Here is a 72,089-nt window from a genome sequence, read left to right on the forward strand (position 1 = left end):
CTGGCCTCTGGGTTAGGCACTGGGATCCTGTGGACATCTTGGTTCTCTCCAGGGTCCCAAAGAACAGTCTCTTATGCCACTACAATGTGTGGAGTGTATGAGGACTAAAGACACAATACTCACAGAAACCCAAAGGATTAGCAGCTTAAATTATAATTACAAACTTAATTATAATTTCAAATTCTGTCCTACACAACAGAACAACACGAGAACAAAGCTTATCCTGGCAGAGGAGAAGCAAGCTAACCCTTCTTAGACAGATGAACAAGAACATGAATAGAGCCCAAGGGCTGAACATGCGCTGCTCTTGGAAGGGCTTTGACTATGGGTACTAGGATGGCGCCCCCTGGGGAAGAGGAGCGGCAAAGCAGGGAAGAGGTTACAGGTGCTTTTAAAAGTGCAGAGAGGAGTGAGATGAATTCTTCTTCCTTTACCTTCTGTTTTGAGCTGTGTCAGCCCCTGTGAAGTACATATTATTTTCCAATTTCACAGACCATCATTCTTACCTTCTTTTCTTTTCTCTTCTTTTTTTCTTTTCTCAGCTTCTCACTCTTCTGTGTTTAGTCAGACCCTCTGGTGCTTGCTCTCAGGGGAACACTGGCTGTTAGTCAAATCCTTCCTCCCTCAGGGAAGCACAAGCTAATCAATATATGTTATTAAAGAACCCGGAAGACTTCAGTGATTTAACACTTCCCATAAACCTTAGCTGCCCTGCAGCTGTGGACGGTCTCCATCCACACATCTGTCACTTCCCCTCGCTTCTCGTCCCATGATGCCTCCCTTGCAGCGGCTCAGCAAGGCAAGGACAAAATAAGCCTGGGAGAAATAACAGTGGGGAGGCAGTGTTGTTGCCATTGCTGAAGGTGTTCCATGACTTTTCACACAGGTTCAGTGGCTTATTCAGGACTCAGAGAACTTTGAATAATGAAGACACAGACACACTTGAAGTCCCGGGATGGGAGGAGGTTAGAGCTGGCAAGATGCTACGAGGACCACTTGATTTTGCTCATTTCCTGGCTCCCCTGTCTGTTTATGGGCTTGCTCTCCAATATGAGAGCAGACACTCGGGGGCCCATCATTTTCTGTGTGCATGTTCCTGCGCATATGGGTGTGCACAAGGATGTGTGTGGAGGTCAGAGGTCACCTTGGTGGTTGTTCCTCAGCGACCGTTCTAGTTTCATTTCCGTTGCTGTGATAAAACCTAGAGATGAAGAGGGTTTTTCTGAGTTTCAGAATACAGCCCATCACTTCCAGAGGAAGGAATTCAAGGGAGGAACTTCAAACTGCTGGTCACGTGACATCCAAATGCAAAGAGAATGGATGTGCACAGGTTCACTGGCTTGTAGTTAGCTTAGCCACTCTACTCTTACATAGCCCAGGGGCCCCTGCCTAAGGAACAGTGCACTGGGCTGGATCTTCCCACATCAGTTAATTAAGACAACCCACCCCTCTAGATACCCCCACAGGCCAGCCCGATATAAACGATCCTTCACTGAGCCTCCCTTCCTAGGTGATTCTTAGCCATTTCAAATTAACCACTGAAGCTATCACAGACGGCATCTCCTTTTCCATTTTCTTCAGATGCTCACGGGTCTGGTACTTTCAAAGCCGCACAGCCCACACGGGCAGTGAAGGTTTGATAACTCAAGCCAGGAGCTGGGGTTTCTGAATCCTAAGCAGGAGGCTGGAAGTGGGTAGTGAGCTGGGTGTGTGGTCACCCATATTCCGTCTTTGATATTAACTTAGTTTCCAGCTGAGAGATTCTGTCTCTCAGAGGTCTCTCGGGATGTCTGCTAAGCTAATGCCTTAGAGAGCCTCAGGAAGGTGTCTGTTGGCAGAGGCTGCTGCACAAAGATTGAGTTCTAACATTGTGCCCTCCCACATCTGGACAGCAGACATCATAACTATTTCCTGTTCCACTGAGAGTAACCACTCTTCTGACCAGAACATAGGGCTCAGGGCCGCAAAGCACAACTAGGGATGACACCCTAGGACCTCTAACACTTAGTAGGTGTATTAGTCACCGGTCTCACTGCTGTGGCGAAATGCAACAAAGGCCTTGTAGGGAAGCAAGAGTTTGTTTGGCTTACAGCGCAACATGGTGGGGAAGGCACGGCTGCAGGAGCAGGCAGCTGGTCACATTGCATCCACAGTCAGGGGCAGAAAGAGATGAGGGCTGGAATTGAGCTCATTTTCTCTTTTTTAAATTTATCTCGGGACCCCAGCCCATTGGATGGTGCTGCCAACATTTAGAGATAGTCTGTCTTCCCGGGCTAAGTTTTTCTGGTGCTGCCCACGCTCGTAGACACATCCAGTGGGTTGTCTCTTAGGTGATTCCAACTCTTGTCCAGTTGACAGGTCCAACTGTCACAGCAGCTATCTGACAAGGACTCAGTCTGGATGAATGTGATGCAGAAGATATAGCAAGACCAGGTGAGAGTCCTCCCATGTCGAGAACATTGCTTCTTCAGGTCTTGAGAATCATTTCTCCCGGAATCCTTGTCAAACACTCATGGTCCAGGCTCTTTGCATTCTCAGCCCTGGCTTTTCTGGGGAAGACTGATAGGTTTGAGGAGAGGGAGTCTGTAGAGATGGAGTCGGGAGTGGAACCAGGCTACAGAGGGCTATCAAGGTTGAAAGCAAGTGTGGGGATGGCATGGAAGCTGGGTGTCTGAGAAATCAGAAATGGATGAAAACTTCCATGCATCAAAGACAAAAGTTGAACCAGGCATGGTGGCTCAAGTCTGTAATCCCAGCATTTAGGAGGCTGAGGCAGCACTGTAAGTACAAGGACAATCTGCTCTACACAGTGAGTTCCTGGCCAGCCTGGGCTACAGAACAAGGTCCTATCTAAAAATGCACAGGGGGAGGATATGTGACAGTAACAGTGGGAATGTGTTGCATCTTGGCAAAAAGTTATGATGAATCCTGCTGTTGCTGGGTCCCTGGGGCAGGCAGTAGAGATGCCTTGTTGCTAATACAGAGGCCCAGGAATGAAATTGCTATAGTCATATCTTCGTCTTTACCAAACCCTGAGATCTGTCTGCTTGGGCTGGCATGCATTTGTGTCCATGATTGGCTCATTCTTGTGTGACTCTGGTCCATTCTGTGGGTCAATCAGTCCCATCTGTTTATGCTACACCGGTCCTGTGCTTCTGATTAGAAGCACAGTCTCCCTAGCACACACTGTCTAAGAGAAGGAAAGGTAAACAGAACTTTATCTTGGGACATTTGACTTTCATACAGTTACAGATTTTGGTTCCAGTGCCATGGGTAGAGACTTTGTGATCCGAAGGATTTGAGTCTTGTTTCTGCTGTTGACTGTTTGTCTGGCTTCTTGCAAGGAGATGGTGGGGTCCTCCCACTCTGTCCCTTAGATTTTTCCTTTGCCAAGCAGGAATACTTGGGGTGTTCACTTCCTGCATTGCTTGAAACATCAGAGAAGCAAACATTCAGAACACACTTTGTGTGGTGACTGCTGGTCCACAGAAACTGCTCAGCAGGCGCCGTCTCATGACACCATCACAGGCCATGTTTCCATTTTATTCTGAGGACCCTTTTCTCAGCTGAGCTCACATTTTAAAATATTTTTTATCCCTATGCTCAACAAGCCTCATGAATTAAGCAACATTTAATTCTTTGTTTTGTTTTTGAGCTGTCAAGGCCATATGTGCCTGTCAATCAAACGGCTTGACTGACAGAAGAGAGCAGGTTGATATTTTAAGATGATGGAATTCCAGTCCCAAGCAAGGACACTTTGCTTTTAGCAATGTAGGAGGGTGGCTTCATCACCCATAACCATGAAGTGTTATAGCCCATCAGCATTTTAGAAATCCTGCGTTTGACATGGTGCATGCCTCTAATCCCAGTGGAAGCAAAAGAATCAGGAGTTCAAACCCTCAGTTACAAAGTACATTTAAGTACATTTGGGCTTCCTGAGCCCCTATCTCAAAAGAAAATACATATAAACAGAACTATGCTCTCTGAATAGCAACTGCGTATCGCATGCTGGCCTGGTTTCTAGGTTGAGACCCTTATCTAGCCTGATTGCTGTATCTCAGAGATGGGGAACGGACAGCCCAAAGAGCAGGACACTCTGGCTGGCTCCTTCATAACTGCTCAGGCTCATTTGGTGGCCAGGCATGGCCCCAGTGATGACTACTCAGAAGAGGGCTATCTGGTTACACGTTGGTGTTTAATACACTTCTCCAAAACTCAGTGGCTCAATAACATTATCTTGTCACTTTCCATGCTTCTCTGGGCGATATGACTCGGCTAGATGGTTCTCTGGGGACCCTTCCTGGGGTTTCAGTCAGACGGTGACTGGTCTGCAGACATCTGTGAAGCCTTGATGGGTGAGCATCCAAGATGGAAGCTGCCTTCGCCTGGCAGTGGAGGGTGGCTCACCAGCATGCTCGATAATTTGCTTCATGTGTGTTGTTTGTACATTTGCTTTACAGCACATTGGCTGGGTTCTCAGATGGAACATCTTAAGCTATCTTGTTAGCCCAGTCTTTTGATTTATTCTAAGAACCCACCAAGAAGGAGGCAGAAACTGCTGGGCCATGGGAGGGCTGATGCAGAACAGATATAGATGCTCTTCTGTTACAGTCTATGGGCCTTGACCCTCGGGATATCAAGTAGACTCCCCTTCTTGATGCTGCAGGAGGAGGGACTGGATTACATGGCTGAGGAGCGGGTGGGGGTGGGGGTGGGGCTCTGTTTTAGCTTTTTATGGAAAGGGCACTTCCCATGTAGCATCTTTTATTTCCTCCCTCCCAGGGGTTTGAAATCATCTGTGGTGACTTGCAGGAAGTAAGTGGAACCGAGGCCTTTCCTCCCTAACCCAGCCAAGTCAGATGGGAGGGCTACATCAGCAGGAGACTCATGGGATGGCTCAGAACCCCTCCACTATCCAGCAAGGAGGAATATTAAATGTTCTTATTATTTTTTAAACCTTCCTGGAGCAGCATGTACATATCAGCAAGAATGGGATATATTTTTTTAAAAACTTGTTTTTGGAAATGTTCATAATAAAACACTCTGTACTTGAATTATTAAAAACAATGTTGAGTAAAGAATCTCCTAATTTAGTAAATAATTTTAAAGTAAGCCGTTATTTTCTCCAAACTTGGATTTGCTGAAAGCACTCCAAGAATTTTATTACCAGCATGGCCACATGATGTAACTGTGTAATTAGCAATCCATCTGACGCTGTTGGAGAGATTTAATTCTACTTAGGGCAAGAACAAAATGCAGCGCTTGTTATTTTTTAAGAGAGCACGGGGGACAATGCCCTGCTTAGTTTTCTTTTTCTCCTCCTTGTTCTCCCGCCTTTTCTCTTTCTCGTTCCCTCCCTCTCTGCTTCCCGCCCCATCCTGTGCACAGGCTTCTGTGTGTTCCATAACTCGTGCCTGGAGGTAAGAGGGCAACTTGCAGAAGTTAGTTCTCTCCTTCCACCTTGTAGGTTCTGAGAACTGATCAGATCGTCCTCAGGCACGGGAGTGAGCTCTTTGATCTACTGAGCTATCTTGTTAGCCCAGTCTTTTGATTTATTCTAAGTTACATTGTGTGGCTGAAGCTACAGAGAAAATAACCACACTGATGATTGACATGAGGTTTATGGATAGAACACCTGGTTTGGAATCATACTGACCTGTGTTTGATTCCTGGAGCTGCCCTGTGCTATTGGCCATCAAACCAAACCAAACAGCAAATCAAAATAAAACCAACCAACCAACCAACCAACCAACCAACCAACCAACCAACCAACCAAAAAATGAAAAAGGGGTAGATTTCAGAATTCAATTTTTTTTTATAAAATAAGAATAATACCTATTATTGCATATGGTGGTTTTGATTTGTAAGTAAAATAGTGTACATAGATAGTCTAGGGTGTAGCTTGGTGTTTCTGAGTGAGGTTTGTCTTCCTACCAAACTCTGGGAGGGTTTGACTTTGTGGATTGCTGTATCAGATGGTAAGATCAATTGCATGTGTGTGTAGTGTTTATTCTTCATTGTAGACTGGATTTAGAAGCACCTAGGAGATACACTTTTGGGTGTGTCCATGAGGGCTTTTGCAGAGAGAGAGAGAGAGAGAGAGAGAGAGAGAGAGAGAGAGAGAGAGAGAGAGAGAGAGAAAGAGAAAGAATATGTTTGAGACAGGAGAGAACTGAGAAGACGGCCACCCCAGTATAGGGCTAGATAAAAAGGAAATAGAGAAGAAGAAAGATGCACACCATCTTTCATCTCCATGCTTCCTGAATGTGTGTGAAGGGGAACCAGCTGCCCTACGCTGCCACTGCTGTACCATCCCCATGGTAATGAACTGTGTCCCTCCAAACTGTGAGCCAAAATAAATGTTTCCTTAGGTTGCGTTTGTCAGGTATTTTTTTTTTTTTTTTTTACAGCAAGAAAAAAATTTGCTGGTCATAAGTTTGCTGGTCTGAATACAGAGTATTTGCTGGTTATAAAGCAGGGCTGTCTGTGAGCTAGGTGGTCAGTTTTTCATACACAATGTCTGCTCGAGAAGTTTACAGCTGACATGCTTAGATTCAGTCATCCTAAGCTACATCTCACACAAAAGATTTTTGAATTTTATTCAGTCTAGGGTTTTCTATAAGGACATAGAAGACATGACAGGAGGGATCTGGTTCCTAACACTATTTCTGTTCCCTCTTCCTAGAAGATCCCTGAGGGATCCTCAAGGGGAGGAGTGTGATATAGGTGTCCCCTTTAGGGCAGAGCATGTCAAAGTCTCATTCTCTGACCTTGACAAGTTGCAGGTCTCTGTATTAATAATCTACTGTAAGAAGGATCTTCTCTGATGAAGGCCGAGAAATAGATTAATCTATGGGTGTGGCAATAAACCATTAGGGATTGCTTTAATGCTGTCTGTTTAGTAGACTACCAGTAGTAGGTTCAGCCTTAGGGCCTACGACCTATTTAGCCCCTTTAACAGTGTCAGGTATGGATTGCCTCTCATGGAGCAGGCCTTAAATCCAGTTAGAAAGTAGTTGGTTAGTCCCATAATATTCTTGCCACTGTTATACCAGTGGGCAGATCTTGTCTGGTCAGTCAATATTGTAGCTTGTAGGGTTCCCAGATAGTTGAGATTAAAGATTGCTTTTCTCCTCTGGTTGCATGCATAGCACCTTCTAGTTCTCTGAAAGCTAGCCAGTAGCTATTAAGCCTCCTGGTCAGTACCCACTTGGTTTCTGCATATTTTGTGAGCCAAGTAATGTGGTCTCTTTAACAATAGAATCTTTCTGTCAAGTTATGAAGGGTAACTTATAATGTCCATAGGGTTTGTGGGACTCACCATCCAACAACTCAAAAAGAGGTTCCCCTTCCTGGAACTGGAGTTTTTAATCTGCTGGTATTTGGTGTGTAGTTGGAGTATGTCCCTCGGACATAGAATAGCTTCATTTGAAGTGTTTTCATATATGTATATGTATATGTATATGTATATGTATATGTATATGTATATGTATATGTATATGTATATGTATATGTATATGTATATGTATATACTTCAGAAAGCTTCTGGAACAGTTGTTTTCCACGTGGATGTTTTTCAAAGTGGCCATGGTGTTATCTGTCCCTTTGATGTTTGATCTCCATTGTAAACTTGGCTGGATTTAGAACCACCTAAGAGGCACACGTCTGGCTATGTCTGTGAGGGTGTTTCCAGAATGGTTTACCTGAGTAGGGGAGAGCCATGTTACACGTGGATGGCAGCATCTCACGGAGTACTGGACTGAACGAAAAGAGGAGGAGAAGCTGGGCACCAGCCTTCATCTGTCTCTGCTTCTTAACTGCGGACAGAATGTAACCAGTTGCCAAGGCTCTTGCTGCTGTGTGTTCCTGCCCCATCACGAGAGCCATTACCTCATACCTGTAAGCCCCAGTAAACCTTTCCTTTTTAAACTTGCTTCGGTCTGGTATTCTGTCACAATGATAAGAAAACTAGAAGAACTACCCATGGACGGAATCAGATTCTGTTAGGGCACTTGAGCTTGCGTTTCTACCCATGAGACACTGGTCAGAGAGAGCCCATATGCACCCAGACTTCTGCCCTCCAGAATTAGGTCAGAATTAATGTCTGTGTTGTTGTGAGCCAGCTCACTAGCTGGTGGCAATTTGTTACACAGCAATAGGAACTAACATGTCAGGTAATTCTTCTTGTGCAATTTAAAATTGAGTACTTTCCTTTCTTCAGCTGTCGTTTTTTTCAAATCGAGGGTTGTCTAGTTTTCCTTGGTATCCTTATTAATTACACATCAAAGTCACTTACAATAGGCTGGGAATGCAGATGCGGATCTGTCTCCTGATTCCCCTGCTTCAGAAGGTGGGAGAGGTAGGTGAGGGACTTCCTCATTAACAGGCTTCCCTAGTGAACCTGATGCTTCCAGCCGAGCTATTCTGTGGAGAAATGACCGTTAGTTTTCCATAGAGCATATGGGGAAGGTGACAAGGCTGTCCTCTTGGCTTTTGTGACTGTGTCACACAGGCCCTCACATCAGGTAGTTAGAGGACTCTCTCTGTGTAAGGCATCAGTGGATCTTCCAGCACCGCTGCGTCAAGCCCGTGACTGCCAGTGGCCTATAAGATGAACACATTCGTGAGCCATGCCTCCTTGCAATTTGAAGACACCACAGCTCTTCTGAGGTGGCGTTGGAGGCTGGGCCCCATTTTACATCATGGCCAGAAAGATTCAAGTATTTTACATGCATTTATCTATTTATGTGCACATCTTTGGCGAGAAAGTGCCATGGAAGGCAGTCTGAATGCCAGGGTCCCCAACAGCTGGCCTTACCAGATACAGGAGCTAGGTCCTCCGTGGTGGGCTCACACACTCACTAACTCTTGAGCTTCCGCAAATCAGTCCTCCATCACTTAGCTCACAGAGTGACCCTGGGTGGACCTAGTGCCCTTTCTTAAGTCTCTGTGGAAGGATTAGAACAGGTGATATTCAAAGGTTCTGCCTCTAATCTGGACTTCAGGAAGATGCAAACTAAGGCAGGAGGATAGCTAGGTTGTAGCCACTCAGAGCTACCTAGTATTTTACAAAGAAAGGAAAAAGGAAAGAGAGAAAAGAGGTTGTTGGGATAGCTCAGTGGTTTAGCTATTTGCCGCTAAGCCTGACAGCCCAAGTTCAGAGCCTAAAGTCCAGTGGCAGGTAAAGGGGGAGAACAGCCTCTGGAAAGAGCCTTCTGCCTTCTACCCATGTACCGTGGCTTGTGCTCTCTCTCTCTCTCTCTCTCTCTCTCTCTCTCTCTCTCTCTCTCTCTCTCTCTCTCTCACACACACACACACACTCAGTAAATATACAGAAGAATAAGGAAGGGAAGGTATAACTGAGACAGTGTGATGAGCTCTCAGAGGCCTCCGCACCAGCATAAAAGCAGCTCCTATGTACTTGCCGATCGCCCATGCTCTAAATCTACTGTCAGGAGCAGAGGGGTTGGAGCCTGCAGCAAACTGTCCCTGAGAATGTCCCTGACCCTGCACTGAATACCACAAGTCCAGAGGACTTCTCAGGCCCGGCAATCTTGCCTGAGGACCTTGCTTCTTGTTTTGGTGGTATCTTCAGAAGGGGGATGGCAGTGTGGGACAGATCTTTCTTGGTTGTCACAGTCCTGGTCAGTAGTTTTAACATTTGTCCTTCCTCCCTGTTTTCTATTCGTTCTGTGATGACCCGAGCTTATTAAGGCAGTGGGTGGGTTTTCCACAGGCTGGTCTCAGGGGTCCTGAGGAGGGATTTTAATTGCCTGACTCCACATTGAGGGTGTTAACATTTATTAACGTCAGCTCCTCTGATTACCTTTTAACAAGGCAGTCACTGTGTGCAGGAGATAACGCTAGGTTCAGTCCTGTGGGGCCTCAGAGGCTGCTTAGAATAATCCGGTCCAGGGAAACAGAAAGGCTGCCAGTGCGGTGGGGGATGGAGACGCAGGCTGGGCTCTGGACTGGTTGTGTGTGGGCGGCTGTGCCGATGGAGATCCGGCATGATGCTTAACTGAGGAGAACTTCAGTGATGTGTAAAGATTGGAATGTTGCAAGTCCACAGACTAATTATCTAGCCACATCCCTAACCAAGAGCCACTTTTTGCTCACCTTGGCAGGTGAGTGAACATCTTTGCGGCCACTAGGTAACACCAACCAAAAGGCTCAGGATGCTATTAGATAACATCTGCTATCGCTTTCCTGCTTTGCTGTAACCTGTCCACCAGATGATCCCTCCAAAGCATTTGAAAAGTGCCTTGATTTATGACTTTCTTTGTTCTGTTCTATAAGAACTTCATCAAACAGTTACTATGTGAGAATGTAGCATTTGGGGCAAACTCCAGTCTGTGTTCCCTGAGTGTAGTCACTCCTATTTGGTTCCAGAACAAACTATCTCTTATTCCTTTCTGGCTAAGAGCTGCTCTTTTGTATTCAGAAAACCAGATGGGAGTTAGGCTCCTGCCTCAGGCTTTTCAACTGTGTCCTTGCTATTACAGAGTGGTGAGGGAAAAAAAAATCTCTCTAAAACAAACAACCTTGCCTCAAGTATCTTGTTATAGTAACAAAAATAACAAAAAAACCATTATAGACTTGAGTCTTTCTTGTTCTTGCATGGACTTTGTGTATGGACACTGAGTTGGTTGTCATATCAAGTTCAAGCTCTTTGACCCAGGGGCCTGAACCCCCATCCCCCCAGGAGCTGAGCCCACCTTTCCTATCTTTCAAGTTGTCTCTGTCCTTCTCAGTTCAGCTAGCACAACTGCCTCTGATTTCCCAATTCCTTTCAAGAGTCAGCCCTGGCTACACCTTTTCTCTGGCACCTTCCCCATCTTCCTGAGTAGCTCATTCTTGCTGTCTCCTTCCTCTGGTCACTCTGGCTCAGGATTTTTGTGTTTCCAGATACCTGTGCTAAGGACAAAAATACCCCTTTGGTAGGAAATATTGGGAGAAAGAGACAGACAATCATGGGAAAGTAACAGATGCGGTAAGGCTGTGGCATGCCGACAGGCTACTGGCAGTGCTGGATGGCTGAGACAGCTACTGTTGCTGTGATAAAATACCATGGCCAAAGCAACCTGTGGAGAAAAAAAATTATTTTGGCTCATGTTTAGAGTCCAGCATGGTAGGGAGGGCATAGTAAAGTTACAGAAACAGGAAGCTGGCTGATCATATTTTCATCCATACATAGGAAGCAGAGAAGGAAGAACAGGAAGTGGGTTCAAGCTCTAAGTCCTTAAAGCCCGCCCCCAGTGACACACTTCCTCCGGCAAGGTTCTGCCTCCTTAAGGTTCCATAACCTCTCCAAACAGTGCAACCAGCTGGGGACTGAGTGTTCAAACACAGGAGCCTATAGTGGGCACTTCTCATTCAAACCATCACATGCATAAATGCATAGACAATGGGGGCGTGTGAAGGCTGCTCTTAGAAAGCATTCAGGTTTCTTTCTTGAGCTTCTTCCTCCCCTCCTTGAAAACATCTTTCATCTCCTCATCTCTCTCTAAGTTCCCCGAGCCCTGAACCCCTGACATTGCCTGCGTGGGACCACTTCATCTCCTGATTGCACGTTATTGTCTTTTCTACCTACAGGTGTGTGTTTTCCCCCATTGGATTGTAATCTCCTTGACAACAGAAACTGTTATTTCTCTCCTTTCCCAAATGGCATCTTATATTGTGCTGGGCATCAAGAAGAGCTGGATAAATAACCAGTTCTGTTCCGAGACCCCCTGCCCTCTCTTCCCATGATGTAAGCTGTTCCAGAGGCATGGAGTCCTGTGAGGACTAAGCTCCAGGGTTTTTTCTTTCTGATGCTCTTCCCCATGGTGTGTGGGATGTGCCATCTGTCTGCTGGGAACTGACATACAAGGGTATTTATATCCAGGCCTGCCACTGCGGTGGCCCAGGGGCTGTCATTTGAGCCTGCAGAGGAAGGCAACTGGGCAGAAGTGGAGGCCAGAATGGATTTATTCTAATGCTGGGTGTGGAATGAAAACACACTAGACTCAAGATGAAATTTAGTACCTGACTCGCTGGGGGACTTGGAGCAAATCACACTGCAAGCCCCTGCAATAGGTCATAGCCTGAGATGTGTGTGTGTGTGTGTGTGTGTGTGTGTGTGTGTGTTTGTGTATGTGTATGCCCGTGTATGTATGTATGTATGTGCCCGTGTATGTATGTATGTATGTATGTATGTATGTATGTATGTATGTATGTGTATTCATCCATGTAGGTGAGTGTGGAGAACAGAGGCTGATGTCAGGATGTCTTTCTCAGTCACCTTGTGTCACTGAGCCTGGAGCTCACTGGCTAGGTGAGATCTGGGAAATCTGTCTGAGCCCCCTTCCCCCTCCACGATCAGGGGTTATAAGTGTGTGACACTACATCTTTCTTTTAATTTGGGTTCTGGGGATCCAAACACAGGTCCCCAAGCTTATGCAAGAAGCACAGAACCACAGAGACATCTCCTCAGTTTCTTGAGATCTAAATTGAGACTAATTGAATACTCATGAAGGAAGGCACAGGAGTGAATTGAAGAGCCTTAGGACAGAACAGGGTCTCACCACCCAGCCGGCCTCATCTGCACACCTGCCCGTGAGTCTCTTGTCTAAAGTGCAGACAGAGATGTCCTGGAACTCAATTATATCAGGTGTTGTGACTCTGCTAAAGTCTCAATGGCTTCCCTCACACTTGAATCCCATACTTACTGACAATGGCTGACAGGGCTCCTGTTACCTCCGTGGCCCTCTGATCCAATCTCCCATCTTCTCCATCCCATGTGTGTCTCACTCAGAATTGTTCCCATCACAGGGCATATGCAGAAGTACTTACCCTAGGGCTAATTTCTTAGGCATCTTTTCGCCTTGCATCAGCACCCACTTTGGGATATCACTCACTGTCACCTTCTCAGCAAGCTCTTCTCAGAAGCTGGCCATCTTCTAACCCACTGTTGCCCTTCCCTGCTTGCCTTTTCCCCCCTAACACTGACTGCCGGCTACCATAACATTTGCCCATTATGGGCAGCACCATTCCCAAGTCAGGGGCTCCTGAACTAAGAGCAGAGAAGTTGAGGTGAGCACAAGCAAGTAAGTAAGCACGCATGTATCCATCTCTCTCTGGTCTTGACGGTGGATGTGATATGATTAGCTGTCTTGAGCTCCTGTCACCATGACTTTCCCATAGCTATGGGCTGTAACCTACTTTGTGAGCCAAAGTAAACCCTTCCCCCCAAATGCTTTGTTTAATCCTTTAGTTGCTTTTCTGTTAGGGTATTTATCATGGCAGCACAAATAAGGATAAGACACTAGGGTTTGACCCAGTGGGTGCTCACCCCTTCCCACTGGGTCTCTGTGGAGTTGGCGTTTTGCAGTGTAAGGGAGTTCGCTGTGACAAGCAGACCCAGACTTGTTAGCTGTGTGAGCTTCTGCACCATCCTAACTCTCTGGGCACGGGCTGATCAGCTGGGAAGTAGCAGCTTCCACCGGGTAGGGTTGCTGCAAGGATTAAATGTTACGATTTCCATTTCTATAAAGTGTGTGGACAAGTCCCCAGACCACAGTAAACCGTTGGCTAATGACATTTTCAGGGCAACAGTGTACCGATATCTTGTGCATTTTCTAGGCTGAGACAGGAGTGAGTATAGTTTCAACAACAGCTCCTTCTAGGGACAAACACAATCTTATTAAAGATATTTTATTTAAATTAGTTATTTATTTAATATTTAATAAATAAATATTTTATTAACTATAATATTAACTTGCTAATATTATAGTACAATATACTGTAATTATCATATATTATAATTTAATTATATATAATGTAATTACATAGATATATTATATTATAGTTATATAAAGTAATATAATATTAATATAATATTAACATTAATATTTAATAAATAAAATAAATACTATTTAAAGATATTTATCATTTGAAACTTTTATACATGATTCAATGTATCTTGATCATATGGATACACCCTCAGTCCCCTGCCACCATCCCTCTTAATGTTCTCCCCTTCCAACTTCACGTCTTTCATTTCTGTGTCTAGTTGGTGCTCCTCATATGCACATGGGTATAAGGTTATCTATGGATAGTCCACTAGTGGCCCCCCTGTACTGGCTAGTTTTGTGTCAACTTGACACAGGCTGGAGTTATCACAGAGACAGGAGCTTCAGTCGAAGAAATGCCTCCATGAGATCCAGCTGTGGGGCATTTTCTCAATTAGTGAGCAAGGGGGAAAGGCCCCTGTGGGTGGGACCATCTCTGGGCTGGTAGTCTTGGGTTCTATAAGAGAGCAGGCAGAGCAAGCCAGTGAAGAACATTCCTCCATGGCCTCTGCATCAGCTACTGCTCCCTGACCTGCTTGAGTTCCAGTCCTGACTTCTTCCAGTGATGAACAGCAATATGGAAATGTAAGCTGAATAAATCCTTTCCTCCCCAACTTGCTTCTTGGTCATGATGTTTTGTCCAGGAATAGAAATCCTGACTAAGACACCCCCTTTTAAGAGAAGAGAATCTCCCCCCTCCAGAACTCACAACTACCAGCAGTGCCTCAGTGGGCCTTAGTAACCCATTTCCCACCCATGTTAGAATTTTCCACTGGCAGGATCTTAAGTGGGTCTTGTATAGATTGTCACAGCTGCTGTGGGTTCCTGTGCAACAGTGTGTCCTCTACAGAAGACAGCACCTCCCGGCATTCCTCCTGGCTCTGCTTCTTACAGTCTTTCTCATTCCTCTTCTGGCATGTTCCATGAGCCTCGGGAGATGAAGATGTCCTATCCCTGGCTCAGCACACACATTCCCTCACTCTCAGTCCTAAGCAGCTGGGAGCCTGTGTGTTAGCCTGTGCCCTCTGCAATAAGAAGCTTCTAAGTCCAAGACTGAGAGCCATGCCCTTCAGTGTCACCCCACATTTCTGCTGCTATGGCAGACATGCCGTTATCCTTGCCCCCATTTATGTATGCTCTCATATTCATGAGTATTCACTTCATCTAGGCAGTTTCTCAATTCTAGTTACCATTGTCTCCTAGGCCTCGGTTTTCTAATCCACACAATGGGGCTGATGATCTTGTTCACCTTGCAGAGATATTGAGAGGGCCATCTGAGAAGATATGTGTGGTGGCAACCCTCTGCTATCAGGCCTGCTCACCTTCAGCATTTCTTCTTAGCAGCAGATGGTCCCCTGTCTCCACTACCCTAGAGAATTAAGCTGAGCATAGAACTATTTTTCTGACTCTGATTCTGTGGGGTCATGGTAGAGGCCTTCCCAGCATCAATCAAGTCCATCTTTGGAGAACCACCTTATAAAACTGTCACACTGGAGATGACTTTCAGCCCGACACGGTAGTTAACTATTAATTCCCAGTGAGACTTGAACCTTGGTGTTGGGTCTGTTGACACAGATTCCCCTCGAAAGCTGGAAGACTTTTCGATCTCATGAGGCCACCCACAGTGCCTCCCCAAGGGCTCCTGCATCCACACCGTGTAATCCCATAGTTAGCACTGCCCGAGGAAGCTCCTTGAACCCTTGACCTGAACTGGAAAACTTATCAGGATGGGTGGGAGTGCATCACGAGAGAGCAGCTAGGGTCAGAGAGGGGACACTTGTCTGTCACCCTCTTGGTTTCCTCTGTTTGCCGAGTAGAAGATTTCAGGTCCTGCTACGGTTAGATTATCACAGTAAAATAACAGAACAAGTGTGTTTGGAAGTCAGCTGGACCAGGGTTCACAGGTGGCTTCTGCTCAGGCAGCCTTGCATAGGAGACTTTTTTCATGGAGCATGTTGAAGATATTGACCTGAGTTCCTTTCTTTGGCCATTCATTTAAATTTATGTTTTACTTGCTCCAGGTCCACTCACACCTCAATGATGTGAGCACCTTGAATAATCCCTTTTCTATGGATAAGAAATTTGAACTAACCTATCCCACATAACGCAGCTCATAAGAGATGGAGCTGGGATTCAAACCAGGTCTTCAGACCACAGGAGCTCTTGCAGGACTGTGAGACACTTGGTCTGGAGTCTGAAAGGTGGTAAACCTAATGATTCTGGTTTGGTTAGGGGCTCCATTCCATGTTGCTTCTCCCAGCACTAATGTTATAGCTAGCCTGTGTGTAGCTGTCCTCTATAGAACCTTCGGTTGCATGTCAAGAGCGGCTTAGATTCACCCCAGGCATTATCTTGTCTTGACAGCTTTTCCTGTTCTCACCCTCCTGTGTCTGGAATGTCACATATCCCTGTCTAATCCTTGTCTCCTCAGTCTGTTAGAACAAGAACCTGGTTGGTTATTTGATCTGGATCCTCTACAGTAGTGTGGGTCATGAGCCCATTATCTTAAAATTATCTAAAAGTCTTAAAATTAACGTTTGAGCTGTGTGCACTTATATATAAATGGTGTGCATGCCATCAACGTTAAAAAGCTGTCATTAATTTCATTACAGTTCAGGATTATGAAAGCCCTGATCCAAAGTAGAGTCCCACAGGGGCTGTGGCTGGGATCAGTGCCTTCCCATCTGTCTCTCCTGGTTCTGAGGTATCTGTATTTGCAGGTCAGTGGACAGTCTTTGCAGCGCAGGGCTAATTTCTAGCCATCACAGGAATTATGTTACTTGGTGCTGTTTGATTATGCTTAGCTGCTGGGGAGGCGATCACTCTCTCTTGTTCAATTAAGCTTGTGCTTGCTTTTCAGCCTGCTAAATGAAGCCTTCTAGCGCAGTTGAGAATTTGCTTCTGTCTGTATCAGGGCTCCACATTTACCCATTTCCAACAGCTGCGGATTCCAATTGTAATGGAACACTGTGGAGGTTTTTCTTTGGGGCTTAATTGTGTTTTTCCCACCTTATAGATTGCCAACTGATGCTGGTCCCTTTCTACGAAGAAAAGTGACAGGGCTGAAGAGAAAGGCCACAGAGCCTCTCGGGCTAAGACAGTGACTGCCTTTACGATGTCTTGTCTCTGAGGCAGAGGGTTTTCTCCTTCTCTCAGGTCTATGTGCCTTAGTGGTAGGTCTCATCATCCTTCCTTTCATCCTTGTGGGCTCCAGGACTACCATCTTAGAGCATCTTAGAATGGAAGGATGGCAGGCCTCACCCAGGTCTGTGTATTTAAATCTGTGTTGTCAGAGGATATGAGAGATCTGTGGGCACGAGTCAGTGAGCACCCCCATTCACAGGCAGACAGGAATTACACAGTCTTCCTTCTCTTACCAGCTTCATGACCTTGAACAAATCCCATAACTACTGGGTCTCACTTTCCTAGTCTGTGTAATGGGATTTTAACAGTAACTGTTCTTGGAATGATTTGAGTGTGAAGAGATATAGTACAGAGAAGTCTGCATAGATTGGCTACTGTTTTTTGTTTGTTTGCATTTGCCTTTTTTTTATTTTTGAGACAGGTCTATAGAGGTAGGTAGCTCTGGCCAGCTTGGGACTTACCCTACAGACTAGCTTCATCTGGAATTTGTAGTAATCCTCCTGCCTCTGCCTCCTGGAGTTCCTACAGAAACTACCACACCCCGTCTGTTTTGCCAACCTAATACTCTTATTGTCTGCCTGATGGCGCCTTGATATCACATGTGTGCCCCTCCTCTGGGGTGGAGGTTGAAGACTCCCACCCTCAGCTCACAAACCAGTGGATGCCTCTTTCAGAAGCAAGACTGCATCAAAATCAAGCTTCAACAGCACGCCCCATTTGTTACAGTCATCATTTTCTTTCTAACAAATTGTTGCAAGGTGGAGGGAACTCCTCTCTTCTTATCAGTGCCTTCTCCAAAGCCTGGAAAGTCCAGCCTTTCTGAAACATTGCCCAGAAGGACACATCTCCCATCATCTCCCATCATCCCCCATGATAGATGGTCTGCTGCTGTCCTGCTGTGACTCCCTTGCCCCGTTTAGACATAAACTACATTTCAGTAGGCTTGTTTAGTCTTGTCTTCTCAAGCAGACACGGAAGAAGTGTTTTCAATTAGCAAGAGCTCATTGCTGAGGGCTCTAGGATCAGAGATGCTAATTGAATGCATATTACGTCATGCCCTGCCATGTATCTCCTGGAGGGGAAGCTCCCGTTTTCTTGCTCTAGTGTCCCTTGCTTATTGGCTTGGGATCATCCAGGCTAAGGTCATAAAGAGACTATGATGATTTGAAAAAGAATGGCCCTCATAGGCTCATATATTAGAATGCTTAATCATCAGGGAGTGGCACTCTTTGAAAAGGACTAGGGGGTGTGGCCTTGTTGGAGGAAGCATGTCACTGGGCGTGGGCTTCGAGGAGGTTTCAGAAGCTCATGGCAGACCAACCCCATTCTGCCTGCTGATATGGATCAGGATGCACTGCTCAGCTGCTACTGTAGCACTCTGTATGCTGCCATGCTCCCACCATGAGCAGAGTGGGTTGACCTGAAAGTGTAACCAAGCCCCTAATTAAATGCTTTCATTCATAAGTGTTGCCTTGGTCATTGTGTCTCTTCACAGCAATAGAGCAGTGACTAACACATAACTAGTCCAGCTTCTCTTATGATGCCCAAGCCCCCTCTGTGATGGCCATCCTCTCTGGGCATGCCACAAAGCTAGGTCACTAGCAAGGCAGCCCATCTCCTGGTCAAATGATCTCTCCTTGGTATTTGCTAAAGTCTTGAAACAGCCTCTGAGTTCTCCATCCCACCCATTCCCTCATGCATGAGTATGGGAAGGGGAGTCCATTTATTCCCCACTTACTGCACATTTAGCAAACAGATGCTAAATGCCTGCAGTTTACCCGAAAGTCTTCAAAGCACTGGGAATAGAGAGACAGGTCTGGTTCCTATTCTCATGTAACTTCTGGAGTAGAGCAGACAATTGAGAAGCAAGGTAGCAAAACACTGCTGAGTCATAAGACCTTTGATAGAGAGGAATGATGTGAGAATTTAGTGAAAGTACATGTGCATGCTATCCAGTGTGTGTGTGTGTGTGTGTGTGTGTGTGTGTGTGTGTGTATGCAGGGGGTTGTCTCCAGGGTGACTCTAGATTATGTCAAGCTGACAAGCCATATGAAGCATCTCCAAGTCACTGTAGCCCTTTGGTGGCATGTTCACAATGACTCAACTTCCTTCACTAGGCCCCACTTCCTAAGAGTTCAAAATCCCCTTACAGTTTCCCAGCTGGCTGGGAAATCACGGGTCTCCTGTTTCAGTGTCCTAAGTGTCGGGATTTATCTTTTTTTTTCTGGGGGAAGGTGTGTTGAGATGACCTTGAACTCATGCTCATTCTCTTGTCTCAGCCTCTTGAGTGCCAGAATTCCAGCTATCATGCCTAGCTTATGTCTCTTATTTTGTTTGTGTTAAACCTCTCCCATGGCTTTCCACATCTATTCACATCTCTGCAGGCCTGGCATGGTGTCTGTCTTGCAGCAGTCACTCAGTTCGTGCTTGCTCAACAAGATCTGCTGCTTTGGAGTTCAGTGGCCAATCCAAGAGGTCCCTGTGGCTGATTCAGGACAGCGAATGTCTGGTTTTGGGCTGTAATCATGTCAGCGGACTATCTAGACCAGGGGTTAGTTATCCTGCTCTGTTCTGCAGGGTTGGTAATACTAGGAGATCAATATTCCTTAGGTCACATGTTGGACTGAAGAATGCTGGGAATTAGATGGCCAGGCAAGTTGGAGCCGTGCCAAATGTTGTCAATGGAACAGGGAATTCTGGGTCGGCGGTTGAAGCAAGGCAGAAGCACAGAGACCAAGTGCAATGTTCTGTTCTGTTTTAATGTCTGGTTGCTGTGAGATGCACTGGGAAGGTGTTACCCCAGGTTCTGATTTACCTGAGATTTTAATGCATTTCTAGAAGGTATGGGTTTGTCCATTCATCACTGCGGGACACCCTGTCAGACCCTCTGATGATAACTCCAGTGTCTGAACATTTGAGTTTGTGATCAAGTAGGGTAGAAGAGATTCTCCATTGTTTCTTTTGCATGGGCATGTGTTATGTGCAAGGACATGCAGGTGTGTATCCATGTTTGTGTGTACACGTGGAGGCCAGAAGACAATCGTGTATGCTTTTCCCCCAGGATCCATTAACCTCATTTTTAAAGACAGGGTCTCTCACTGGGGCCTGAGACTCGCCTACTAGGCAAGAGTGGCTCAGGGGCCCAACTATCTCTGTCCCCTAACCATGCTAAGAATACAAACCAACCCCCTGGATTCTTTACAGGGGTCTTAGGGATTTAGCTCAAGCCCTTGTGTTTGCAAATCAATCACTTTACCCATTGAGGAATCTTACCTAGCCCCGCTAGAGAGTTCTTGGTCACCAGACCCCCTAACTGGTGCAAAATGTCATCAGATGTTAAGCTTCTAAAAGCCAAATGGAGTGCGAAATAGAAAGTCAGAACCCCAGCTAGGCTGACGCTGGCAGGAGGCGCATGGAAGTTATAACTTTTGTTTACCCAAGTGAGCTCAATTGTGTAAAAGCCAGCTGGCACCCAGTCCTTATTGACTTCTTCATTTCCCAGTGCAGTTCTTCTCCACACAGCTCCTTCTCGGCACGGCCCAGCTGACAGCAGGCTCTGTCTACAAGTAGCTTTTGGCACAATTAATAGCAGATGTGGTTCCAAATACCCACCTGTCTGGAGCAGGGGCCTGGTAGTGTTGGGACTCATCTGATCGTGTCTGAGGGCTTCTCTGGTTGAGCTTGCATCTCTGGTGCTCTTCCTCAGGTCAGCATCCATTTGAAAGGATCATCCCAATCTCATTAGAAACAAAGAAGAGGGGGTTGATGCACTGCTTCCTTCCTGGTTCGGGGTGGTGTCTTAGTGACGGTTTCAGCCTGGGGAGGAAAAGGTTTGCTTCAGCCTACAGCTTCTAAGTCAGTCCTCCAGGGAAGTCAGTGCAGGAATTGGAGGAAGTAACCTGGAGTCAGGAGCTGATGCAGAGGCCGTAGAGGAGTGCTGCTTACTGACTTGCTCCCCCTGACTTGCTCAGTCTGCTTTCTTATAGCACCCAGGACCGCCAGCTTAGGAGTAGCACCACCTACAGTGAGCAGGGCCTTCACACATCAATCATCAATCAAGAAAATTCATCACGGGCTAATCTGGTGGATGCATTTTCCCACCTGAGGTTCCCTCTTCTAAAGTGACTCTAGCATGTGTCAAGTTCGCATAAAACTAGCCAGCCCAGTTGGTCACCACAATTATGATTTTTCTCAAGAGGTTTGGGCTCCTTCCCAACACATTCAAAAATCTTTCCCCGTGGAAAGGGACAACTGATAGGGGTAATTGAGAGAATATGTTCATTTTTAATTTAATTTAATTTTTAGCAGTGCCTTGTCATGCAGTGATTCTCCTGCCTCAGTTTCCTGAGTGCTGGATTCCAGGAGTACCCCACTATGCCCAGCTTGAAGACTAAGTCTATGGTATGTGTGTGCCTTATTGATCTTCTCTGTGTCTTGTGCAGCCATTCTCCTGGTTAGCTCCTGCTGTTTTTCCCCAGTGCCTTTTGGTCTGGTTCAATATTGTCCTTAAGTCATACTCGTCAATAATCAGGATTGGATGTTTAGGCTAGGCTTCTTTAACTCCCGCCTGGTCAATTTTCATCATGTCCACTAAGTGATGGGCAGTCCCTCATAGTGCTCACTGACACTGAGTCATGAGAACGTATTTATCAAACTGATTATCCATCCGGAGCATTGAGCCCCAGGTCTCCTTATTCTCTTTGTCCTCTGAGAGGCTCTGAATTGCCTTCCATCAGGGAGGCTTGTTCAATAATTGCATTTCTCTCTGATCAAGAGTGCTCAGACTTTGTGGACAACAAAGGAGGAGAAGACTCTGAAGTCTTTATTTTGACAGAAGCACAGGAGCTTGGGCAGCGTGCAAGATGACATTTTATAACGTCTACAAACACTATCCACAGCTGTGGTGTCTAGAGGAAGGCTGGCAGACTCTGCAGTGAGAAGCATTCAACTTACAGTTTCACCGCTTTCTGCTTACATAAATTTGAGTCAGGTATTAGTCTTAAATTCTTGCCACCTAATCCATGTAATCGGGACAGTAATGGAACCTGCATGGATGGAAATTAACCAAAGAAGCATACATTCAGCATTTGAGGGGCTGGGGAGATGGCTCAGTTGGTGAAGTGTTTGCCTTGCAAAAAGGAAGGCCTGAGTTCAATCCCCAGAACTCAGGAATTAAAAAAAAATGCTGATGTGATGGTGCAAGCGCATGCTTACAGTTCCAGAGCTCAGAAATGGAGACCCGGGGCTTGCTGGGCAGCTAGCCTAGACTGATGAGTGAGTCTCAGGTTCCAGTGAGAGACTCTGTCCCCTCAAAAGCAAGTAAGTAAGAAAGGAAACAAAAAAAATATGTGTATGAGTCATGAGGAATGACCTCCAGGTTGAACTCTTGTCTCCACGTGTGCACACACACACACACACACACACCACACGCACATGCACACACACATGCACACACACACACACACACACACACACACACACACACGCACATGTATTTGCACACAGTTGTGCACCTGTACATAAGCAATGCAAATGTACACATAAATAAGTAAATACAAGTTAAAAATATATTCAGGATCTAGAGAGATGCTCAGTGGTTAAGTGAGTTCCCTGCTCTTTCAGAAGACCTGAATTCAGTTCTTTGCACCCATAGCAGGCTGCTTAAAATGGTCCAGCTCTAGGGATCTGACACTCTCTTCTGGCCTCTGTGGGCACACAAATCAATCAAAATAAACTAAATCTTAAGATAGACATAGTATATGTGTAAATGTACATTCAGCGCTTGATGCACAGTAAACATGCAGTATGTGTTGGGTATTAGCAAGTTTCCTATTCCAGGAACGGATGTAGCACCATTGAGTCCTGGGATAAGTGAGTTGGGACAAGGGTCACAGGAAATAAAAGTTATAAACCAGGCCAGTGCTCCCAGGGGTAAGCCTCAGTTCTCTAAATGTTTGCTTGTTTATCTTTCTTTCATCTCTGTCCTGCCTTAGGTCTTTTCATAGCTATTGAGCCCCATCTGCTCTCATTTATATTCAGCTGCTATTTAGAATGTAAGTGTTAATTGTCTGCTTAACACCTCATTGCTACTGATTCGGAGCACTCTGTGTTCCTGCTTCCTTGGTTTACCATCTGCCCAGGGTCCCATACCACTGTGCCACTATCTGTGGTTTCACTGGCTCTCAGTTCTCTTTTAAAATGAGGGGTTTAAAAATAACTCCCTCTATTATTTTTTTAAAATATATATTTTCTGATTACAAAGGTTGGGCTATAACAAGTAGGATAAATACCAGGGGAAATGAACCTCTATAAACCTTCCGTCAAGATGAAACAAGGCTTTACTTGTTAAATATATTTTCTTCCCCTGTTTTTCTTTGAGCTAAATATGTCTCTTATAGTCAGAATAGTATTGTATTGGATGAGAGAATTAGCACTTAGTAATAAAATAATCAGCTCAAACTCAGAGATGAAATAAAGAGATCGGTTAATGCACGTCACCGAATACAGAATTTTAGGGCTCCATCATCTCCTAGTCCAGTTGATGCTCTAGGTATCGTGGATGCAACACACACACACACACACACACACACACACACACACACACACACACACACACGCACACATGCATGCACGCACACGCAGTGCATAGGATCAAGTAGAGTATATCTTCCCACATAACCTGTGGACCAAGGAAGACCCATTCTAGAAGATTCCAGCAATCTTTGCTTTACACCTCACTGGTGTCCACCAAGTATGCTTATGCTTTAAACAGGATGTGTGGTGGTTAGCAACAGAATCTACAGTCACCTGGATGATGGCCACCGGGCAACATGAAGTCTTACCTATGTTACACTGACTCATGTGGGAAGATCCATCTTTGCTGTGTGTGGGACCATTGCCTGGGCAGTACACGCTGCACTGTATAAGTAGAGGAAATGAGCCAAGCACAAGAAAGCAGACACTCCTTGCTCTGTTTCTGATATGATGTGTGTGACCAGCTGTCACTGTGGCTTCCCTGCCTTGATGCACTGTAACCAAAAACTGTGAGATCAAACAGATTCTTTCTTTTCCTTTTTCTTCAAGTTCCTTTTGTGAGGGTGTGTTAACACAGATACGCAAAAGAGCAGAGGAACAAACTCTGTCTTCAGCAATTCAGGAGATCAAGAAGGTGCCTGGGACTTTGTGTTCATGAGCTTTCAGGTGGCGCTCACATGTATGCTCCAGAGACCATGCTGATGACCAGAGAGGCCCACTACTCATGACATAGTCCTCTGTGGAGATGAATTCAAGTTCCGAAAAGTCAGATTCCCATAAGTGTGACCCCTGACTGAGATAACAATTTGCTGAGCAGTGATTTGTCTGTATTCAGAGGTGATACTCCATGGCAGTCTAGCCCCAGGTGGAACAGAGCTGTTTACCACATGGCAGCAGGGTAACGAGAGAAGGTCAGATGAAGTTTTCTTTCTTTTTTTTTTTTTAAATATTTTTTTATTATTATGTATTTTCCTCAATTACATTTCCAATGCTATCCCAAAAGTCCCCCATACCCTCCCCCCCACTCACCTACCCACCCATTCCCACTTTTTGGCCCTGGCGTTCCCCTGTACTGGGGCATATAAAGTTTGCATGTCCAATGGGCCTCTCTTTCCACTGATGGCCGACTAGGCCATCTTTTGATACACATGCAGCTAGAGTCAAGAGCTCCGGGGTACTGGTTAGTTCATAATGTTGTTGCACGTACATGGTTGCAGATCTCTTTAGCTCCTTGGATACTTTCTCTAGCTCCTCCATTGGGAGCCCTGTGATCCATCCAATAGCTGACTGTGAGCATCCACTTCTGTGTTTGCTAGGCCCTGGCATAGTCTCACAAGAGACAGCTATATCTGGGTCCTTTCAGCAAAATCTTGCTAGTATAAGCAATGGTGTCATCGTTTGGAGGTTAATTATGGGATGGATCCCTGGATATGGCAGTCTCTAAGTGGTCCATCCTTTTGTCTCAGCTCCAAACTTTGTCTCTGTAACTCCTTCCATGGGTGATTGTATCCAATTCTAAGAAGGGGCAAAGTGTCCACACTTTGGTCTTTGTTCTTCTTCAGTTTTATGTGTTTTACAAATTGTCTCTTATATGTCGGGTATACTAAATTTCTGGGCTAATATCCACTTATAAGTGAGTACATATCATTTGAGTTCTTTTGTGATTGTGTTACCTCACTCAGGATGATGCCCTTCAGGTCCAACCATTTGCCTAGGAATTTCATAAATTCATTCCTTTTAATAGCTGAGTAGTATTCCATTGTGTAAATGTACCACATTATTTGTATCCATTCCTATGTTGAGGGGCATCTGGGTTCTTTCCAGCTTCTGGCTATTATAAATAAGGCTGCTATGAACATAGTGGAGCATGTGTCCTTCTTACCGGTTGGGACATCTTCTGGATATATGCCCAGGAGAGGTATTGCTGGATCCTCTGGTAGTACTATGCCCAATTTTCTGAGGAACCGCCAGACTGATTTCCAGAGTGGTTGTACAAGCTTGTAATCCCACCAACAATGGAGGAGTATTCCTCTTTCTCCACATCCTCGCCAGTATCTGCTGTCACCTGAATTTTTGATCTTAGCCATTCTGACTGGTGTGAGATGGAATCTCAGGGTTGTTTTGATTTGCATTTCCCTGATGATTAAGGATGCTGAACATTTTTTCAGGTGCTTCTCAGCCATTTGGTATTCCTCAGGTGAGAATTCTTTGTTTAGCTCTGAGCCCCGTTTTTTAATGGGGTTATTTGATTTTCTGGAGTCCACCTTCTTGAGTTCTTTATATATATTGGATATTAGTCCCCTATCTGATTTAGGATAGGTAAAGATCCTTTCCCAATCGGTTGGTGGCCTTTTTGTCTTATTGACGGTGTCTTTTGCCTTGCAGAAGCTTTGCAGTTTCATGAGGTCCCATTTGTCAATTCTCGATCTTACAGCACAAGCCATTGCTGTTCTATTCAGGAATTTTCCCCCTGTGTCCATATCTTCAAGGCTTTTCCCCACTTTCTCCTCTATAAGTTTCAGTGTCTCTGGTTTTATGTGGAGTTCCTTGATCTACTTAGATTTGACCTTAGTACAAGGAGATAAGAATGGATCAATTTGCATTCTTCTACATGATAACTGCCAGTTGTGCCAGCACCATTTGTTGAAAATGCTCTCTTTTTTCCACTGGATGGTTTTAGCTCCCTTGTCAAAGATCAATTTACCATAGGTGTATGGGTTCATTTCTGGGTCTTCAATTCTATTCCATTGGTCTACTTGTCTGTCACTATACCAGTACCATGTAGTTTTTTTTTTTTTTTATCACTATTGCTATGTAGTACAGCTTTAGGTCAGTCATGGTGATTCCACCAGAGGTTCTTTTATCCTTGAGAAGAGTTTTTGCTATCCTAGGTTTTTTGTTATTCCAGATGAATTTGCAGAGTGCTCTTTCCAATTCGTTGAAGAATTGAGTTGGAATTTTGATGGGGATTGAATTGAATCTGTAGGTTGCTTTTGGCAAGATAGCCATTTTTACAATGTTGATCCTGTAAATCCATGAGCATGGGAGATCTTTCCATCTTCTGAGATCTTCTTTAATTTCTTTCTTCAGAGACTTGAAGTTCTTATCATACAGATCTTTCACTTCCTTAGTTAGAGTCACACCAAGATATTTTATATTATTTGTGACTATTGAGAAGGGTGTTGTTTCCCTAATTTCTTTCTCAGCCTGTTTATTCTTTGTGTAGAGAAAGGCCATTGATTTGTTTGAGTTAATTTTATATCGAGCTACTTCACCCAAGCTGTTTATCAGGCTTAGGAGTTCTCTGGTGGAATTTTTAGGGTCACTTATGTATACTATCATATCATCTGCAAAAAGTGATATTTTGACTTCTTCCTTTCCAATTTGTATTCCCTTGATCTCCTTTTGTTGTTGAATTGCTCTGGCTAGGACTTCAAGTACAATGTTGAATAGGTAGGGAGAAAGTGGACAGCCTTGTCTAGTCCCTGATTTTAGTGGGATTGCTTCCAGCTCTCACCATTTACTTTGATGTTGGCTACTGGTTTGCTGTAGATTGCTTTTATCATGTTTAGGTATGGGCCTTGAATTCCTGATCTTTCCAAGACTTTTATCATCAATGGGTGTTGGATATTGTTAAATGCTTTCTCAGCATCTAACGAGATGATCATGTGGTTGTTGTCTTTGAGTTTGTTTATATACTGGATTACGTTGATGGATTTCTGTATATTGAACCATCCCTGCATCCCTGGGATGAAACCTACTTGGTCAGGATGGATGATTGCTTTGATGTGTTCTTGGATTTGGTTAGCAAGAATTTTATTGAGTATTTTTGCATTGATATTCATAAGGGAAATTGTTCTGAAGTTCTCTACCTTTGTTAGATCTTTGTGTGGTTTATGTATCAGAGTAATTGTGGCTTCATAGAATGAGTTGGGTAGAGTACCTTCTACTTCTATTTTGTGGAATAGTTTGTGCAGAAGTGGAATTAGATCTTCTTTGAAGGTCTGATAGAACTCTGCACTAAACCCATCTGGTCCTGGGCTCTTTTTGGCTGGGAGACTATTAATGACTGCTTCTATTTCTTTAGGGGATATGGGACTGTTTATATCGTTAACTTGATCCTGATTTAACTTTGGGACCTGGTATCTGTCTAGAAATTTGTCCATTTCGTCCAGGTTTTCCAGTTTTGTTGAGGGATCTGATGGTGATTTGGATTTCTTCAGGATCTGTTGTTATGTCTCCCTTTTCATTTCTTATTTTGTTAATTAGGATGCCGTCCCTGTGCCCTCTAGTGAGTCTAGCTAAGGGTTTATCTCTCTTGTTGATTTTCTCAAAGAACCAACTCCTCGTTTGGTTAATTCTTTGAATAGTACTTCTTGTTTCCACTTGGTTGATTTCACCCCTGAGTTTGATTATTTCTTGCCGTCTACTCCTCTTGGGTGAATTTTCTTCCTTTTGTTCTAGTGCTTTTAGGTGTTGTCAAGTTGCTAGTGTGTGCTCTCTCTAGTTTCTTTTTGGAGGCACTCAGAGCTATGAGTTTCCCTCTTAGAAATGCTTTCATTGTTTCCCATAAATTTGGGTATGTTGTGGCTTCATTTTCATTAAACTCTAAAAAGTCTTTAATTTCTTTCTTTATTCCATCCTTGACGAAGGTATCATTGAGAAGAGTGTTGTTCAGTTTCCATGTGAATGTTGGCTTTCCATTATTTATGTTGTTATTGAAGATCAGCCTTAGTCCATGGTGGTCTGATAGGATGCATGGGACAATTTCAATATTTTTGTATCTGTTGAGGCCTGTTTTGTGACCAATTATATGGTCAGTTTTGGAGAAGGTCCCGTGAGTTTCTGAGAAGAAGGTATATCCTTTTGTTTTAGGATAAAATGTTCTGTAGATATCTGTTAAGTCGATTTTTTTCATAACTTCTGTTAGTTTCACTGTGTCCCTGTTTAGTTTCTGTTTCCACGATCTGTCCATTGAAGAAAATGGTGTGTTGAAGTCTCCCACTATTATTGTGTGAGGTGCAATGTGTTCTTTGAGCTTTACTAAAGACTCTTTAATGCATGTGGCTGCCCTTGCATTTGGAGTATAGATATTCAGAATTGAGAGTTCCTCTTGGAAGATTTTACCTTTGGTGAATATGAAGTGTCCCTCCTTGTCTTTTTTGATAACTTTGGGTTGGAAGTCGATTTTATCTGATATTAGAATGGCTACTCCAGCTTGTTTCTTCAGACCATTTGCTTGGAAAATTGTTTTCCAGCCTTTCACTCTGAGGTAGTGTCTGTCTTTTTCCCTGAGATGGGTTTACTGTAAGCAGCAGAATGTTGGGTCCTGTTTGTGTAGGCAGTCTGTTAGTCTATGTCTTTTTATTGGGGAATTGAGTCCATTGATATTAAGAGATATTAAGAAAAGTAATTGTTGCTTCCTTTTATTTTTGTTGTTAGAGTTGGCATTCTGTTCTTGTGGCTGTCTTCTTTTTGGTTTGTTGAGGGATTACTTTCTTGCTTTTTCTAGGGCGTGATTTCCGTTCTTGTATTGGTTTTTTTCTGTTATTATCCTTTCAAGGGCTGGATTCGTGGAAAGATAATGTGTGAATTTGGTTTTGTCGTGGAATACTTTGGTTTCTCCCTCTATGGTGATTGAGAGTTTGGCTGGGTATAGTAGCCTGGGCTGGCATTTATGTTCTCTTAGTGTCTGTATAACATCTGTCCAGGCTCTTCTGACTTTCATAGTTCCTGGTGAAAAGTCTGGTGTAATTCTGATAGGCCTGCCTTTATATGTTACTTGACCTTTCTCCCTTACTGCTTTTAATATTCTTTCTTTATTTAGTGCATTTGTTGTTCTGATTATTATGTGTTGGGAGGAATTTCTTTTCTGGTCCAGTCTATTTGGAGTTCTGTAGGCTTCTTGTATGTTCATGGGCATGTCATTCCTTAGGATTGGGAAGTTTTCTTCTATAATTTTGTTGAAGATATTTGCTGGCCCTTTATGTTGAAAATCTTCATTCTCATCTACTCCTATTATCTGTAGGTTTGGTCTTCTCATTGTGTCCTGGATTTCCTGGATGTTTTGAGTTAGGATCTTTTTGCATTTTGTATTTTCTTTGATTGTTGTGCTGATGTTCTCTATGGAATCTTCTGCACCTGAGATTCTCTCTCAGATGAAGGTTTCTTCAAGGTGTACTTCCCGTAACCTAAATTTCTCCAACAAGGCCTGCCTTAGCTAGGGTTTCATTGCTGTGAGGAGACACTATAAAGGAAAACATTAAATTGGGACTGACTTACAGTTTTAGAGGTTTAGTCCATTATCATCATGGCAGGAATCATGGCAGCCTTCAGGCAGACATGGTGTTGAAGAAGTAGCTGAGAGTTCTACATCTTGATCTTCAGGCAGCAGAAGGAGCCTATGTTCCACACTCGGCATCGGTTGATCATCTATGAGACCTCAAAGCCTGTTTCCACAGTGTCACACTTCCTCCAACTAGGCCACACCTACTCTAATAAGTCCACACCTCCTTTTTTTGTTTTTGTTTTTGTTTTTTTTTTGGTTTTTCGAGATAGGGTTTCTCTGTGTAGCCTGGCTGTCCTGGAACTCACTTTGTAGACCAGGCTAGCCTTGAACTCAGAAATCCACCTGCCTCTGCCTCCCGAGTGCTGGGATTAAAGGCGTGCGCCACCACGCCCGGCTGAGTCCACACCTCCTAATAGTGCCACTCCCTATGGCCAAGTATTCAAACACATGAGTCTATGAGGTTATACCTATCGACATAACCACAAGGCTCCATCTCTTAAAATTCCCACTATCTCCTGATAGTACATGAGCTGGAGACCAAGTCTTCAACACTCAGCTTTTTGGGAGACATTAAAGGTACGAGTTTTAACAACACATAAAACAGGTGGGTGAGCGGTGTGGTGGTGAGAAAACTCAATGTGTCTACTCCTGTCCTAGTTTGCTTTCTGTTGCTGTGACCAACAGCATCATGGGGCCGAAAAGCCTCATTCACCTTAGAGCTTATGGTCCATAAGTAGATACAGTAACTGAAGCAGAGCCCATGGGGGACCACTGCTCACTGGCTTGCTCCCTAAGCTTTCTCAGCCTGGTTCATTATACACAAAGCACTATCTGCTCAGAGTGGCACTGCCCACAGTGCCTTGGGCCCTCCCATGTTAGCCATTGGTCATGAAAATGCTCCACAGACTTGGCCACAGGCCAACCTGATGAAACAATTCCTCAGCTGAGGTTCCCTCTTCTCAGAGGACCCCTGCTTGGGTCAAGATGACAAAAAAACAAAAAGCAAACAAATAAAACTCAAATGAACAGAACATTTTAAAATATTCCTCTATAGAAGTTGTGTGTGTGTAGGCCAGAGTTCTTATCTGGGTATTTTTAAATTAATTTTTTATTTTTGAGAAGGAGACCAAGAAGACTCAGTGGAGAGAGCAACAGGTCACACCACACCTTTGGTGGCTCACTGTGTGCCTAGGGATCTGGGATCATGTGTAATAACAGGATTGTGGAGTAACTTGAATCTGGTTCCCTTTTGGGTTGTGTTTTCTAAATTCCAGTTTCTAGTTGTAATGTTATTATAATTTTTGTCAAATTTGCATTTTTCATTTTCATTAGTATATAATCACTTTAGTCAATTCCATTAAATTAGTTAATTCACTTTTCTAGACAACTTTCTATCAGTAGGGTTAATTGAAAACACCCTTAGTTACTGTAAATGGGAAAGAACTATATTAATAATAACAACTCTATTAAATTCCAGCCCAGTCTTATTGACGGCTATTGTCTTTGAGCCTAGAGCCTTCTGTGTCAGTCAGCAAACGTGTTAAAAGATGGTTTGTGTGAAGTCAGACAGAGGTCAGATAGAAACAGACCAATGTCAAACATCAGTAGAGAGGTTAAGAGAGGGATTGTAAAGACAATCATTTTCTCCCACTGTGAGGGAATGCCATTTAACTCACCTCCCCTGTGTCTCAGGCTGTGGGCCAGGCTGCCGAAGCCTTGGAGTGGTCTAGGGAACTTTGTTTTAACTCTTTGAGAATGTCATCCAAGTATACAATGAAGTGTGGTCATATCAACCCCCCTACTTCTCATGACGCTGGGAAAGGACTGTGCTATGGAGGATGGAGGAGGAGTTGGAGGAGGGGAATTGGATGTTTTGGGTTATGATAACTGCCTGTATGTGCAGGGGTTGGGGTGCAGGACTGTCCCTTGGAATGTGGGAAATCTGCCAGTGGCCACACCCTCAAAAGAAGAATCATTCTCCGTTTCTCTCTGTCTCTCTCTGTATTTCTCTCTCTGTCTCTGCCTCTCTCTCTCTGTCTGTCTCTGTCTGTTTGTCTCTCTCTCTCTGTCTGTCTCTCTGTAGCTATCAACTGCCAAAGGCTCCTTGGTAAGGGGTGGGGCTTGGAGAACACCTAACCCATCTATGTGTGCATGTTGACTGGCATGTAACCACAGCTGCTGTGAGTTCATGACAGCGATAGTCTACACCATGTCCAGAAGACAGCACATCATAGTTCTCCTCACCGTTCTCTAGCTGTCATGTCCACCTTTCCTGCCCTCTCTGCTTGTGATGATCCTTGAGCCTTGACAGGGGTTGGGTGGGGTTGATACACATGTCCTCTTTAGGACTGAGCGTGCAGAATCTCTTATTCTCAGTTCTTGATTGAGTTGTGTCTGTATTGAGCTGTACCTACTGTCTGAAGAATAGACAATTTCTTAAACAGACTGGCCCAGGGAATCAGACTCCCAGGCTGGGGTAGGAGGCAGACCCAAGGGTCTTCATTCACCATGTCTCTGTCTCCAGCTGACTCTCTGGCTTAAAAAAAAAAGTCCATGTTCAAAAGAAAATCACAACGTGTTTTGGAGAACAACCAAGTTTTTTTTTTTTCTCTCAACTTTTTTATAAAGTATCTCATTTGCAAAAATAATTCTAAGGTCATAAAAGAGATAGGAACACAGTACAAAGATGTTCTGTTCTGCTGAGATGTGTTAATTATGGTTTTCATATCTGTTCTGCTGTTTTCTCTCTGCCCTATAACCTCTGCCTCTCTCTTTCCCCACCATGTGTGTGTATCTGTATATCTATGTCTGTGTATCTACATACAAGTGTCTCTAGCCACTGAATGATTTGAGACTCTTAGGTGACACATTATGTATCCTTATTTCCATAGTTCGTTGTATCCTTCCCAAGAATAAGAGTATCCTCTTACATAATCACAGTGCAGTTGTTAACTTAAATTTCTCTTGATGGACTATTCATCTATCTAGTCCATATTCTAATTTTGTTAACTGACAAGTGCATGTAAATCAACATAATATCAGTGCCCCACATATTAGCTCTGCCCTCTAGGATAGCTTCTGGTCGATGGTCATATATTCAGTAATTGTATTACTCCCTTAGTCTTCAACATGGATTGGTTCCTCAGCTTCGGTATTGTAGAAGACCAGATTTGATGGCTCCCTGTAGTCACGTGCTCATCATTGCTGGTTGCATGTCATTTCTGTCCAGAATAGTCTATAAATGTCTGTGTTCCAACACAGGCATCACACCCAGAGGCACACAACATCCAAAGATATGCAGCATCCTCACCCTTTGGTGATTTTTGTATGTGTTTGCATGTGTGCACTTGCACAATCTCTGGTGTTATTCCCCAGTCACTGTCCATCTTGTGTTTTTGAGATATGACCTTTCCCCAGGACCTGGGGCTCTCCAACACACTAGCCTGGCTGGTCAGCTAGCTCTTTTTACCTCTCCAGTATTAGAGTTACAATCATATGTCACCACACTGGGTTTATTTATATAGGCCTTAGGGATTGAACTCAAGTCTTGGTGCTTGCAAGGCAGCCCCTTTAATCCCTTTAATGACTGAGCCATCTCTCTAGCCTGCCTGTTAATCACTTGGTCAAGCTGTTGCTGGCGTTTGCCTCCGTACATATGGTATGCTTTCTCTGAAGCTAACCCACAGTCTGTGGGAGGGGAGCTTTAAGAGCAAGTTAATGCTTTCTTCTTCACTACTGTGATTCTATATGTGGAGACTAGCCTGAAGGGAAGGGAAAAGAGATTCCAGCTAGAAACCTGTAAAATATGTTACTGTAAGGGGCATCGGAAATAAAGGAGGGAGAGATAGAGAAAGGAAAGCAGAGAGGGGGTGAGAGAAGAAAGACACACACACACACACACACACACAGAGAGAGAGAGAGAGAGAGAGAGAGAGAGAGAGAGAGAGAGAGAGAGAGAGAGAGAGAGAGAGAGAGAGAGATGAAGGTGGTGGTGGTGGGGAGAGAACCGGTGGCAACATCCAAGGAGAGGAGGTATTGAAACCCAATGCATGGGTATTGACACTTAAAACACCTGGAGATTCACATTTGCTATTTCCACAGTGAAAATAAAATGCAATCTTAGTTATTGGACTGCTGTAAAGAGGGTTCCGCATGTTAGTTATGGCAGTAGGAATTCTGGCTTCTATATATTTACTACTTAAAATTGTGTGTGCGTGTTTGTGTATGTGTGTGTGCATGCACATGCCTTCGTACATGTGAATGCATGCATTTGCTTGAGTGCATGACACAGCACACATATGGAGGGCAGGGGACACCTCTGCTGTTGGTTCTCACCATCCACCTTATTTGAGATCTAGGTCCCCTGCTACCTGCTGTGCATGCCAGGCTATGCAGCCCATGAGTGGCCATGGTGGATTTGTCTGTCTCCATCTCCTGTCTCCTTGTAGAGGTTCTGGGATTACAGCAGATGCCTGTGGCCACATCTGGCTTTCCATGGGCTCTGGGAATCCAAAGTCAGGTGGTCATGCTTGCATGGCAAGCACACCCCTTGCTAACGTGTTTTGATTATTTTCTCTTTTCCCAAATCCTCAGGTCTCAGGAACCAGCAGTGCAAACTCCCACCGATCCTTTTGCTTTTGTAATTTTTCAATCCTCCCTGTGGAGGGCGTGTTTAGCCCTCCCTTTACAATGCACACTTGTTGTCCTTAAACACAAAGAGTGAGTCCTGTAAACAGTATATAATTAGATTTTGGCATCTAATCAATGTCTTATAATTGGAGTATTTGGTCAATTTACATTTAATTACTGAGGTAGCCGGGCTTAATGATATCATCTTGCTATTTGTTTTCTATTTGATTTATTTTTCTTTGTTCCTTTATTCTTTGATAAATCAATGATTTTTATTACTATATTTCTCTCCTGCATTCGCCTTTAATTAGACATTACATTATTATTCCTTTAACAGTTTGTCTAGAGATTAATACCTGGATTGATTAGACTCTTCAAAACAGAACTTTCATCTCTTCCCAAGGGAGGCAAAGATCGGGTAGCTGGTTAATTCAGTTTACTTTTCTCATTTTTTTGTGATATTGTTGTTATCTAGTTAAACTGCTTACATTAATTAGTGTGTGTGTGTGTGTGTGTGTGTGTGTGTGCAAGCCATAGTGCAGTATAGAGGTCAGAGGACAAATTCTGTGAATTGGTTCTTTCTACCAAATGTGTTGAACTCAGATTGTTAGGCTTAGCAGAAAGCACCTTTACCTAGTGAGCTATCTTGCCAGGCCCCTGATGTGTGTGTGTGTGTGTATGTGTGTGTGTGCAATTTTATAAAATACCTACTTAAGACAGCAGCTTGATTTCTTGCTCAAGAAGTAATCCTCCTGCCTCAGTCTTCTGAATAGTTAGGTTTACAAGCATGCACTGTGCCTAGCCTCCCAGTCTTCATAGACAGGAGAAATTAATTTCTGTTGTTTCTAAAGTACCCAGTCTGTGGTGTTTTGCTATAGCACACTCCTTCCCAGAATCTCCTTACCACCTTGAGTCTGATAAGGAATTTAAAACAGTGGTGATATGAAGTTCGATGAAATCTAAGAGAATATAGAAACCTAATTACATGAAATGAAAACCATCATAAGAAATTGAGTAAAAACCAAAGTTTTGAAAATGAATGGAATAAATGATTTGGAACAACCAAGTGCAAAAAAATAGTTGAAAGCTTCAACCATCAAATACTTCAAATGGAAGAAGAATACCGAACTCGATGACGGGCATTTTAAACTATCTTGGTTAGAAAAAAAGAGTAAGAAAACATATTTAAACATATGGGCAGGTTGGCAAGATGACTCTGTGGGTAAAGGTGTTTCCTGCCAAGCCTGTAGAAGTGAGTTCAAGTCCCAGGACCCCCATGGTGGAAGGAGAGAACTGAACTGACAAAATTATTCTCATGCCAACTCACTCATTTACCTACAAAATAAATAAAATGTGATAAAAATGGAATAAATCTTATCACCTCCACAATGCTGACCTCTGATCTCCATACAAGCACTGTGCTGTGCATACACATACATACACAAAATAAATAGAAATGGAATGAATGTATAGGACACAATGAAACAAATGTTTTCATTTTGGAATATAGGAAAGTAAGAGCAACAAAGCTAAGAGCGTAGAAAGCTTAGTCAATGAAATAGAAATGTAAAATCCCTTAGTCCTGAGAAAGTGACAGACACCCATATACAAAATTCCTAGGGCTCTCACTGACAGGACCAGGAAAGAGTGTCATGGTGTTCAAACTCGGACTGTTAGGAGTATAAGACCAAGGAGAAAGTTTAACATGTGTAAAACAAATGTCATGGGCATCCTCATTAAAGTAACGGTGGATTTCTCAGCGAGCCCTGACAGGCCAGGAGGATACAGAGTGATGAACTAGCTGCTCCAAATCCTTAAAGACAGTAACTGCCAACCTTAACCAAGGGGCTATTGCTTAGAAATAGAGAGAAACAAAGACTTTCCAACCCCCAACCCCACTCTGTGCTGCTTACTTTTCTGTCAACTTGAAACAAGCTAGAGTTATCTGAAAGGAGAGAATCTCAACAGAGAAAATGCCTCTGTAAGGAGATCGGGCTGTACTCAAGCCTGTAGGGCGTTTTCTTAATTAGTGATTGATATGGGAGGACCTAGCCCCTTGTGGTTGCCCTGAGTTCTGTAAGAAAGCAGTCTGGGCAAACCATGAAGTGCAAGCCGGTAAACAGTCCCCCTCCATGGATTCTGAGTTGTACAGGTGTATGAAATTCTCAAGGAATAAATGAAATATATTAAAATGATCCAAGAAAACTTCCCCAGAAGAGAACTTATTTTACTGGTGTGCATGAAAACACATGCAGAGAGACACTCAAAGTGAGGGGACAGGAAATGATGATCTAAGGAAATGAGAACCAAGAGCAGGAGTGCGTAGTCCTATCTGCCAGAATAAACAGGAGAAAGCTGGAAGATGAGATTGGGTTTCTGTGATGATCAATGGACTGAGTCAACAGGAAGACAGACTGTGAATCTACCTACATCTAATTTATTAGCTTTTCATTTCATAAAGCCAACACCATCAGACCTGAAGACAGGTACAGGCTCCAAAACAGTAATGGTCAGGGACACCAACAGCCACTTGAATTAAGAGATAATTCACAACCAGCCAACCAAACCAAACAATGTACTTCTATTTATTTATTTATTTATTTATTTATTTATTTATTTATTTATTTATTTATTTTTGAGTCAGGGTTTCACTGTGCAGCCCTGGTTGAGCTAGAACTACCCATGTGGGCCAGGCTGGCTGTAAACTCATAGAGATTAGCTTACCTCTGCATCTCATATACTGGGATTAAAGGTGTGTATCACCACGCCTGGCATGGCTTTTTTTTTTTTTTTTTTTTTTTGTGACATGATCAAAGGCTGATGTGTCAGAGCATCTGTTGGTTTGGATTTCTAGATTAGTGTTGCTTGACCAGTAATATCCATGCACATATTCTAAACTCTGAAGAAGCTGGAAATGGGAAGTACTCCACCTCTTGAGTAGCTGGGATAAGGCTTAACCAGTCTGTGAGCCCATATAGCATGGACTCTTTATTGATGCTAAAAAATCAAAATCAACACACGTAGGTTTTATACACAGAATGATGTTAAAATGCATTATAATAGCAAACTATGCAAGAGACTGATGGGCATGAGGTGACGGCAGCATTGTGGAGCCAGGGGAAGTAGCCCCTGTGGGCCAAAGCGGATTCAGTCAGAATCCTAGCACTGGATGGAAGTTAGGGGCTCAGGAGTGCTGCTTGCATGGCCCACAGGGTGAGTGAAAGAATTAGCTATGTGAATAAAAGCTGGACCAGTATGTGGAATATCTTAAGAAACCTTGAAGGGATCAGGGGCCATTATGACAAAACTTACCAGCAACCACATGCCCGGAAGTCTCGGAATAGTCCAGAAAGGTTTCTTTGTGAACTGCTGCTTCAGGACTCAGCAGGAATTGGTTTTGTATAAGATCCAGGAACATGAGGAGGTGGCTCAGTGGGTAAGAGTTCTCGCTGTGCACGTGTTAGGGCCTGGGTTCACTTTCCTAGCCCTCACATAAAAGCCAGGCATTGCAAGCTATGCCTGAAACCCTACTACACCAGCAGGCAGGAGCTCCCTGGCAAGTCACTATAGCTGCAGTGGTGAGCTTCTGGTTTATTGAGAGACTCTGTCTCAAGGGAATATGCAGAATGGCAGAGGAAGACACCTCTGGGACTAGATACCTTCAGGCAGACTCTCATACACAGGTGTGCACAAATAACACACCCACACATGCACGCAGGCATGCACATGTGCACGCACACACACATGCACAGACAGCAAGCTCATTTCATGCAGAGGAAGTAGCATAACAGAGGAATTTCTCTTCCAGAGATCCTGAGTTTAATTCCTAGGAACCACATGGTAACGCACAACCACCTGTAATGGGATCTGATGCCCTCTTCTGGTGTGTCTGAAGACAGCAACACTACTCCTATACAACAAATAAATAAATCTGAAAGAAAAGAAAGATAAAGAAGGGGAAAAAAAAAACCCCAATAGCTGGGACCAGGAGCTCTTGCCTAAGCTGATGACCAATGCCAAGCAGGCTTATTAAGAAGTACATCGTCCTACATACTATTTGCAGGGGGAACATGGCCAAGGTAATCAGAGAGCTGAATTAGAAGATGTTGGCAAAGAGAACACAGGATATCTCAGACACAGCTGCATTAGGACTGATAACCACAGCCCAGGGGAAATATCCCGGTCTCCGGAAATGGCAGCTTTGATTCCTTCAAGGCCCTGGCTCCATCCCCTGCCTGGATCTTGACAAGTCTGGTCCTGGACAAGGACATAGAACCGATGTTCCCTTCGTCCTTTCATCAGAGCCTCTGAGAAAGTCATGGGTCAGTCTGACTCCCAAAAAATGAATTAAGGTTGTTTCAGATAGAGTCTATTCTGTGATCCAGTAACTCGTGTTCCCTGGAGTCAGCATGAGACAAGAAGTTTAAAGGGAGAATGAGGTTATGGGTACAGAGACCAAAAGTTCGCCACCGACACAGGGAGAAGTGAAATTTTGTACAGCTGCACAGGGGAGACTGAAGTCAGTATGGTACCTTGTCTGGAAAGAGGGCTCCAACTTTGCTTATGCAAAGACCGCAGCTTGTGGGGATGGCTGAGGTGAGTTTGTGTTCGTGGATTTCTGTGCGGCCTTACTGAGTGAGGTAGCTCTCTGTCTGACGTTTCCTCAAGAGGAAATTGTAGATGATCAAATGAGAAGTTTGCATCATGCTCAAATTGTTCTTCAGTGTATCAGCCGTTTGGCAGCACACTGGTCCTTTTGCACAAGTGATTTAGAAAGTTGTATCTGTGGAGTGTTGGGAGGAAACAGAAGTTACATTCAAGACTGTTAGCTTCCATCCCAGTGTGCCGGTGAATACCTGTAGTCCCTAAACTTGGAGGAAGAAGAAGGAGTTTGCCAGCTTGAGAGGAGCCTGGGCTTACATAGCAAGACCTTGTTTCTGAAGCAAAACAAAATGGCTGACTCCCCCGGCCCGCCCCCCCACCCCTTCACAAGCACTTCTGAGGAGGTAGAGCAAGGTGGTAGCCAGGATGTTCTGGGAAATCCTCCCCACAGAGACACTAAATTGAACTGCCAGCCTAGAGCTGAGGAGGCCATGTCAGAGATCATCTGGAAAGACCATAGTGCCTCCTGTCTTCAATATAACTAAAAAAAAAAAAAAAAAAAAAGATGAACTGGGAAAGACAGGAGGTGGGACCTTCCCACTACCCACCCCCACATCACAGCAGCCCAGCCTGCAGACAGGTGCCTCCCACTTGGAGGGAGCAATTCAGTCCAGGCCTTGAACCTGAAACCCAATTATTCATTCGAGCATGGTAAAACCCAGTTTGGGAATAGCCTCATGATTCCCACCACCAGGCTGATGCCCGAGGGCTGAGCCTCTCCAGCTGTGGCATGCCAGGTGGCAGACTGAGTGTCTTCACTTTCTCACCATCAGTCTTGGGTGGCAAATCTGAGGGCAGAGCAAGGAAGCCTTCTCAGGGCTTTGTCTCAGAACTGGGTGCAAACACTACTGTGGTGAGACCCAGAACCCTGCGGAAGCTGATGAGCTGGTTCCAGGCTAGAGTTCACAGACAAAACCTCTGAACTTGCTCTGACATGCTGCGATCTGTGCACCTGTCAGACAGACTTCAGATTCGGTAGGATCAATTCTTGCCTTGGAGTGGGCCTAGGGAACATGCACACCGATGCCCATGTACACAGCCCTAGAGCAAATACCATGAAACCATATTCTGGCTGTAGCTTTGAGTGTTGGGTGGTTGGTGGTGGGTATATGGATTTTTTTGGTTGTCCTTTCCAGACATTTCAGCAGCAAATTTGTGCTTTTTTTTCTCCAAAGGAGAATTTACTGGCTCACTTAATCTAGAAAGTACAGTGTCTGTTGCCTCTGTAACCTACCTTCCAGTTCCCTGGCCCTGAATGCTTTTGTCACTGCTCTCCCTCTCTCCTCTTTGATGGGAGTTCAAATGTTTCTCACTGTCCAGAAACGGAGCTACCTCTGGATTTTATCCCAGACCTGTTAGCATTCTGGTCAGGGACATGCTTGATATGTTTAATCTAAATTGCTCATTCTGGAAAATGCAATGCTTTCTGTGTGCCTGGCTTCCACCTTCAGGAAAATCAGCTGGGCATTATCCTTCAGCCACCAGCATGTCTCGGTTGTTAAACTGTCCTCTGCCTTCTCCGGCAGGAGAGTCTGTTTCTTTCCTACATAGCTGGCAGAGTTGCTGCTGTGTCTGCTGTAGACAGGGAGCCACGCTGAGGCCACAGGGGAGGACAGAAGCTCATCATCTGTGGGATGAGGTCCTCAGCATCCTGAAGTAATCTCTGGGATACTCAGGACTCATGCTCCATGCCAATGCTTAATACAGCACCTCAGGTTCATGGCGCACTTTCTATGCACTGGTGAAATGTAGGTAGAAGACAGCCCAGCTGGGGATACACTGTCAGGCAGGTTGGAATGTTTTAATGGAGTAGATACTTATATGTTAACCTAGTAACCATAGGTCAGGATCACCATGGTCAATTCACCATGGTAACCCTTTCACATTTTAATTAATTAATCAATCAAAAAATTGTTTTTGCTGTTGTCTGGCTATATCACCCCTGCTGGTCTTGAAGTCATGTCTCAAGCAATCCCACTGTCTCAGCCTCCTGATTAGCTGGGATTATCATCACCCTCATATCTTTTGCAGTAACTCTTAAGTGATTTGGGGACCCTCTGTATATCTGTTGCACCCATCAGGCACGGGGAGATGAAGATTCTTGATCTTCAAGACCTGCCAAAACAGGTTCTCTGGGAAGCAGTTTACACTTTAAACTTTGTTAGTCCCACAGCTTTCTTAGGGTCCATGGGAGAATGGGAGCTGCTGGCCTCCACAGAAGCTGCTTTCTCTGTACTGCTCTACCACTGAGCCAACTTTTCAGTTCAGATATTTTCCAGAACATTGTATTCCATGTGAAATTAATAGAGAGTTGAAACCACCCATTTTCCTCTCATTTAAAGCATACATACCCTATACAGATCAGGTGGATTCCTGGTGGAACTTTCCCTGACTTCTTCATTGTCCTGTGCTGAGCCTCTTCCACGAGGCTGCCCACACACATAAGCTCTGCTCTAGGAGCACCCATGTCACACCCTGGTGACTACTGACCTCATATTCCATGCTATGGGGCCAGGGGACATTTTTCCACTGCTAGCAGCTTCTAGTGGTAACATGGTCTCCTGATTGTTTATTGAGCTGGCCTTTGGCAAAGGGACTTGTATCTGAGTTGGCTCACTTGAATACCCCCTTTCCTTTCTGTACATGTTAGTTACTTTCTGCTGCTCTGATAGAATGCCTACCAGAATCAGCTTACAGAAGGCAGGATGGCTTCTCTTAGGCTCAGAGTTTCAAGGATATTTCGGCCTGTTATGGTTGGGGAAGGTTTGGCTATTGTGGCAGCAGATGAGCATGGCTGAGGCTCTCTATTAGACTGCAGATCAGGAAGTAGAAAGCTCAGGTTTCAACTAGAAACAGATATGACCTTTAAGGCCTGAGCCGAATAACCAATTTCTGCTAATGTGGTCCTATATCCCTTTTGTGGTTTAAATGAGAATGGCCCCTATAGGCTCATACATTTGAGTCCTTAAGGTGGAACTATTTGGGAAGGATTGGGAGGAGTGGTGTTGGAGGATGTTTTTATGCACTGTGTATTCACTTGAGTGCTGATTTCTGTACCTAGAGATCTGGTTGTGGTGTGGACTTTGGTGTTGCCGTTATTATGAAGCATCTCCTGACTCAGTGTTTTTATAAAACACTGTATTCCATCACCTCCTGAATGGTTAAAATAAAGGCTGAACAGTCTATAGCTGGGCAGGAAAGGGAAAGGTGGGACTTCCATGTCCAGAGAGAATAAGATGGTCTCAGGTGGGGACCAAGGGAGTCGCCATTGGGACACAAATGAAGAAGGAAGTCCCAGAGTGAGACCAAAAAGGCAGGTAATGGGCCATATGGCTGGTAAATAGGCAAGGTCAGCATTACTGGTTAGAATAGCTTAGAATGTCTGCCCAGCTGTAGTGCCTGAAGCTTTTAATAAATATAAAAGGTCTTTGTGTCATTATTCAAAGCAGAGGTGGAGTGGAAAAGCTCCTACTCTTACAGTATGGCCTTGATGGAAGGGGTGTATAACTGAGGGTGACCATTGACGTTTCAAAAGCCCACATTATTTCTAGTTAGCTTCTTTGCTTTGTGCATGGGGATCAGATGTAAGCTCTTAGCTACTGCCCCAGTGCCATGTCATGGCAGCCTGTCTACTGTCATGTTCCCTGTCATGATGGTCATAGACCAAAACCCTCTACAACTGTAAGCATCAAGCATACTCTTTCTTCTTTAAGTGGCCTTGGTCATTGTCTTAGTTAGGGTTTTACTGCTGTGAACAGACACCATGACCAAGGCAAGTCTTATAAAACACAACATTTAATTGGGGCTGGCTTACAGGTTCAGAGGTTCAGTCCATTATCATCAAGGAGGGAGCATGGCAGTATCCAGGCAGGCATGGCACAGGAGGAGCTGAGAGTTCTATGTCTTCATCCAAAGGCTGCTAGTGGAAGACTGACTTCCAGGCAACTAGGATCTTATACCCACACCCACAGTGACACACGAATTCCAACCAGGTCACACCTATTCCAACAAGGCCACACCTTCAGATGGTGCCACTCCCTTGTCCAAGGATATGCAAACCATCACAGTCATGGTATCTTATCACAGCAATAGTAGAGTAACTAAGGCGGTCTCGAAGATTCTACAGCCTTTGAGAACAGCACCAGCAGGTGGGGATCCAGTACTCAAACACATGAGCCTTTGGAAGATTTTTCATGCCCAAACTATAGCAGTATCCAGATCTTACTACTTAATTAGGAAAAGATTCCTGAAGCTGTTACTATAAGATGTGAATGTGGTCTTTATTGGTATAGATGCTTTCCATGCAGTGAAGCTATTTGCTAGACCCGAGAGCTGATGGGTGCTACCCACAGAGCTGTGGTAGCTAGCAACAGGGGAGTCCTTTGCAGGACATGGCATGATATACTGCTTTATAAATTGTGAGCTATTTATGATGGACTGGGGCCGGGCAGAGTGCAGGGGGTCAATAAGAATTTTGACTACTCAGGGGTACAATGAATAGCATCCTTGGCTACTGAAGTGAGATTTGGAAGGAGGGCAGAGGAGGGGAAGAACTTGGTAAGGTGTCTTTGAAGGATGCCTGCTGGAGGATGCAGATATTGTCTGTGAGACAGTGTATCAGCTGCTATGACATTGTATCAGTTGCTGTGACAGCGTATCAATTGCTATGACAGTGCATCTGTTGCTGTGACAGTGTATCCATTGCTGTGACAGTGTATCTGTTGCTGTGACAATGTATCAGTTGCTGTGGCAGTGTATCTGTTGCTGTGACAGTGTATCAGTTACTGTTCTGTTGCTGTGGTTAAATGCCCTGGCTAGAATGAGCTTATGGAAGAAAGTCTTCATTTTGACTTACAGCTCCAGAGAGTATAGAGTTCATCAAGGCGGCAAGAAGTGGCAATAGGCAGGGAAAGGAAGACCGCAAGAGCGGGAGGCTGAGTGGTCACATTTCATTCACATACAGGAAAAAGGGAGAGAAAATAGGTGGTCAGGTGAGACTAAAAATCCTGAAAGCCCATCCCTAGTGATGCATTTCCTCTAACAAGGCTCCACCTCTTAAAGGCTCCATAACTTCCCCTAAACAGCCCATCACCTGAGGACCAAGCATTCAGATACAGGAGCCTGTAAGGTACATTTCTCATTCGCACCATCCCAGGCAGGAATATTTTCTAGTTGCAGGTTTTCTTCCAAGGGATGTAAAGAGAACAAATCGAAGTGGTAAATGGCTCCACGTGGCAGCAATAACCAAGTTGCCCTGGGGAGAGACATGAATCCCTTTTCAAGGACTACACATGGCTTCCACGCCCTTGGCTGAGCAGAAACCCCAGCTGTGGGATTTCTTAGGCAATTATGGGAAACTACTCAGCAGTGCCATGCATTTAATACAAGGCTGACAAATCTGGGGCAAGATTTGTCTTTGAAGATTTTCTTGTTTTGTCTATGATTTCCATTCTATGGGTTCTTCCTTGGACAGATTGTGTTGCTAAGGCAGCTTTAAGACATTTTCTCTCCTGAATCTACTTCCATTCTCTTCTGTGAGAGGCTTGGGAGTACGGGGAAGCTTGGTATCTCCTGTTGGAGTCTTGAAAACAAGACAGTGGCTGAGACTAGGACATATAGGATACATAGATGCTGCATACCATCTTTAGTTGGTCACTTGCCCCATTACGGAAGAGTCCTTGCCTGGTTGCTGTTGGAGTCCTTTTATATAAATCAGGATGGGGGAGGGGGTCTGGGGAGATATTCAACTTGTTAAATAACTTATAAGCATTAGGACCTGAGATCTGCTGGAGACAGGTCCGTGAAGTTTGTTGGTCAGCCAGCCTAGACTATTTGAGGAGTTCTGCACCAGTGGCTTAATCCATGGCAACAATGTCACCATTCTGTGGTTTTGAAGTGTGAGTGCTGCTTGGGCCTTTTGCTTTAGAGTCCTACAAAGCTTTAGAGTGTTGTGTAGGGCCCTGGCATCATCTGAAGGTCCCTTGCGGGGGAAGAGCTGCCTTTAAATTCCCAATTACAGGTTAGATCTAGTTCTTGTGAGATGTTGAACTAAATGTCTTAGTTCCTGACTGTTGGCTGGATGCCTTGCTGTGTTTGTGTCTCCAAGATGTCAGCCTGATTTATTAAAGCAGGAAATCCAGATAGCCCTTTAGGAAGATGTAAGTGGCAGTCTTTAGTAATCTAACCATAGGAGCCACACCCAGTCCCAGAATTCCATTGTGAAAAAGCAGGTTGCTCAGGGGGAGAGGGTCATAGAAGGGCACAAATAGCAGGAAATAGGAATTGTTCGGGGTCACACTAAAGTCTGTCTACTGCAGAATTGAATTTGTGGGTCAAAGAGTAGGTGCACAGAAGAGTTACTACAAACACAACTGCAAAGCTGTTTTCTAGAGTGTCTGCAGCTTTGATATTCCCATCAGCCACAGCAGGAGAGTCAGTTTCCCCATTTTTTAGCATTTTACATTCCCAAACATTTCTTATAGTCTTATCTACCGAGTGTGAAGTATTCCAATGTGGATATGTAATTTACATTTTTTTCCCGATGGTTGATAATGCCGAACATCTTTTAATGTTAAGAAAGAGTTTCTCTGTGTAGCCTTGACTGCCGTGGAACTAGCTCTGTAGACCAGTCTAGCTTCACGGAGATCTGCCTGCCTCTGCCTCCCAAGTGTTAGGATTAAAGGAGTATGCCACCACTACCTGGACTGTTTTTTTTTTTTTTTTTTTGAACCCACTTTAAGGATAAAGACTCTCCATAAACCAGGAACAGAAAAAACATCTCCTCAATCTGATTGAGAAAGCCTAAAGAACCCCATTCAATATCATGGTGAAACACAAAATCCTGCCTCCCCGCAGCTCCTTAGCACCACTCAATGACCCTGTGCTGTGCATATTTGAGGGTAATTTCCTTTATATTGTCGATTTATAAAATTTCTTTCCATATGTTTAGTGCTAGCCTCTCTTCCAGACGAGGCCTCCTTATCCCTTACACTTGAGCGCAATGCCCAGCGAAGCCAGAATGGAGTGGAGCTCCTGGAGCTGGAGGTACGGGCAGTTGTGACTGCCTCCTGTGGGTGCTGGGAATTGATCTGGGCATCTCCAGCAACAGTACACAATTGTAACCTTTAAGCCATCTCTTTGGCTCCACTCCTTTCTCTTAATCTTACAGGTTTGAGGTACAGTCATCTTTGAGTGTCTGTTTGGGAATAGTTACAGGAAACCCTCTCCCCACATTCCAAATACTAACACCTGTAGACGATCAGGTCCTAAAGACAAAACCTTAACAAAACCTTAAATGATGTAACATTTGTATATGACCTGTGCCCACTGTTTGTATAGTCTAAACCATCTCTGAATTGCTTATATTACCAGATAGAATATAAATTTTGCATATATAATAGTGTCAGTCATATAGACAATGACAAGAAGAACTGTATACATTTTGTGCAGAGAAGGTACCTTTTCTGGATACGCACGTGCATTCCTGGTTGAATCAGAGGATAGAAAAGCTGCAGCAATGCAGAGCAGACTGTGCACAGCACAGGGTCATTGAGTGGTGCTAAGGAGCTGCGGGGAGGCAGGATTTTGTGTTTCACCATGATATTGAATGGAGTTCTTTAGGCTTTCTCAATCAGATTGAGGAGATGTTTTTCTGTTCCTGGTTTGTGGAGAGTCTTTATCCTTAATGACTCTTAAATGTTGTCAAATGCCTTTTTTTCATGTATTGATATGATAAATAATTTCTCTATTTTTTAATATAGAAAATTACAGTAATTTTGATTGTTGAATACATTTTGAATTCCTCGGGCCTGGCTTGGTCATTATAAGTACATATGTGTATGCACACACACACACAGACACACACAGACACACACAGACACACACAGAGACACACAGACACACAGACACAGACACACACAGACACACAGACACACACACAGACACACACACAGACACACACACACACACACACACACACATATACACACAAACAAACACTACATTATGTATTTCATCCACTAAAACTTTGTTGAGAATTTTGGTACCTGTACTTGTGAGGACTATTATCTGTAAGTTTCTCATAACATTACTGTCAGGTTTGGACATGAGGGTGGTTTGATGTGAAATGCTCTCCATAGGCTCACATGCTGGATGCATCCCAGCTCGGGGTGCTATTTTGCAGACTGTAGAGCCTTGAGGTGTGGGTAGTTGGGAGACGCCATCACTGGGGATGGGTTCTGAGAGACAGTTCCTCCGTTCTGCCCTGAGCTTGTGAATGGTCACCACCATGGACTTTCACTGCAAGAAGGGATCTACTCCACCATGTCCTCCTGCTAACATGGGCTCGTATATCCTGAAACTGTGAGTCATAACAACATCTTTCTCCCTTACATTGTTCTGTTGGGGGACTTTGGTTCCTAAGATGGAAAAGAAACTGATATAAAGGGTAACTGTTACCTTGCAAAATCATCTGGGAAATATTTCTTGTCCATGACTCCAAGGCTTTATGAAAAACTGTTTATGTTATTCCTTACGTAGGTTTTGATGACTCTTACTCATGACCTAAATCTGGTTTGGGCAATGGCATTTAATATAATTTAGCTACAGGGCTCAAGAGGTGGCTCTTGCAGAGGGCTTGAGTTCTGTTACCCCACATCAGGAAGCTGATAATTGTCTACAACTCTCAGACATCTCTGGCCTCTACACTAGCACTCACATGTTTACATATTCTACCCCACCCCAGACACATACATACACTCCCATAATTTAAAAAAATGGTTCTTAAATATCCCAACTAGCAAATATATTCCAAGCTGCCTGTCTTGGTCATTATTCTATTGCTGTGAAGAGACACCAAGACTAAGAAAGCATTAACTGTGGACTTGCTTATCGTTTCAGAGGCGAGTCCAGAATCATCGTGGCATGGAGCATAATGGCCTGCAAGCGACATGGTACTGGAAAAGTAGCTGAGAGTTTTACAGCCTGACCCAAGGTGGGGTGTGGGGGACAAGAGATGAGAGACAGAGAGACAGAGACAAGAACAGACTGAACCTTTCACGGGATTTTTAAACCTCAAAGCCCACTTCCAGTGACACACTTCTTCCAACAAGGCCAAACTTTCTAATCCTGTTCAAGTAGTGTCACTCCTTAATGATTAAACATTCAAATACATGAGTCTATAGGGGTTCATTCTTTTTTTTTTAAAGAATTTAACTTATTTATTTGCTTTATACCCCAATATCAAAACCCTTCTTTCAGTACCCCTTCACAGTTCCTCTCCCTTTTCCTGCTCCCCACAGATCATCAAGCCACTCCAGAACTAAGTGGATCCTCTCCCACTGAGGCCAGACAAGGTAGCCTTGTTAGGGGAACAGGCTCTATAGGTAGGCAACAGATTCAGGGACAGCCGCTACTCCAGTTGTTGAGACACCTGCATGAAGACCAAGCTGTCCTTCTTCTACATATGTATGGGCAGCCATGTTCATTCTTTGTCCACACCATGTTCATTCTTTGGTTGATGGCTCAGTTTCTGGAGCCCCAAAGGATCCAGGTTAGTTGACACTATTGGTCTTCCTGTGAAGTCCCTGTCCTCTTCAGGGCCCTCAGTCCTTCTTCCCCTAACTCTTCCACAAGATTCATCGAGCTTTATCTAATGTTTGGCTATGGGTCTCTGTGCCTGTTTCCATTGGCTGCTGGGTGGTACCTCTCAGTGGACAGTTATGCTAGGTTCCTATCTGCAAGCATAACAAAGTATCATTAAGTGTCAGGGATTTGTTCTTGCCCATGAGATGGATCTCAATTTGGCCAGTCATTGGTTGGCCCAGCTCTACTCTATCTTTATCCCTGTACATCTTATAGACAGGACACATTTCAGGTGAAAGGTTTCATGGATGGATTGCTATCCTCATCTCTCTACTGGGAGTCCTGCCTGGGTACAAGAGGTGGCCACTTTAGGATCCATATCCCCCACTGCGAGGAGTCTCAGCTAGAGTTGCCTATAAGGACCATTCTTATCCAACCCACCACATTTCCACTCTCTGGCCCCCATAGGCTTATAGACATATTGTGATGCAAAAATTCATTCAGTCCAACTTCAAAAATTCCCATGGTTTTTCACCATCTCAAGGCTGCTTCAAAGTTCAAGGTCTCTTCTAAGACTCAAGGCAATCTCATCACTGTAACCCAAAGTATGGACACTTTGCCCCTTCTTAGAATTGGATACAATTACTCATGGGAGGAGTTACAGAGACAAAGTTTGGAGCTGAGACAAAAGGATGGACCATCTAGAGACTGCCATATCCAGGGATCCATCCCATAATTAGCCTCCAAATGATGACACCATTGCATACACTAGCAAGCATTTGCTGAAAGGACCCTGATATAGCTGTCTCCTGTGAGACTAGGCCGGGGCCTAGCAAACACAGAAGTGGATGCTCACAGTCAGCTATTGGATGGATCACAGGGCCCCCAATGGAGGAGCTAGAGAAAGTATCCAAGGAGCTAAAGAGATCTGCAACCATGTACGTGCAACAACATTATGAACTAACCAGTACCCTGGAGCTCTTAACTCTAGCTGCATATGTATCAGAAGATGGCCTAGTCCGCCAACACTGGAAAGAGAGGCCCATTGGACTTGCAAACTTTATATGCCCCAGTACAGGGGAACGTCAGGGCCAAAAAGTGGGAATGGGTGGGTAGGGGAGTGGGGGGGAGGGTATGGGGGACTTTTGGGATAGCATTGGAAATGTAATTGAGGAAAATACGTAATAAAAATATTAAAAAAATCAAAATAAATAGCAGATCATGTACTTGTAACATACAATGGCACAGGATCTACATTACCATTCCAAAAGGGAGAAAGGGAACATAGTGAGGAAAGGCTGGATCAAGGCAAGAATGAAAGACAAGCAGGGCAATCTCCAAATTCTGCATCTCCACATCTGTTGTCAAAGTGCTCTTCAGATCTCCAACTATTTTCAGCTTTGTTGTCTGCAACACATTTCTCTCTCTTAGATTGGTTCCACACCCTGTTAGCAGCTCTTCCTGGCAGGTATCCCATGACTCTGGTATCGCCAACATCTTGGGGGGCTCCAACACAGTCTAGGCTTCACCTTCACAGCATCACTCAATGGCCTCTCTGAGTCTCCATGCAGGAACGTCCCTGACACACACTTGGACTTAGTGGTTTTCCTTAGCTGCAGAGAAAGATTACAAAACTGCCCCCGCTTTTGTATCCTTGTCTCTAAAGCTGTATTAGTTAGGGTTTTACTGCTGTGAACAGACACTATGACCAGGGCAAGTCTTATAAAAAACAACAACATTTAATTGGGGCTGGCTTACAGGTTCAGAGGTTCAGTCCATTATCATCAAGGTGGGAGCATGGCAGTATCCAGGCAGGCATGGCGCAGGAGGAGCTGAGAGTTCTATGTCTTCATCCAAAGGCTGCTAGTGGAAGACTGACTTCCAGGCAACTAGGGTGAGGATCTTATACCCACACCCACAGTGACACACCCATTCCAACTAGGTCACACCTATTCCAACAAGGCCACACCTTCAGATGGTGCCACTCCCTGGTCCAAGGATATACAAACCATCACATTCCACTCCCTGGTCCCCATAGACTTGTTCAAAAACATGAGTCTATGGGGGCCACACTTAAACATAGCATAATGCAAAATGCATTTAGTCCAACTTTCAAAGTCCTCATAGTCTATAGCAGTCACAACAATGTTAAAAGTCCAAAGTTCAAGGTCTCTTCTGAGATTCATCCAACTTAATTAACTGTAATCTCAAAGCAAGGCAGGAAACCAGCTGGGCAAACTCCAAACTCTGCATCTCCAGGGCTGATGTCAAAGCTGTCTTCAGATCTCCACTCCTTTTTCACCTCTGTTGACTGCAACAAACTGCTTTCTCCTGGGCTGGTTCCACTCCCTGTTAGCAGCTTTCCTCAGCATGTATCCCATGGCTCTGGCATCTTTGACATCTTTGAGTCTCCAAGGCAATTTCAATGTTACAGCTTCTTCTTTCAGTGTCTGGGATTCCACTTGATCTTTTGGACTCCTCCTAAGGACTGGCATCACTTCTCCATCTCTGTCCTCTGTAGCACTCTATGCTCAGGTTGATCCACTCCATTACAGCTGCTGTTCTTGGTGATCATCCCATGGTACTGACATCTCCAATACAATACACTGGGGTGTTCCACTCCAACTAGGCTTCACCAATAGCCTCTCATAGGCTCTCTTCAGGGTGACAAGCCTCAAATCCTTTGCATGACCCCTTCAATCCTGGGCCATCAACTACAGCTGAGGCTTTACCTTTTCCAATGGGCTTCCCTAGCCTCTCACAGTGCTAAGCCTCAGCTTCTCTCCATGATCCCTTCATTCCTTCACAAGCAGTACCACCTGAGTGATTCTTACACATTACCAAGTCCAGCCACAGCATGAGGTACAACCTTGGGTATCTCTGGAACACAGCTTCTTTGTGCTCCCAGAAAACAATTTCCAGAAGATTTCACCTCAACGATGCTGGTCTCTTCTTAATCACCGCTAATTCCTTAGCTCCAGCTAACCAGCATCAATTTTCCCAGTAGTTCCTTCCATTCTTAACTCTAGAGCCAGAGGCACATGGCTGAAGCTGCCGAGTTCTGCTGCTTACAGGAACTAGAACATGATCCCCTTGTATTATTACATTATCACTAGCTTTATGTTTTCTAAATCCTTCACTACCTAAGCTTGGCTATCCTGGTTCTTGCTCTGTAGATTGACCTTGAATGTAGAGATCAGCATGCTTGTCTCATGGGATTAAAGGTGTGTACCACCATGCCTGGATCTAATTTAGCTGGGTAGGATCTTGCCCCAAGGTCCCACTCCCTTAATCTTTATCTCCTAAAACACAAGATTTTGCTCCATTTCACTTCCTGGTACTCCTTTAATACTCAAACCATATATTTTATATTTTTCCTTTCTAAGCTTGCTATGCTTGTTCAAACTTTTCTTCATAAGACTTAACCAGAGAACAAAGTCTCTGCTGGGCTTTTTTGAAACTTCTTTTGCCAATGCAATTAATCCAAGTCTCTTCACCTTAGCCTCAGGCAAACTTTTCAGACAAGGGCAAAAAGTAGCCACATTCTTCACCAAAATACCACAAAACCAGTCTTTATGCCACATTCTGAAATTCTTCTCCTTTGAAATCTCTTGGGCCAGGTCAACACAGTTCAAATTACTCCCAGCAACAAAATCTTCCATATTCCTACTAGGATGACCCATTAAGCCCCATTTAAAGCATTCCACTGCTTTCCAAATCCAAAGTCCCAAAATCCACATTCTTTCAAATAAAAGCATGGTCAGGCCTATCACAGCAATACCCCACTCCCAGTACCAACTTCTGTATTAGTTAGGGTTTTACTGCTGTGAACAGACACTATGACCAGGGCAAGTCTTATAAAAAACAACAACATTTAATTGGGGCTGGCTTACAGGTTCAGAGGTTCAGTCCATTATCATCAAGGTGGGAGCATGGCAGTATCCAGGCAGGCATGGCGCAGGAGGAGCTGAGAGTTCTATGTCTTCATCCAAAGGCTGCTAGTGGAAGACTGACTTCCAGGCAACTAGGGTGAGGATCTTATACCCACACCCACAGTGACACACCCATTCCAACTAGGTCACACCTATTCCAACAAGGCCACACCTTCAGATGGTGCCACTCCCTGGTCCAAGGATATACAAACCATCACAAAAGCCATAACCAGATGGCCAAAGCTGCCAAGTTCTACTGCTTGGTGGGCCTGGAACTTGGCCTTCTCCTTCAATTACATTTGCGTCAGCTTTCTGTTGCTGATGTTTTTCTCCACTGCTTAAGCTTTCATTTAATTCTCTTTCACAAGCTGGTTGGAGTCTTGCCCTGATGTCACCACTCCCTTTATTCCATTCAACACCAGGCTTTTCTTTAAGCTTTTTATCTCCTTGAGCACTGGACTTCTCTCCAACATCACTTTTCCTGGAGCTTATCTTCTCAAACCTTACATTTGTATTTTTCCTTATTCAGTTTGCTACCTTTAATTATAGACCTGCCTAAGACTGACCACTAATAGATCTGCATAAGAATGACCACAATAACCATGTCACACAGTCAGTAGTACTAGGCTGTCTTGAAATCTCCTCTGCTAACATTCTTAATCCAAAACTTCAATTTATTCTCAAGCAGATTTTTGGAAAAACGCAGAAATCAGCCACATTCTTTGCCAAAAAAAAAAAAAAAAAAATCACAAGAACAGTGCTTAGGCCATTTACTAATATATTTTTTCCTCTGAAACCTCTTGGGCCAGGCTGTCACAATTTATGCTTCTCTCAGTACCTGTCTTCCATGCTTCTACTAGTATTGCCCATTCACCCATCTGCCCCCATTTAAAGCCTTCTGCTGCTTTTCCAATCCAAAGTCCCAAAGTCCAAAAGCAGTATGGTTAGGCTTGTCACACAACACCCTGATCACAGGCACCAGGTTCTAGGGATTGTACTCAGGTCACTTTGCCTCTGAGCCACCATCCAGCCTTACCCACTAAGGATTTATTTTACTGTTTTCTCCTTCATAGACTTTTTAAAAAGTAGATTTGAATTTGTTAAAGGGCATTTCTCTCCTACAGATGTTAAGAAGGAGGGTTAGATAAAAGAAGGCTTTCTGAGGGAAAGTAAGACTCGGTAGGCAGCATTGATGTGTCTTCTTAAGCGAAGCTCCCTCCTTTTGCAGTCTTGAACTGTGGAATCTTTGTCTATTGCTTTTAGACATGATTTTCTTCTCCAGAATAACCCTCAAAGCCCACATGAATTCCCACTAAGTATATCCTTCCACCTCCAGCATGCTCTGCCTTCACTTTTATTTCAGAATATTCTGAAATCATCACTCCCTCTCCCCCTCCCCGCCTGCCACTACTATGGCTCATGGTACTATTTAATTTATAAGTACTTAAGAGGTGACTAAGATATCATACAGTTGATGATTTTTGAATTAATTTTGTTGCATCAAGGATGTGGTGCCTATGATATCATCTTTGCTTCACAATGTGGTTTAATCTGGTGAATGTTTTGTGTGCATTCCTATATGTATGTATGTCCCATAGTTCCTGGCCATGATGCTTTATATAGAATTAGTTTAAATTGGCTGGCTGTGTTCCCCACATGTACTGTCTTGCTGCTCTGGTCTACTTGCTGCATCAATTAGTGAGCATGGGAGTTAATGTCTTCCACTCTGCTTGTGAAATTGTTCAATCCTTCTGTTGCTTTCAAGATATTGAATGTATGGTATTAGTCTAACGAGCACCCACATTCTAAGGCCTCTAGGTAAGTTGGCCTTTTCATCCCTCTGAACTGTATCTACTTATCTCTGTTAATATGTGCCATGGGATCACAACACACACTGACTGTGTTACACAAACCTTTGTATGGTACATTTTCCCTTCTTATTTCCATCTTTCCTCTGTCTTATGTTTAAACATGACTTGTGCTTCATCAAGTATGACAATTTCTGCCATTTAATTGGAGCATTTCGCTCAGTTATATTTGGAGCAGTTGTTGATATGGATGGATTTTAATTGGCCATGTTGGTATTTTTCTTTTTCTCTCTTTCTGTCCATTGTTTCTGTTTTCCCATTTCCCTCTTTGTTGAGTATTTCATCATGTTGTATTTTTAGTGCTCACTAAAAGGATTATAATAAAAAGCTCACTGCTGTGTAATTTAAATTGGGATTAAACAGCTTCAGCTTCTCTATAGGAACATCCCAAGAATACACATCCATTTTTAGTCATTTCCATCTTTCAGTTTCTTTCAGGCTTTTTGAGACAGTCTTATATATAGGCCAGTGTTGCTGTCTTTGGCTACTTTGTAGGTTCTTCTTTTCTCCACCCTTTTCCACCACCCTTTTCACTCTTTCAACCCCCTAACATGAGCTAGAGGAGAGAAAAGGGTAGAGGGGAAATGGGCTGATGTTATCATTCGATTATTTTCTGCTGATTAGGGGCATCAAGTTCCTTGGGGACAAGTTTGATCTTCCCCATCAGGATATCTGATTTCTTCTTTGTTTTGTTTTTTCTTTGTGCACAACTACTTAACAAACTGTGACCAACAATAACCAACAGCAACCAACCAACAACCAATAACCTATCACCAACAACCCACCACCGCCAACCAACAACCCATCCCACCTCTTGGGACTCTAGGCATTTATAAACTCTCTGAAAAATCCCCAGTATTTCAAATGTCACATGATTTCAGAAACTACCTAGCACTGGCAAAATCATGTCCCTGCTAGAGCATGAGGCAAATCATAGTCACTTGCTATAGACAATCTGAAGTAGCCCTGTAACCCACACCTGGGATTAAAACAAAAACCCTTAAAACATTTCTGTATTTTTAAAAGAAACTAAAATGCCTCAGTTGTCACTTCAGGCCAGGCTTGCCTTAAATTCTTAATGCTTCTTTGCTATCTCTCAAAGTTGAGTGACAGGAGTGCATCTTCCCATTTATCCTTTGTTTTTTATTTTTATATTTATTATTTTTATTACATATGTATTTTTGCCATTTATTTTAGTCACATGTGCTATGAACTCCACAATGCATTATTATTTCTGATTTAAATAGTGAAAGACTTTTTAAATGTTTAAGAAAAGAAATTAAGATTAATTTTTTAATCTAAGTATTGTGAGGCAAGTTTATAATTCTAGCACTTGTCTGGTTGAGGCTTGAGGATCATGAGTTCAAGACCAATCTAATCATTGGTATGAGAGACTTCTCCCAAATCAAAAATCAAACAGAAAACAACCAATTAAGCCATACTTTTAGGATGTTTAGGAATGGTCAACTAATTCTATAACAGAAGGAAGACAGGATTGGAGAGGAGAGATGGTTTATTCATAGTGGTGACAGCTGTTGGTGTGACAATGTTGGTGATTGATGTGGTAGTCATAATGCAGATGTTGATGATGGCTGTAATGATTGTGGTGTTAACGTTTGTGGTGGTGATGGGGTAGGTGGTTTGAATTAGAATAGCCTCTATAGGCACATATGTTTGAATATTTGGTTCCAAGTTGGTGGAACTGTTGGGAAGGGTTAGGAAGCATAGACTTGTTGGAGGAGTTATGTCACTGAGGGAGCACTTGAGGTTTCAGAAATCTTGGGCCACTCCCAATATTCTGTCTGCTTTCATGATGTGAGTTCTCAGCTGTGCCAGTGCCATGCTTGTTTGCCTGCTGCCATGCTCTCTACCACGATCATCATGCACTCCTATCCCTCTGGAACCTTCAGCCCCAAAATAAACCCTTCCATTTATAAGTTGCCTTGGTCATGGTGTTTTATCATAGCAATAGAAAATAACTAAGACAATAGTAGTGGTAGTGATTGTGATAAAGATGATAATGGTGATGATGGTAGTGATGCTGATGCTGAGGCTGATGTTAATGTTAATGATGGTGATGGTGATAGTGATGACAATGATGACAGAGTAGGTCTATCATTTTCTCAATCTATAGGCATCTGAGGCACTTCTCTACATATTCTACATAGATTTTTTTAACCATTTAATCTCTCCTCAACTTTATAATACAACTTCAGTGATTAAAATAATTTATTTTTATAGACGGGGAGCCAAAATATATTTATAAAGAGCTTGCCCAAATGTCACCCAGCTAGGAAGTAGTTAAGATGGTGAGAGAACCCAAGATTTTTGACTCTTATCCCAGGACTCTTGTCATACTAATCAAAGGACAGATGGAGGAGGGACCCCTCTCATGTAGAATCTGAAACCTGTCTCATGTTCACTTGTAGGAGTTGTAAGTATTGTAATGTGGAATGTCCTTTAGGCTGGATCAGTGAGGGTGTCATGGGTGGTAGGAATGGCCTCACTGGGAATGGGTTCCAAGTCACTCCATGGTGACACTTACAGATGAGATACATTTCCTTAACAAATAAGTATCTAATGGATTAGGTCTCATCTAATTATGCATTCTGCATCAAGCTGCACCTCTCCCTGCCTGTTGTGGCTGCATAATTAAACCTAATGTACTTTTAATGATGTCTTCTTAATTCCAGCATTCGTGTGTAATTAGCGTCAAACAGGGATGAGCTGTCTCAGGTCCAGGGGCTGTTTCCTCTATTTGCCCTACACAGCTCGAGTTCAGATATGAGTCCATCTCAGATTTCAAGGCTGGAAAATGTTGGCTTGGTTGGGGCAAAGCAGGCTTGTAATGATCAATCAGTCTCAATTTGAGTTAACAACATGGCACTTTGCTCTAGTATGGCTTGAATCACAACTTCCAAGCTCTTGTGAAGTCAGTCTATAGCATGCCTTTTGATGCTTTGATCCTGAGTTGCTGATGGGTTGTGAATATAGAAAAGGTCGTAAGGCAGAGCCTCAGAGAAACAGCAGCGGACAGGGAGTCACACACTGGTTCCCACAAGTGACAGCCCTCTCTGAATCTTACTTGTTTTATCTGCAAAAAGAGAGAGTTATGCTGACCGGCATTTAGGGTTCCTGTTCTCTAGACATTACTTAAATATGACTTCTCTATTGCTTTCTTCCTTCCTTATGACTCAAATGATTATCTTCTGAAACATGGCTCTGTACACCTCCCCTTCTCAGCCAGCTTCTTTTTTTAAAATTTTTTATTAGGTATTTTCCTCATTTACATTTCCAGTGCTATCCCAAAAGTTCCCCATACCCTCCCCCCCCCACTCCCCTACCCACCCACTCCCACTTTTTGGCCCTGGCGTTCTCCTGTACTGGGGCATATAAAGTTTGCATGTCCAATGGGCCTCTCTTTCCAGTGATGGCCGACTAGGCCATCTTTTGATACATATGCAGCTAGAGTCAAGAGCTCTGGGGTACTGGTTAGTTCATAATGTTGTTCCACCTATAGGGTTGCAGATCCCTTTAGCTCCTTGGGTACTTTCTCTAGCTCCTCCATTGGGGGAGGATCCATCCAATAGCTGACTGTGAGCATCCACAAATCTTGCTTGTGTATGCAATGGTGTCAGCGTTTGGAGGGTGATTATGGCTCAGCCAGCTTCTATTAAGGTTACAAGTCACCAGGTTTTATTGAGCATTTATGTTTGGTGTCTTCGCTCATCCTCAACCATCCCATATGATTAGCACCTATAGTTTCTGGTTTCATTGCTGAAACAAAATACCTGATGAAAGTGACTTAAGGAAGAAAGGGTTTATTCTGGCTCAGAATGTGAAAAGTAATACAGTTCATTGTGGTGGAGAAGGTGTGGCAGTAAGAGCTGAGGTTGCTGATCACAGTATGTCCTCAGTTGACAGGAAGTGGGACTGGGCCCACCCCCAATGACTTCCTTCCTTCAGTCAGGCTCTACCTCCCAAAACTTACAGAGTTTCCAAACAGCACCACTGACTGGGGACTGAATGTTCAAACACACGAATTTATGTGGGATGTTTCAAATTCAAACTGTATGTCTTAGGGATTCTCTTGCTCTAAAGAGAGCGCATGACCAGGGCAACTCTCATAAAGGCAAATGTTTAATTCAGGTTGGGTTACAGGTTCAGAGGTTTAGTCTATTATCATCATGGTGAGAAGCATGGGGGCATGCAGGCCATTGTGGTGCTAAACAGGAGCTGAGAGTTCTATATCTTGGATTGGTAGGCAGCAGAAGGAGACTATGTAGCCACATTGGGTGTAGCTTGAACATATGTATATATATATATATATATATATATATATATATATATATATATATAAAACCACAGAGAACACTTCCACAGTGGCACACTTCCTCCAACAAGTGGCACACCTACTGCAATAAGGCCACAGCTTCAAATAGTGCCACTCCTTAAGGGCCATGCATTCTAACACAGGAGTATATTGGTGGGGGTGGGTGGGTGAGGGCATACCTATTCAAAACACCACGGTACAGCAGGTGTTATGTCAGTTGGCTAAGGAGGCATGGGTCAGCTGGGTTTACCCTGCTCCAGGAGCTGCCCAGTGGGGAGCTGAGCTGCACAGTCTGCAATTACCAGCAAGGCCAGGTCCTTTCTCAAATGTTCTCTGCTTCTAAGAGAAAACACCTGCAGCAGAGGTAGGCACTCCCAGCCCTCCTGGTGTCTGGCTTAGGCTTTCTAGCCTCTCTTCTCACTTTATTTCTCACTGTCCCTTGCTGGCTCTCCATCTGTCTCTGCTAGGTGCTGGCATGCAGCTGTCTTACTCTGTGGTTTTTCCCTCTTTGGGTCATCCCACCCACATCAGATCATAATGGTTTCTTGGTCAGGCATGTATCTTGCCTCCACTTACATTCCTTGCTCAGCCCTTCAATTTCCTTCCCTTGTTTCCCAAGTGACCCTTCCTGTCACTGGTATCTGAAGGGCTCTGCTGTGTCACAGCTGAGCTAGTCACCCATGTGACTCAGTTGGCTGTGAACTGCAGAGGGTATGGGATGCCTCTCTCCCTCCTCCCTTTTACCAGGGACCTGATTCTGTGTTGATCATTTGGTTGGAATTGTAGCCTCTGAGCACATATGGGGGAGTCAGTCCCACTCTGTGCTGTGAACAGGGAGTGCGGACAAGCAACAGGAGGATTGTGAAGTAGGTTTCACAGTGCTTGTGTGTCCGTTACCTTGGTGCTCCTGGATGCCTTTGTACCATTCCTATACCACCTCTTTTCTGCTCTTATCTCTGTACACTATACTCTAGGCCTGTGCTCTGTCCCTCAGTGCCCCCAGGTACCTATTCCTGCTTGAAGGCTGGTGTCTCTCCTCCCCAGCACAGATGTCTCTGTCCTCAACTCTTCCTTTGGTGGCTTCCTCCACAACACTCTCCTCTAGCATTTTCATAGACGATGCTCTTGACATCTTGTTCAGCATCCTCTCCACCATCTTGCTCAGCATCCTCTCCACCTTGCATCACTAATGTCTCACTTCACTCTGAGCATTTCTTTCTGAGCCAGCCAATTGCACTTTATATGCTTTTCTTTAAAAAAAAAAAAAGGTTATCGTGTGTGTATGTGTGTATACCATATGTGTGCAGATGACTGCAGGAGCCAAAAGGGGGTGTTGGATTCCTTAGAGTTGAAGTCATAGGAAATTTTGGGCCACTCTAAGTAAGTTCTCGAGATTGAGCCCTGGTCCTTTGCAAGAGCAGCAAGCATTCTTAACTACTGAGCCATCTCTTCGGGCCCTGAGCCTTCTTATTGTTAACAGAGAGCGTCTAGTAGCATCCTTTGTCTTGACCTATGATGACTAGCAGGATTCCAAAAATGTATTTTAATACAGAAGATGTCACTTCTAGGTCTACATGAATTATGAATTTTCAAGACAATCCACGTTTAATAAAACTACAGATGCACACATCTATTTAAAATCGTGCAGAAACCGGTATCCCAGGCCTTTATGGATTAAGAAGCAGGAGCAGACACCCTGGAATCTCTATGAGGTATTTCTCTGTGTAGATTTTATTGTTTCAATGGACAATTGCTTGTTTAATTAGAGAAATTAAACACTAAGCAATTCTGTTATGAAGAAGTGGATATGGTCTTGGGTAAAATCCCAGAGCCTCTCTGAGTTCCAGTTTTCTCATTTACAAAATGAGAAATTAAATGATCTCATAGGGCCCTCTCAAAGCTCTAATATTCTTTAATTCTTCCTATTCTATTTCATAAATCACAGCCTGTGTGGACAGAACGATCACCAGCAAGTGTGGGCAAACTGCTGTAATTTTCTTTTTAAGAGTAAATAAAGTTATGGACTAGATTTCCCAGAAGCTAAGCCATGTAGCATATGGTTCATTCATTTAGCAGATGTGTGCTGAGCCCAGCCCATGGACCAGAGGGGATTCTGGGTGCAGAGGGCAGAGCCGTGAACAAGATAGATGAGGTCTCTTTACTCCTCAAGAGCTCAATACAAAGATAAAATGAGTCATGGCCATTGCAGGGTATGATGGGGGTGGGGCACCGAGAAAGGAGTAAGATATCTGAAAAGCCAATGCTTAGGGAAGCCTTGGTGAGCAACTGTGCAGAGTAGCTGTGGGGGTGGGGCTGTGTTGGTATATGGCTTGCCTTGAAAGTCTGAGGACCTGAGTTTGATCTGCACTTAGTGCTGGTTGTGGTAGAGTGCACTTATAAGCCTAGCCATGAGGAGGTGGAGACAGGTGGATCCCTGGGGTTCACTGGGGTTCACTGCCTAACCTATGTGGTGAATTCCAGGCCAGTGAGAAACCCTAGGTCAAATAATTAAGATGGCTTCTGAGAAACAACAGCTGACATCATTGTCCTTTGGCCTCCACATGTCTACACACACACACACACACACACACACACACACACACACACGTACTATGGAAAGGGCATTCTAGAAGGAGGACCATGTGTGCAAAGGCCTGGAGGTAGGAAAGGCTTTGTTGGAGGAAGGAAAATGAGACTAGCGAGGCTGGAAGGATTGGTGAGGAGAGATCAAGATGAACCAGTTTGATAGCAGACAGGACCAGGTACCATCTACCATACTACCTGGGGTCCCAAGCCTACATTCTGTAAGTGCAGCAGACACCAGGGCGAGGTAACTCTAAAAGATCCTGATGCTCTGATGGGGCTGTCATTACCAAAGATAAATGGACCCAGATAGATCACTGATGGTGATCCTGGTAGCAGTGAGCTAGGTAAGGAGACTGAGCAAAGAGTGAGGTGACTGAGAGGATAAACAGGGACACGGTACTGGGCAGCCACTGTGGCTGAGCAGAGCTCTGAAGGGAGTCATCCACATCCAGGGCTCAGATGGAAGTGCTCATTGTATTTAAACCAGAGTCCCTGCAGCTGAGGAGGTGATAACTTCATTATCATGGCTGCCAGAGAGTGTGAGCCTTGTTCTAAATGCTTTGCATGGTGGCAGTGGCTGGGCCGCCCTTTGAATTAGGTATGATGCTATAGTTTTTATTTCTTTCAATTTTTACACTCCATATTCCATTCCCCGCCCCTCCCCATCCACCTTCCGACTGCTTCACATCCCACACCTCCTCCTACCCCACCCTATCTCTATGTGGATGCTCCCCAACCCCCACCCCACCTGACCTCTAACCTCCCTGGGGCCTCCAGTCTCTTGAGGGTTAGGTGCTTCATCTCTGAATGAACACAGACCTGGAAGTCCTCTACTCTATGTGTGTTGGGGGCCCCATATCCGTTGGTGTTTGCTGCCTGTTTGGTGGTCCAGTGTTTGAGAGATCTTGAAGGTCTAGATTAATTGAGACTGCTGGTCCTCCTACAGGGTCGCCCTCTTCCTCAGCTTCTTTCAGCCTTCCCTAATTCAACAAGAGGGTTCAGCTGCTTCTATCCATTGGTTGGGTGCAAATAACTGCATCTGACTCTTTCAGCTGCTTGTTGGGTCTCTCAGAGGGCAGTCATGATAGATCCCTTTTTGTGAGCATTCCATAGCCTCAGTAATAGTGTCAGGCCTTGGGACCTCCCCTTGAGCTGGATCCCACTTTGGGCCTGTCACTGGACCTTCTTTTTCTCAGGCTCCTCTCCATTTCCATCCCTGTAATTCTTCCAGACAGAAACAATTATGGGTCAGAGGTGTGACTGTGGGATGGCAACTCCATCCCTCACTTGATGTCCTCTCCTCCTGCTGGAGGTGGGATCTATAATTTCCCTCTCCCTACTGTTGGGCATTTCATTAAAGGTCCCTCCCTATGAGTCCTGGGAGTCTCTCACCTCCCAGGTCTCTGGTGCATTTTGGGGCCCGGGAGTGGGGGGGGGTTGTCTCCCAAACCTCCCATTTCCTGAGGTTGCCTGTTTACATTTTCTCTGCTTGCCCTCAGGGCTCCAGTCCTTTTCCCTCACCAAATACCAGATCAGGTTCCCCTCTACCCGCCACGGGCCCCCTCCACATTCCTTCCCAAGTCCCTCCCTCCACCCCTCCCCTCTTGTGATTGCTTTCTTCTCTCTCCCAAGTGGGACTGAGGCATCATCACTTGGGCACCCTCGAATGACTGAGAAACATCTAAAGAAATGTTCAAAGTCCTTAGTGATCAGAGAAATGCAAATCAAAATGACCCTGAGATTCCACCTGACACCAATCAGAATGGCTAAGATCAAAAATTCAGGTGACAGCAGATGCTGGTGAGGATGTGGAGAAAAAGGAACACTCCTCCATTGCTGGTGGAGTTGCAAACTGGTACAACCACTCTGGAAATCAGTTTGGCAGTTCCTCAGAAAATTGGAAATAGATCTGCCTGAAAACCCAGCTATACCACTCTTGGGAGTATACCCAAAAGATGCCCCACCATGCCACAGGGGCACCTGTTCCACTATGTTCTTAGTGGCCTTATTTGTGATAGCCAGAAGCTGGAAACAACCTAGATGTCCCATGACAGAAGAATGGATACAGAGAACGTGGTTCATTTACACAGATGGAATACTACTCAGCTATTAAGAACGAAGACATCCTGACTTTTGCAGGCAAATGGATGGAACTAGAAAATATCATCCTGAGTGAGGTAACTCAGACCCAAAAGGTATGTATGTACCTTTTGGTATGTACTCAGTATGGTATGTACTCACTAATAAGTAGATATAATAATAAGTGGACCCAAAATGGTATGTATTCACTAATAAGTGAATATAATAAGTGGGAAAAAAAAAGAAAAAAGAAAAAACCCAATATAGAATACACAAGATACAGTCTACAGATTTCAAAAGGCTCAACAAGCTGATGCTATAGTTTTAAATTGCTTTTTGCTTTGAACGGGACTCATGCTTTTAGTTGAATACTGGATGTGCTGGAGTCTAAGCTTTTGCCCTAAATATTCACGTGACATCTCTAGCCACGGCTTAGATGGTTAGGCTGTGGGTCTCAGATTTAGACCCTAAGTTTGACCCTCTCTTTTAGTTTTAAGCCTCGGACAAGTTACTTCTTTCCTTTAGCCTTTGAGTTTCTCACTTACAACGTGAGAATAATCAGTCTCTTTCTAGCACTGGGCTCCTGGAAGGGCTTAGTAGGTGGGTCTGTGATACCAAATCAGCACTACACCATTAAATGGAGGATTCTGTCTTCCTTCTTGTCTTGAGGGCGAAGAGCAGGCAGTGAGATGCATGGTGGCTGGCCTTTATGATCAGCCAGAGACAGAGTGGATCAGGTTAGCCTATGGGGGATTGTCTTGATGATTGATCTACAGGAAGTGGTGAGCATCCACACCCTGGAAGAATGTCAGAAAAAGACTTTTCATGATAAGGCAACCAGCCCTCAAGCTGTCTCAGTAGCTAGAGTGCCAGAAATCACTGTGAAATTGTACATGATTAACTCAATGGGTAGAAAATGATAATCCTAAGATTTGTGACCACTTTTCCCTCCTTGGCACGGGGCTGGCTGCATCTTCATAATGAGATTAGAACAGGAAGGAGATGCTTCTGTGGAGCTGGGGGCTCAAGTCAGTCTTGTCCACAAGGCTCTGACAGGAATCCAAATATGCCTCGTGCCTGGACTGACCCTGTGCTGGGTCAAGCTGAGAGAGGAATGGGCAGAGGTAGCTCAAGAGGTGGATACCAGAAGGGTTGGGGGTCATGCACTTCTGCAGAATGTCGGCTGGTGAGAAATGAGCAAATAGGAGCATTGGAGCAAAAAGAACAGAGTCAAGAATGAAGGTGAAGCCAGGCGTGGTGACACACGCCTTTAATCCCAGCACTTGGGAGGCAGAGGTAGGTGGATTTCTGAGTTCGAGGCCAGCCTGGTCTACAGAGTGAGTTCTAGGACAGCCAGGGCTACACAGAGAAACCCTGTCTCGAAAAAAGAACAACAACAAAAAGATCCCCCCCCCCCGAGCCCAAAAAAGAATGAAGGTGAAAGATTGCCTTAGGAGAGGGGAGAAGGCAAATGGAAGCTTGGGGCTGAAGGAATAAGGGTTGCTGTGGGCCTGATCTTTTCACTAGTCTTGAGTTTTTTTGTGGCAAGGACAAAGGTGAAGGGACATACAGAGAATCTGTAAACATAGATCCTCAGGAGAGTTAGCCCTTGCATGGAGACATCCATTATTAATTTATTAATTTACTGTGAGCTGGATACGTGTGAGGCTGGTGAGACTCTGGGCTGTGAAGGTTTCCATGCTGTAGTTAAAAGCCCAGCCTTGGCCTTGGGCGACTTATCAGGTTCCTCTGAAGCTTCTTTTTTGTCTGTAAAATGGGCAGCAGAGTAGGGCTGTCCTGTGTCCTTGGAGACTTATTTTGAAGCATAAATGAAGCTGTACGTATAGAAGCAATGAGCAAGTAGGCTCTGTTCAAAGCAACCCTTTGTTCAGTGGACACTGGAGAGAAGAGAGAAAGCTGAGGAATCTGTTGAAAATTCACACATCTGGAAAATGTCAGAGAGGTTAGAAAGTCAATATTCGAGGTCTTAGTCGCTGCCTGTATCTGTCTCTCTCTTTTCCTTCCTGCTCCTGTGTCTCTGTTTCTCTGCCTCTGTCTCACGGTGTGTGCATGCTTTTGCCACTGAGGGCCTGAGGTCAACATCAGGGATCTTCCCCCATCCCTTTCCACTCTAAGTTTTTGAGTCAGAGCTCTTTCTTGGAGCTCATTGATTTGGCTAGAGTGGCGGGCTAGGGAGCCCTAGGGAATCCTGCTGACTCTGCTCCACCAGCGCTGGGTTTACAGGTTATGCTGCCATGCTAAGATTTTACATAGTTTGGGAATGGAACTCAAGCTTTCACATTTCACGGAAAGAACTTCACAGTCTGACCCGTTTCCCCAGCCTCAATTTTAAAATATATTTTTATAGTGTCAGATCTTGGACAATTACACCAAGTCCTACCTGAGGGGTGTTTTCAGTATTCTCCCCACACGAGGGGTGACATTCCCAGCGGTCATCTGACAGTCTTAACTTGACAGATGGTAGAGGTCATGAGTTAGAACGCTCATGCTCCAGTCTACTTATCTACTTCCACCCCATGCGATTTTGGGAACGTGTTTTGTTCTTCATAAGTCTTGGTCACAGTTTACAAAATAGGAAATACAATCAACGCTATCTGCCACTTTGGATACCACAAAGGACCCGACAGACAGCAGTTATGAAAAGAAGACTTTGTGTCTAAGTGACAGATTCTCAGGGAATAACAGCCATCACTGAGAGGATCAGATGTGGAAAGGGGAGTTTTCTGAGCTGTCTTCTGTGTCACACAGAGGACTCTTTCTATAAGAGAACAAAGCTCCTCACACAAGCCAGGAAGTATGATACAGGGGTAGTCTTGATGGCTTCTGAGCCTCTGAACCTGGTTGCTCTCAGCCAATCTACCTTTTTAAAAAATTTTTTAATCTTTTTATTTTAATTAGGCATTTTCTTCATTTACATTTCCAATGCTATCCCAAAGTCCCACATACCCTCCCCCCCCCACTCCCCTATCCCCCCACTCCCACTTCTTGGCCCTGCCGTTCCCATGTACTGACACATATAAAGTTTGCACGACCAATGGGCCTCTCTTTCCACTGATGACCGACTAGGCCATCTTTCGATACATATGCAGCTAGAGTCAAGAGCTCCAGGGTATTGGTTAGTTCATAATGTTGTTCCACCTATAGGGTTGCAGATCCCCCCAGCTCCTTGGGTACTTTCTCTAGCTCCTCCATTGGAAGCCCCGTGATCCATCCAATAGCTGACTGTGAGCATCCACTTCTGTGTTTGTTGGCCCCGGCATTGTCTCACAAGAGACAGCTATATAAGGGTCCTTTCAGCAAAATCTTGCTAGTGTGTGCAATGGTGTCAGCATTTGGAGGCTGATTATGGGATGGATCCCTGGGTATGGCAGTCTCTAGATGGTCCATCCTTTCGTCTCAGCTCCAAACTTTGTAACTCCTTCCATGGGTGTTTTGTTCCCAATTCTAAGAAGGGGCAAAGTGTCCACACTTTGGTCTTGGTTCTTCTTGAGTTTCATGTGTTTTGCAAATTGTATCTTGTATCTTTGGTATTCTAAGTTTCTGGGCTAATATCCACTTTATCAGTGAATACATATCATGTGAGTTCTTTTGTGATTGGGTTATCTCACTCAGGATGATGCCCTTGAGGTCCATCCAGTTACCTAGGAATTTCATAAATTCATTCTTTTTAATAGCTGAGTAGTACTCCATCGTGTAAATGTACCACATTTCCTGTATCCATTCCTCTGTTGAGGGGCATCTGGGTTCTTTCCAGCTTCTGGCTATTATAAATAAGGCTGCTATGAACATAGTGGAGCATGTGTCCTTCTTACCGGTTGGAACATCTTCTGGATATATGCCCAGGAGAGGTATTACGGGATCCTCCGGGTCCAATTTTCTGAGGAAATGCCAGACTGATTTCCAGAGTGGTTGTACAAGCTTGCTTTTCCACCAACAATGGAGGAGTGTTCCTCTTTCTCCAGATCCTTGCCAGTATCTGCTGTCACCTGAATTTTTGATCTTAGCCATTCTGGCTGGTGTGAGATGGAATCTCAGGGTTGTTTTGATTTGCATTTCCCTGATGATTAAGGATGCTGAACATTTTTTTTTTTCAGGTGCTTCTCAGCCATTTGGTATTCCTCAGGTGAGAATTCTTTGTTTAGCTCTGAGCCCCATTTTTTAATGGAGTTTTTTGATTTTCTGGAGTTCACCTTCTTGAGTTCTTTATATATATTGGATATTAGTCCCCTATATGATTTAGGATAGGTAAAGATCCTTTCCCAATCTGTTGGTGGTCTTTTTGTCTTATTGACGGTGTCTTTTGCCTTACAGAAGCTTTGCAATTTTATGAGGTCCCATTTGTCTATTCTCGATCTTACAGCACAAGCCATTGCTGTTCTATTCAGGAATTTTTCCCCTGTGCCCATATCTTTGAGGCTTTTCCCCACTTTCTCCTGTATAAGTTTAACTGCCTCTGGTTTTATGTGAAGTTCCTTGATCCACTTAGATTTGACCTTAGTACAAGGAGATAGGAATGGATCAATTCACATTCTTCTACATGATAACAACCAGTTGTGCCAGCACCATTTGTTGAAAATGCTGTCTTTTTTCCACTGGATGGTTTTAGCTCCCTTGTCAAAGATCAAGTGACCATAGGTGTGTGGGTTCATCTCAGGGTCTTCAATTCTGTTCCATTGGTCTATTTGTCTGTCATTATACCACTACCATGTAGTTTTTTAATCACTATTGCTCTGTAGTACAGCTTTAGGTCAGACATGGTGATTCCACCAGAGGTTCTTTTATCCTTGAGAAGAGTTTTTGCTATCCTATGTTTTTTTGTTATTCCAGATGAATTTGCAGATTGCCCTTTCAAATTCATTGAAGAATTGAGTTAGAATTTTGATGGGGATTGCATTGAATCTGTAGATTGCTTTTGGCAAGATAGCCATTTTTACAGTGTTGATCCTGCCAATCCATGAGCATGGGAGATCTTTCCATCTTCTGAGATCTTATTTAATTTCTTTCTTCAGAGACTTGTTCTTATCATACATATCTTTCACTTCCTTAGTTAGAGTGATGCCAAGATATTTTATATTATTTGTGATTATTGAGAAGGGTGTTATTTCCCTAATTTCTTTTTCAGCCTGTTTATCCTTTGTGTACAGAAAGGCCATTGACTTGTTTGAGTTAATTTTATATCCAGCTACTTCACTGAAGCTGTTTATCAGGCTTTGGAGTTCTCTGGTGGAATTTTTAGGGTCACTTATATATACTATCATATCATCTGCAAAAAGTGATATTTTGACTTCTTCCTTTCCAATTTGTATCCCCTTGATCTCCTTTTGTTGTCAAATTGCTTTGGCTAGGACCTCAAGTACAATGTTGAATAGGTAGGGAGAAAGTGGGCAGCCTTGTCTAGTCCCTGATTTTAGTGGGATTGCTTCCAGCTTCTCACCATTTACTTTGATGTTGGCTACTGGTTTGCTGTAGATTGCTTTTATCATGTTTAGTTATGGGCCTTGAATTCCTGATATTTCTAAGACTTTTATCATGAATCGGTGTTGGATTTTGTCAAATGCTTTCTCTGCATCAAAGAGATGATCATGTGGTTTTTGTCTTTGAGTTTGTTTATATAATGGATTACGTTGATGGATTTCTATATATTAAACCATCCCTGCATCCCTGGAATGAAATCTACTTGATCAGGATGGATGATTGTTTTGATGTGTTCTTGGATTCGGTTAGTGAGAATTTTATTGAGTATTTTTGCATCGATATTCATAAGGGAAATTGGTATGAAGTTCTCTATCTTTGTTGGGTCTTTGTGTGGTTTAGGTATCAGAGTAATTGTGGCTTCATAGAATGAATTGGGTAGGGTACCTTCTGCTTCTATTTTGTGAAATAGTTTGTGAAGAACTGGGATTAGTTCTTCTTTGAAGGTCTGATAGAACTCTGCATAAAACCCATCTGGTCCTGGGATTTTTTTGGTTGGGAGACTATTAATGTCTGCTTCTATTTCTTTAGGGGATATAGGACTGTTTAGATCATTAACCTGATCCTGATTTAACTTTGTTACCTGTTGTCTGTCTAGAAATTTGTCCATTTCATCCAGGTTTTCCAGTTTTGTTGAGTATAGCCTTTTGTAGAAGGATCTGATGGTGTTTTGGATTTCTTCAGGATCTGTTGTTATGTCTCCCTTTCATTTCTGATTTTGTTAATTAGGATGCTGTCCCTGTGCCCTCTAGTGAGTCTAGCTAAGGGTTTATCTATTTTGTTGATTTTCTCAAAGAACCAGCTCCTAGTCTGGTTGATTCTTTGAATAGTTTTTCTTGTTTCCACTTGGTTGATTTCACCCCTGCGTTTGATTATTTCCTGCAGTCTACTCCTCTTGGGTGAATTTGCTTCCTTTTGTTCTAGAGCTTTTAGGTGGGTTGTCAAGCTGCTAGTGTGTGCTCTCTCTAGTTTCTTTTTGGAGACACTCATAACTATGAGTTTTCCTCTTAGAAATGCTTTCATTGTGTCCCATAAGTTTGGGTATGTTGTGGCTTCATTTTCATTAAACTCTAAAAAGTCTTTAATTTCCTTCTTAATTCCTTCCTTGACCAAGGTTTCCTTGAGAAGAGTGTTGTTCAGTTTCCATGCGAATGTTGGTTTTCTATTATTTATGTTGTTATTGAAGATCAGCCTTAGTCCATGGTGATCTCATAGGATGCATGGGACAATTTAAAATTTTTGTATCTGTTGAGGCCTGTTTTGTGACCAATTATATGGTCAGTTTTGGAGACGATACCATGAGGTGCTGAGAAGAAGGTATATCCTTTTGTTTTAGGATAAAATGTTCTGTAGATATCTGTTAAATCCATTTGATTCATAACTTCTGTTAGTTTCACTATGTCCCTGTTTAGTTTCTGTTTCCATGATCTGTCCAGTGATGAAAGTGGTGTGTTAAAGTCTCCCACTATTATTGTGTGAGGTGCAATGTGTTCTTTGAGCTTTATTAAAGTCTCTTTAATGAATGTGGCTGCCCTTGCATTTGAACCATAGATATTCAGAATTGAGAGTTCCTCTTGGAAGATTTTACCTTTGATGAGTATGAAGTGTCCCTTCTTGTCTTTTTTGATAACTTTGGGTTGGAAGTCAATTTTATTCGATATTATAATGGCTACTCCAGCTTGTTTCCTCAGACCATTTGCTTGGAAAATTGTTTTCCAGCCTTTCACTCTGAGGTAGTGCCTGTCTTTTTCCCTGAGATGGGTTTCCTGTAAGCAGCAAAATGTTGGGTCCTGTTTATGTAACCAGTCTGTTAGTCTATGTCTTTTTATTGGGGGAATTGAGTCTATTGATATTAATAGATATTAAGGAAAAGTAATCGTTGCTTCCTATAATTTTTGTTGTTAGATTTGGCATTCTGTTCTTGTGGCTGTCTTCTTTTAGGTTTGTTGAAGGATTACTTTCTTGCTTTTTCTAGGACGTGGTTTCCATTCTTGTACTGCTTTTTTTCCTGTTATTATCCTTTGAAGGGCTGGATTCGTGGAAAGATAATGTGTGAATTTGATTTTGTCATGGAATACTTTGGTTTCTCCGTCTATGGTAATTGAAACTTTTGCTGGGTATAGTAGCCTGGGCTGGCATTTGTGTTCTCTTAGTGTCTGTATAACATCTGTCCAGGATCTTCTGGCTTTCATAGTCTCTGGTGAAAAGTCTGGTGTAATTCTGATAGGCCTGCCTTTATATATATTATTTGACCTTTTTCCCTTACTGCTTTTAATATTCTATCTTTATTTAGTGCATTTGTTGTTCTGATTATTATGTGTCGGGAGGAATTTATTTTCTGGTTCAGTCTATTTAGAGTTCTGTAGGCTTCTTGTATTTTCATGGGCATCTCTTTCTTTAGGTTTGGGAAGTTTTCTTCTATAATTTTGTTGAAGATATTTGATGGCCGTTTTAGTTGAAAATCTTCATTCTCATCTACTCCTATTATCCGTAGGTTTGGTCTTCTCATTGTGTCCTGGATTTCCTGGATGTTTTGAGTTAGGATCATTTTGCATTGTCTTTGATTGTAGTGCCGATGTTCTCCATGGAATCTTCTGCAACTGAGATTCTCTCTTCTATCTCTTGAATTCTGTTGCTGATGCTGGCATCTATGGTTCCAGATTTCTTTCCTAGGGTTTCTATCTCCAGCTTTGCCTCAGTTTGGGTTTTCTTTATTGTGTCTACTTGCGTTTTTTAGGTCTCGTATTGTTTTGTTCATTTCCATCACCTGTTTGGATGGGTTTTCCTTTTTTTCTTTAAGGACTTCTACCTCTTTGGTTGTATTTTCCTGTTTTTCTTTAAGGACTTGTAACTCTTTAGCAGTGTTCTCCTGTATTTCTTTAAGTGAGTTATTAAAGTCCTCTACCATCATCATGAGATATGCTTTTAAATCCGGGTCTAGCTTTTCGGGTGTGCTGGGGTGCCCAGGACTGACTGAGGTAGGAGTGCTGTGTTCTGATGATGGTGTGTGGTCTTGGTTTCTGTTAGTAAGATTCTTATGTTTGCCTTCCGCCATCTGGTAATCTCTGGAGTTAGTTGTTATAGTTGTCTCTGGTTAGAGCTTGTTCCTCTAGTGATTCCATTAGC

This window comes from Mus caroli, unplaced genomic scaffold, assembly GCF_978045245.1.
Source record: "Mus caroli unplaced genomic scaffold, Mus_caroli_1 scaffold_13, whole genome shotgun sequence".
Taxonomy (NCBI): Eukaryota; Metazoa; Chordata; class Mammalia; order Rodentia; family Muridae; genus Mus; species Mus caroli.